Raw genomic sequence first — 69,151 nt, forward strand, 5'->3', positions numbered from 1 at the left:
TATGAAAAATAGAAAATGTAAAATATTGTGTGATTTATTTACTGATCGGATAATTTTTAATTTTTTTTAAAAGATGCTATTAAATAATTCAGTTTAAAGTCAGGAATAAAAATAAAAATAATTTTATTTTATATATCGTTTGATTCAATAAAAAATAAGAATAGATTCATTTACAATTGATTCTAATAATTATATTTAATTATAGTTAGAAAATAATAATACTTAATTTATAATTACTATGCAATAAATATATAAAAGTAATATTTATTATTTTCCTTGTTTGAACATTTATAATTGATTTGATTTGATTTCATAAAAATGTATTTTATTGATGGATTAATACCATTCTAATTAGTTTAAAATTAATTGTTGATGAATCAACCATCAATAATAAAAATAATTCATTTTTATTTCCCCTCTCACGTTTTTTCGTTTACAAACCAAACGAGCTGGTAGTAGGTTGGTGTGTTTTGCTATTTAGTGAAGTGTGTGTTGTGGCAAATGGGTGATATCTGATGTCTGATATTAAGTGGGCATGAAGCTTTCCTAATACGTTGAGAACATGTTCATTTTGCGAGTGAATAAAAATATTGTATAGTGGATTTTCTTTTTCGCTTTTGATGATAACCTTTTCTCCTACTTTCTATTATTTCTTTGGCAGAATATATATATATATGAAAAAAAAACATCAACATCCAAGACTAATCAATTTTATTGTATAAACTCGGTGTATTCCCAGCTATCCACTATACTGATAACATTAATAATATTTTAAAATTTATTTTAAAAAAATTCACACTAACTAATTCTTAAAATATTTATTAATAGATAAATATTAGTCATAAAATAAGTGTGAGATTAATAATTCACCGCTAGAATGCATATATTACTGTATATTGTGGTTTTTTATCTAAAAATTAAATACTATTTATTTTTTAAAATTTAGTATAATATAAAAATTAATTTTTAATATATATTAAAACTTTTTTGAGTTTTTATACATTTAGCTAATACTCCTTTTTATAATTAATTCAATTGAAAAATTAAATTGATAATTTAGAGTTGCATATTAACTCTTAAACTTATTAATCTCAAATTTCTTCAAAATTAATAAATTTAATTAAATAGAATAAAATTTATTAATATTGCTGTCCAATAAAAATAATTTATTAATGTTATTTTACTTTCTTTAATATTTTATTTTTAGTACAACTTAATTCAAAAAAATTCTAAATATTTTAAAAATTACTTTTTGAAACAATATTATTAAATTATTCCATTTAATTTTAGATTATTAAATAAAATAGTTAAAAATTATTATTTTATTAGCCATTAAAATTGAATCATACTAAAAGTAAAAATTCTTAATTTTATTAATTCCATTCGACCTTTTTATATAAAATCCGTCTTTATACTACTAAATTATCATGATTTTCTACTAATAATGAACTAGTAAATTTAATATTTATTTTACAAAACTAATCTGTATTAAAATAATTTTAAATTATTAGTTTAATTCTACTTAATTCATACAAAGAATAGTATTTATAGTTTCATAACAAAGTCAATTTTTTTTAATATTAATAAAAAATAAAAATCTATTAATATATAGAACAAATTTAGGGGCAAAATAGTATTTTAACCAAAGTTAAAATGTCAAAAGAAAAAGATAAAACCGTGAATTTTCTTAGTAAAATTAAAATATCGCGAGAAATTAAACTCCGTTTCAGTTATTTGATGGCGCAGGGAAAGGAAGGAAAGCGAAGAGAGAGAGAGACGCGCTTTCAAGTTCAACTAATTAAGAGAGAGACCCCAAAAAAACACACAACAGTCACACCAAAACTCATTAAAAAAAAGAAAAAAAAAAAGAAAAAAAAAAAGGGAAAGCAGAAACAAAGCAAAGCAAAAAAAGAGCTTAAAACTTTCAACGCAACCAGAAAAAAAAAAAAAAAAGGAAGGCTAATTGAAAGTTATGAAGACAAATTGGCCTTCTTCTTCTTCTTCTTCTTCTTCTACTTCTTCTCTACAGTCCCATCTCAACCGAGAATTGCGGGCCGCCCGGTACTCTTTCTCTTGCTTAACTATGAATCGAAGTGTCTAGAATTGTTATTATCATTCGATTCAGTTTCTACAAGGCTGTCACTAACCAACTTCAGTCAGTTACTACTTTATATTATTTCACTTCTTCTGTTTTTGCTTTCCAGGGAATTTTTAGTGGGCTTATTGTTTTGGTTTATTTATTTATTTAAAATTTTGAGTTTACTATGGATTTGAGATTTTTTTATTTGGTTGTTGACAGAATGCGGGAGTGAAGTAAGGGAATTTTGGTTGTGTGTTAGGTTAGTTTGGAGCTGTTGAACTGCCTCTAGCTAGAAGAATTTTGATTTATGGTTTTTTTTTTTTTTCAATTTTGACTTTTTGTTTGGTTGGCTAGATAATGTTGGATAAAGCTGGGATACTTATGTGAATTGGGGATTTCTTTCTCTGTCTGTTTGAAATTGCATTTTTCTTTTTCCCTGGAAGTTTAAGTTTTCAGTTTGACTCTCTTTTTGTTTTGTTGCGTAATGTAGGAAAAATTAAGATACTTTAGTGTTGGGTTGATGTGGATTATGTGAAGATTATATCTGAATTTTGATAATTGATTTGGATTTTACAAGTTTTTCCTAGTTGAGATGGAAGTTTTTGCGGTGATCTTTGGGTCGTGAATTTCTTTTTGATGGGGGAGAAAATTTAAGGCTAAATGATCCAAATCACTGAGGATTTTTATGTTAGTTAGTACCACTGAGTGAAGTATTATAGACGAACTCAAGTTGGTTAGCATTATTGAATTAACGTTCTGGAGTTATAAGAATCTGAGGAGACGTATGAAGACACTATGTCAAGACAGTGAATCTCTTATTAAGTTTTGAATGCTGCAGTTCTCTTTTATCTTTGTCCTGCATTTTTGGAATTGGGTGGGACAAGGTGATATTATAAATTCATGCCAGTGGTTGAAGTTGTTGAATTAGGCTATATTTAATTGAATATTCGCTGAGGAGTGAATATTTGACAATTAAAACTCCAAGCATGTGAAACTGATGATACTTTGTGTTTGAAATGCTAAATGAAACTATCGTTTACATTACAAGTTTTCGTACAACTTTTTGTTCTTTTATTTAGTATATTAATATTAATGAGAGTCTATTGATGATGCAATGATGAAAAATATTAGCTAATTGCATGTTCAATATCTCTTCTCATTACACAGGTTATCTTGAAGTCTTCAATAGTCAATACTACTTAAAAGTCTGCTGTATCGGTTCTTTGAAGTGAGATTCTTAAGTTGAAAAGTCTACTCCTTAGGAATTGGTGAAAATCAAATGTATATTTAAAAGTACAGGTTCACGGCATTCTTTACATTCATTTTCCTTTTTCCCCTTGAAAGAAGAAAAGAAGGATAGGTGTTTATTAATTGAAGCACATGGAGTCTGTTAGGTGTTGGTTTAAAAATTTGAAGTCAAAAGATAAGTTGAAGTCCACAAAAAAGAAGGAAACTGCAGGTAATGGGAGGGATGGATTAAAAGCACCTACAAGTGAAGAAGCACCATCGAATGTGACCAAGCAGAAGGTTGCTGCTGCAAAGCAATATATTGAAAACCATTACAAAAAGCAGATGAAGGACCTGCAAGAGAGGAAGGAGCGGTATGGTTTAATGCTTTTTCTCATAACAATGATCTTTTCATAAATTTTTAGAAGCATGGTCAAGTTCTTAGTTTCATATGGTGATTTGCTTGTTTCAAAGTTGTTACTGATTAGAAATTGTATGTGCTCGATTCTTGCAAGATGTCCATCCCCCTCTCAATTTCTATTTAGATGCAATTGCATAATTTTCCTTTACAACCAACCAGTAGACTTTGTTGAGGTCCTCACAGATAAGTGGCAATATGTCAAGACCATTAGCCTTTAAAACGATGTTATAAGAATGGGTTGAATGTTTCAAGTTCTGGTAAGTGAATGTACAGCAAGGGGAGGGCATGCCATGTCTGGGTACTTAAAACTCGTTTCTGCAGTCTTTGTGAAATCTTCTTCTACAAGTATCTCAATGTCTTCTTGGTGGTGTTAGAAGATGCTATTGAAATGGCTCCTTTTCTGTCTATGTTAGTATGTTGTGGCAATAGTGTTATGGTGCTTATGATTTCGTGCAGACGTAATATACTTGAGAAGAAGTTGGCTGATGCTGAGGTTTCTGAGGAAGAGCAAAGTAACTTACTTAAGCATTTAGAGAAGAAGGAAACAGAATACATGCGCCTTCAAAGACATAAAATGGGTGCTGACGATTTTGAGCCCTTGACAATGATAGGAAAGGGTGCATTCGGGGAGGTAATTATGTTTTTTCCTTCTATGCATACCATTTTTAATATTGTTTATAACATTATGCACTGTTTATTTGACTGCATTCACTATCTAAAACTCATGACTCTCATGTGTCATGTTTTCTGCTAGTGACTTCCTTTTATGCATGAGTTAGAAGATTAATGGCATTCTAAGCTGATGTTATTTGAATTGTATTTTTTTCTGAGCTGATGTTGTTTGGATTCAGTTGATGATAATTTTTAACATGTTGGCCATAGATGATTATTGAGATTTACTTTTTCCATGAACTGGTCATGCCCTTTCAGCTAACTTATTTTCGTTTTCCTCTCTGGCTTCTCTCCCTTTATGAGATTGCAGGTTAGAGTCTGTAGGGAGAAGTCAACCGGTCATGTATATGCTATGAAGAAGCTTAAGAAATCAGAGATGCTTCGCAGAGGCCAGGTATGGAACTTATTGGGCCTTGGATGTTTGTGTTCAGGATTTATTTATTGTGCTTATAGCCAGTATTGATATGAAATTTCAGGTTGAACATGTGAAAGCAGAAAGAAATCTACTTGCAGAGGTTGATAGCAATTGCATCGTAAAACTGTATTGTTCCTTCCAAGATGAAGAGTATTTATATCTCATCATGGAATATCTACCTGGTGGAGATATGATGACTTTACTCATGCGCAAGGATACGCTAACTGAAGATGAGGCAAGGTTTTATGTCGGAGAAACCGTTCTGGCTATCGAGTCTATTCATAAGCATAATTATATTCATAGGTAAGTTATTATTTTTCAGTTGATGCGTTGATGTGCTTCTAGATCATGTTCCTCTGATTTCACTTCACATTCCTAACCATATTCTCTTCTTTCATGTACAGAGATATTAAGCCTGATAACTTGTTGCTTGATAGAAATGGTCACATGAAATTATCAGATTTTGGATTATGTAAACCATTAGATTGCAGTAATCTCCAAGAAAAGGATTTTTCTGTGGGAACCAACCTCAGTGGAGCTCTTCAGAGTGATGGACGCCCTGCAGCACCAAAGCGTACGCAACAGGAGCAATTGCAGCATTGGCAGAGGAACAGGAGGATGCTGGTAAGCTTTCTCCTACCTATTCTGGAATGGCTGTTTCTTTTGTCGTGTTAAAGTGAGACATGGAGTACTTCAGCTTGTTATTTTCCATATATCTGTAATGGGAAATTAAAGAAACTCCTGGAGGTTTAACAGTAAACAGTATGGTCCTCTCTTTTTCACAAGCAGAAATTTTAGTCTTTAGCCCTTGAACTTTCAGAAGATCAACAATCTGGTCCTTTTGTAGGCTCATGAAAAGTTCACAAATTATGTAGTTTTGATGGAAACCGTTTCAATTTGATCTATAAAAGGACTAAAATGTAAACCAAAGTGAAGAAAGAGAACCAAAATGTATATTATATTTAAATTTATTTTTGTTATTAATTCTTTTCTTTTAAACCGTTGATATTGCTATGTAGCTGAGAGCCGTTTTATCCACACCTTTTACTTTGGAAACCTGCATTGCAAATTGCAGAATGGCAATACCTCTCTTTCTTTTTTCAACTAAGATCATTTATAGGAACTGCAGTTGGATTCTTGTAAAATATGTTGTGATTGTAGGCCTATTCCACTGTTGGAACACCTGACTATATTGCTCCAGAGGTTTTGCTGAAGAAAGGATATGGAATGGAATGTGATTGGTTAGTTGAATCAATATGCTTTCTCTCCTTTTCTTTTTTCTCCTGTCTTGTATTTATGCTGAGATAAGTTCTGATGACATTTTTTCAATATCTCTAGGTGGTCACTTGGGGCAATCATGTATGAGATGCTTGTGGGATACCCACCCTTTTACTCAGATGAGCCTATGTCAACTTGTAGGAAGGTAATCTTGATTTCTTTTTACTTTAATTTTTCCAAATATGGAAAAAGGATGGCATTTATTTCTCTTGATAACAACTCCCAGTATGAGCTTTTTGAGTGCGCATATTTTCCATCAGTTTTTTTTACTTTCAACTGATATTTATTAATGCAAGACCTTGATGCTTCTGACTTGTGATATTCTGCACTTGGTGATATTCTTAAGCTTTAGTTACTTGGTGTGAATGTAATTTGATTTTTTGAAGTCAGCATTTACATCTAAGTTTTATGCTTTCTTCGATATCTATATTTTGACTAATTTCTTGCATTTCTCTTATCCAATATTATAAATTATTGAAAAATGTTGTTCTTCTCTTCTCATGCAGATAGTTAACTGGAGAACTCATTTAAAATTTCCAGAAGAAGCAAAACTATCTCCAGAAGCTAAAGATCTCATCAGCAGACTCTTATGTAATGTTGACCAGAGGCTTGGAACGAAAGGCGCAGATGAAATAAAGGTGTTGTGTGGTGTGTGCTGTTCTAAATTCTTTGGTTTGTTTTAAATGGAACTTAAATTAGCAATTCAACCTATTTACTCTGTTATTCTCAGGCTCACCCGTGGTTTAAAGGTATTGAATGGGACAAATTGTATCAAATGAAAGCTGCATTTATACCTGAGGTCAATGATGAGTTGGACACTCAAAACTTTGAGAAGTTTGAAGAGGTGATTTTTCTTACATGAGCTTGTTGCTTTTTTGTTTACAAGCATTTTGTTGCTTGCCTTACTCTATCACAATACTCTCTGTAGGGTGATAACCAAATTCAGACTTCAGCCAAAGCTGGTCCATGGAGAAAGGTTGGTACTTGTGATTAGTTTATGCTTGTTAATGATGAAAGGTCTTGCTGTTGGAACATCTTTATCTATGCTGCTAGAGAATTTGAAGTTTTTAATTTAGAATGCTCGTGCTGCTTGGCCAGCAGTAATTACTTGATCAGACTTAGAACCTTTATTCGAGATTTTTCTCCTCTTTTTGTATCATTTCTGGAGTGTGTTAGCATGCATTTTCATCAAGATGTGATAATGTTCTTTTTAATCTATTTTTAATGATTATTAACTTAGGGATGCTCATATTTCATGTCTCAGTGGATAGTAATCTTATTAGTAATATAAGAATTGAATGATGTAGAACTTCTATTTGTCAATTGTATGTTTCATTTTCTGTTTTGATTTTGTACTGTTTGCATATTATCGTGTTCCATCTCTAAGGGAAGTAGGTGCTTTAAATGTATCTTATTTTTTCTCTTGCAACACGAATCCTTATGGTGTTTGACTGGCTGATGAATTTTATGAATAGAAAAGATATTCACTTTATAACCTGAAAGTTGGACATTCACTTTCTGACCTGAAAGTTAATGTTCAATTAATTGCTGAATGTTTCTCATTTCTGGATGCTGACTAACTGTCGCTATGTTGTCTTCTATACAGATGCTCTCATCTAAGGATATTAACTTTGTGGGTTATACATACAAGAACTTCGAAATTGTAAATGATAATCCGCTGCCCGGAATTGGTACTTTATTTCTTTCCCTCAAATTTATGCATATAAACATACTCTTATAAGTGTAATTTAATTTTCCAGAGTACTCCATGCCTCTACCTTTTGGGGGAGTGTGGATATGATTCTTTATAACATTTTGTCTCTGGACTGTAGTTGGGGAAGGAATTGGTAGTAGTGTTTGCTGATGCAAGTGTTTCTATTTTCAATTGCTATAGATCAGTTGAACCTATTGTTCTTGTAACATCCCCTTAGTAATTTAGAATATCATCAGTCTATCCATATATTTGTTGTGTTTGTCTCTCTCATCATTTTATTAAAACATTTGTAAGCGGCAGAATATTTATTTTTGTTACTGTTCTCTAGCTTTTAGATGATTCTCATGTGCGACTGCTGACTGGTCTTTTTTCAATACTTTACACAGCTGAACTAAAGAAGAAGAGCACCAAGCCCAAGAGGCCCTCTATCAAATCCCTTTTTGGTAGGTTAAGTTTTTAGTCTTTTTCTTTATTCATTTCCCTTGGACTTACTTTATTCTGGTAGCTAGTATTGGCACCTATTGATTGGCGTATGATCTGATGCAAAAATTCATAATGAGCCAATGACTAAGATTGGAAAACCATGGACATGCAGGCACTTTCAACTGATAGCAATTGTAGCTTTTTCAGAACTATGCTTTTTTCGGGTCATTTGCATTTTTGGTTTGATGTGGGAATTAGTATTCTGCATTTTTTTGAACTCCTGTAAGTTGATTTCTTAGAGATCTCTCATGTGTATGGATGAGAAAATCTGAGTGTGTTCATGATACTCTGCTGCTATTTTTAGCTGACTAATCAGATCATAATTTAAATATGAGTGCTGGAATTTTGTTCTGGCCTGATGGATGATGATGATTATTAATGGCTGGTCTACTACTGGGTAGTTTGCTTAAGTAGCTTTCTGTTAAGGAAAAGCAAAGCAATTTTAGCGTGTTAACTAAATGGAGACTTTGTCTGCCTTTGAATGTGATTATGAGATTTCATGGATCTGCTGATCTTTCCGAGAGTTTGTCTTGTAGAATTGCTCAATATGTTTATGTTTGAGAATTTTGCTGCAATTAGCTTTTAAAAGAAGAATCTGCAGCCCTATATAGGCTTCAGCAGTCCAGGTGTGATGTGTGTTTTCTTTATGCGGTTAATATCTTGCAGAAGATGAGTCAGCTGCTGCCAACAAACCGGTGCAAGGGAGCTTCCTGGGCCTCTTGCCCCCCAGAATAGAAGAAGGTTCTGAGCAACCTAGTAGATCCAAATGAGCAGCACTAGTCTCTCTATGCCGTCAGATTGTCACTGATTCGATAAAGAGGATCATCCTGTTCACCACTGAGTAGGGCTTTTTGGTTCGCTGATATGTTTTTGGAAAGAGAGTTTCGGGGGGCAAAGGCTCCAAGAATGAGTGGTTTGAGATGCTAATTCACTGTTGGCTTAGTTTAACGTTCTCTGTAAAATAATATCATAGTAAATATTCTTTTGAAAATTGTTCTGTATTGTTTTACCTGTGAGAAATTCGCTGCACAACTCTTATTACGTTGTTTCATGTAATTATTAACTTATCGCTGTTGGGTTGATTATAGGTGTACCATTTATACATGTAATTATTAAGATTTTGAGTTTATGGGCCTTTTCTTTTTTCCTGTTTTAGTTCATAATTTTGGTTTCGATCAGTTCCAATCAATATATAATATAAATTTTAATTAGAAATTAATTTTCTTATTAAAAACTAAGTTACCTGCTGCATATCTTTTTAGGATTTAAAAGAATCAAATTTTATGTAGTTCTTTTTACCTATTTTATGTTGGAAAAGAATAATTTATCATTTTTATCTTCTTAATTTAACCGCTGTCTGTGGGATATGGAAGTTCAATCGGTTGTAGGGGTGAAAGTAAAAAGAGTGAATAACTAAAGGAATTTATGATGATTAAAGAAATATAAGAAAGTCTGAGTGAATAAATGTTAAAATTAATAAAATACGATAATATCTTTTATGAATAATAAACAAATCATGTAGTACTTCTAAAGAGAGGAGTACGTAAAATGTATATAGGTTTTAGATAGAAAAAAGGGGAGAAAACGACAATTTATTGTGTGAAAAGTATTTATAGACAATAAAAATATTCCTACAAATTAGGCAAATTAGTAACTTTTTTATTTTGTAAGTAACATTTTAATTTATTTGTATATTATTTTCTCAAAAAATACTTTAATATAAAACTATTCTTATTCCACCCACCTAAAAATCTCCCTTTTACACTTTATTTTTTATTTGTTTTATCAAGAGAAAGAAATAAAATAGGAATTCTAATAAAGCGAAAAAAGCTAGTCGATATTTCTGTTCTGTATATATATATACACACACACCTTTCCGCTCTCCGAAGGATCTTCCTTTTTAGTTTTGTTAATTTCGCTGTTCCGCGTCCTCCAAATATGCAGGTTTGAAAATGTCTTCAATTCTCCAATTCTTGTTCTTTTCTTTAAAAGAAGATAAATTGATAATATTCTATTGTTTATTACGATCTAAACCCTAACCATTAATTAAGCTTTTACACTGCTAAATATGCAGGCCAGTGATAGGTTTAACATCAATTCACAGCTTGAGCATCTTCAAGCTAAGTATGTTGGGACTGGTCACGCCGATTTGAATAGATTGTAGGTTTCCCTTTTTCGTAAACCCAACTTTTGCCTTAATGTTTGTTGTTCCTTACTTGATACTTATTTGGAATGAATTTTGATGCTTCTTCTATTTATGTGATTAGTGAATGGGCGGTGAATATTCAGCGTGATAGTTTTGCGTCGTATATTGGGCATTACCCAATGCTGGCTTACTTTGCTATTGCTGAAAATGAATCTATAGGAAGAGAACGGTACAATTTTATGCAGGTACTCTTCTCTTTTTCTTTTTTCTTTTTTTTTTAAAAAAAAAAAAAAAAAAGGTTTTCTATGTGTTTTTCAGTTGTATTATTATTATCATTGTTATTATGTATGCTTATTCAACATATTTCTATACTCATTCATGTCCGACTACTCTTCCATGGGTGATCCATATGAATGGGAGAATGTGCTGTATTCGGCATATTGAACCATCAATCTTTTATGGATGGCGTAAATATGAAATTGGGTTTTCTGAAGTTTTGAGAAAATGAGTCTAGAAATTTGTTGTCTTGTTATGCTGCTAGACTAAATTATACTCGGTATTACAGCGGTGAGTTTGTCCAGGATATTTGTAATCGGCCTATTCAGCCTGAATGTTGAAGGGATAAATGTCATTTGGTTTTCTTACGGACTTGCTCCTTGATCTGCTCTTCTTGCACTTGTGGGCCCTTTATCTTGTGTAGATATAAATTTGTCTATTTTAAGAGCGAGTATATACAATAGAATTGGACTAGCAAAAGAGTTAAAAGTTAGTTATCTATTTGCTTGTGAGCAAACCCTTTGGGCATTATTGTTAGAACATTCGTGATCTGTTTTTTTTTTTTTCTTTTTTTTGGTCAAAATGATATAAATGATCATTAATTGATAAGTATTATACAAATCAAGAAACATCTAGAATAAGCAGTTCCTCTAAATCCTTGGCAAGGCAGCTTACCCACCCAGGATTACACAAAAGAATTAACATTCCTAGAAATCTAATCAGCTACCTTATTACACTGTCTGGGAATATAAGCAAAAGAGCAAAATGAGAAACCTGCAAGCAATGTGTCTGATATCTTCAATGATGGACCTTATCTCCCAAGGGACAACATTATAGTGGTTGTTGATAGCATCAGACTCGCAAGCCAGCCTTTGTATTCTAAGAAGGCTTGTGTTTTTTGACTGCTTCCCTGAGAGCTTGAGCCTCAGCAACAATCCTCCTAACACCCCCTCCAATCTCCTTTCCTGAATGATTCCTTTACATTGGTGATCTTAGTTAAAGCTTTGGTTGACCCTTTAATATTAACAAGTTAGCATATAAATGATGATCGTATGTAGGCTAAAGGCTCTGCAAATTTAATATGTTTCTAAACCATTTGATATGCAGTGTGTACTACTGAAGCAAATGATGCATGCAGTAAGAATATTGGAGCTAACTATCAACAATCTCGTTTGCCATTTTATAATTATCATATGTGAAGGATGCTCCTATTTGCTGTTTCTCTCTCAATTCTTCACTGTGCTGGTGGATGACAGCTTTGATTTTCCTAGGACTTCTTGTTTTCTCGATAACTATCACCTAATGTTTCTTGTCTCTTTTATTCATGCAGAAAATGCTTTTGCCTTGTGGTCTTCCGCCTGAAAGAGAAGATGATTGAAATAAAGAGTTTAGGGTTTTTGCCCCTGGATCTTTGTTGGCTGTGGAGATAATTGTTGTGACATTAGTGTCCATGTACGCTTGAAGGAACAATGACCTTTTATGTCCTTCACTAGTAATGAATCTGTTGTCTCATTTTGTGTTCGTAGACTGTAGAATTTAATTTGGATTCACTAGCGGCTAGGGATATTAGTGCAAAAAATTTGATTCTATCAACGAATTTTAATAGTAAATCGTGGCACAAATATCCTATTGCTATGATTTCAAAAAAAAAAATCTATATTCCATTGCTCGTTTGTCTCTCGTGTGTTTTCTAGAAGCAAGACTGACATTATTTGAGTGTTGATGGTATACTGGAGCTGCTTACTGGCTGTCTAAGGCTGATTTGTCCCCTAATTCCTATATTGTATGGATTGCTTCCCTCTTTCAGTGTTCTGATGGCATTCATGCAATTTAAAGACAGTTGCATTTCACCGAGAAAGACAAAAAAATTTAAAATAGAGAGCCTCCGAAGAGAACTGCCTTATAAATCGTAGTAGCAGGGTGCGTTTCAATGATCTCTTCTCTAGTGCAGAGGTTAGAAGGTTTGAGTAGTCCTTCTGTCTTGCCAAATACGTTTTTAGCAGAAGTAATCTAATGCTATCTCTGGTTAAAGTTTATTATTGTAATATATTATACGATTTTATTATTATTATTATTATTTTGATTATAATATTAATTATATAATTTAATAAGATTTGCAATTAATTTACAAAATTTCTACAAATTATAGCAAATAAATTATTTTTAAATATTATTAATAGATATTATTTAATAACAAATTTTAAATTTAATATTAATATATAAATTTTTTAATATAATAACAAATTAACTACTTCTAAATGTCCTTAACTTTTTTAAGAGTTTATTAATGTAATAATATAAAAATTATTTATTAATTAATTTTAATATAATATAAAGGGTAAAGTTCAAAAGATTACTATGTGGTTTATAGTTTGATGCTTTTTCATTTGAAGGATGGAGATATTTTTTGTATCAAAAGAGTATCATGTGTTTTTTTTTTTTAGTATTTTTTAGATACACATTTATATTTTTATTATTTTTTATATAGTTTTGTATGTATCTAATAAGAACTATTATTAAATTATGATATTGTAAGCCGTGAGGCATCTAATAATACATCAAAAAATTCACAAATAATTTAATTTTTAAAAATTATTTTCTAAATGATTAAAATTAGAAAAATATTTATTATAGCAATTTTTTATCATACAAAATATATAATCAGATACTAAACTAATTAAAATATTTATTTAATCAAATATTTATACTTCTATTAATATTTACAATCTGAAAAATGAAAAGAAAAAAGGAATATACCTAGAAATGCTAAAAAAATAAAATACATATTATTCTTTTAATACGAAAAATATTTTTATCCTTTAAATGTAAAAGCATCAAACCATAATATAGTTTTTTTTTTTAATTTTAATATGATATAAATTAATATAACAATATAATTGATATTATTATTTTTTAGTATGAATTTTATTATATAATTAAAAATCAATTTATTATTAATTATAATATTAAAAATGTTCTTTTTAAAATTAAAATTATTATCTAATTATAAAATTAACTAATTAATTAATATAATAAAAAATATAATTAAAATATTATTTATATGATAGAATTAGTATGATTATTTGATTATAAAATTACTTATTAATTAATATAATATTAAAATATATATTATTTCTTAAAATTACAGTGTTCAATTAAAAATGTAACTTATCAATCAATAGAAAAATTATGAAATTGCATACAAACTTAAATTCCATGTATCAAAAATTAAATTTACATATAAAAAAAATTTAAATTTCAAAATTAATATAATATATATATATATATATATATATATATATTTATTTATTTAAAAAATATAAAAGAAAAAATCAAAATTAAAATAATAAAATTAAAATTTATTAAAGAACTTATTTTATTTGAAGAAAATATAAGAAAGAAAAAATAAAATAAAAATAATAAAGTTAAAAAAATATTTTAATATTATATTAATTTATTATATATAATTCATTTAAAAAGTTTATTTTTTATCAAAGTTAATTTCATACAAATTTAATTATATAAAATTTTAAATTTATAAATAATTTTTATAAATTCTAATATAACGTAATAAATGCATCATACATAATGTAATAAAAAAATTAGAACTTTCCAATGTGCAATTGAAACAAGATGATAATTGTATTAGGGAATTTCATATTTTACTCTCCTTTTTTTCTCTCTAATTATTTATTTTGATCTTTAACTTTTCAATTTTCTACCAATCTTGATATTGTTTATAAGACTTTCTGAACTGACAAAAGAAGAAAATCCAATTTCTATAAAAATGTTTCCCTCCCTTTTTAAGAAATGAGCAGTGACATTTTCCTTCTTTATACAGATACTTGAAAGACAGAAACAAGAACATTACCCCCCAAGAAAACCCATGTCATCTACAAATTCCCTCCTAAAATATCTACTTAAAAACCCTAACTTCATAGGCACCAAATGCCAGGCCAAACAACTGCACGCCCAAATCTTAAAATTCAAGCCTTTATCTTCCACTCACCTCTCTACTCTCATCTCCATTTACTCCAATTTCAGCCTCTTGCATGACTCTCTCCTTCTCTTCAGAACCCTTAGCTCACCTTCATTTCTTGCCTATAAGTCAGTAATTAGATGTTACACTGCCCATGGTCTTTGTATTCAATCCTTGTCTTGTTTTATTCAGATGAGAGCTTCCGGTAAACACCCAGATCATAATGTGTTCCCTTCTGTTATAAAGTCATGTACTCTGTTGTTGGATTTCAAATTAGGCGAGTCTGTCCATGGGTGCATTATTAGATTGGGTGTGGACGTTGACTTGTACACTGGTAATGCCCTCATGAACATGTATGCAAAATTTCAGAGCTTGGATTTGTGTAGCTCGGAGAGAATTATCACGCATAAACTGCTTGATGAAATGCCTGACAGAATTTGTTATGATGAATTATTACACGAATTTGAGAAAGGGATTATGGGTATGCATCAAAATGTTAGCTTACATCCAGATAGAAAGGTGTCGCCTCAAATTAGTGTAAATGGCTATATTACTGATCAATCTTACAAGGCAAGTCATAATATTTGTAGGACTTCCGATGTTGATAGTGTGAGAAAGGTTTTTGAGATGATGCCCAAAAGAGATCTTGTTTCTTGGAATACAGTTATTGCAGGAAATGCACATAATGGTATGCATGAAGAAGCTCTAGTGATGGTTAGGGAAATGGGAAATGTCAGTTTGAAGCCTGACTCGTTTACTTTGTCAAGTGTTCTTCCTATCTTTGCAGAATATGTGAATGTTGATAAGGGGAAAGAAATTCATGGATATGCTATAAGACATGGTCTTGATGGAGATGTATTTATCGGTAGCAGCTTAATTGACATGTATGCAAAGTGTACTCGGGTGGAAGATTCATTACGGGTTTTTAGCCTGTTACCTAGACGGGATGACATTTCTTGGAACTCTATTATTGCAGGGTGTGTACAGAACAGTTTATTTGATGAAGGCTTGAGGTTCTTTCGGCAGATGTTGAAGGCTAATGTTAAGCCTCGTCAAGTTTCTTTTTCCAGTATCTTACCAGCTTGTGCTCATTTGACAACATTAAATTTGGGAAGACAGCTTCATGGATACATATTAAGGGTTAGATTTGATAATAATGTGTTTATAGCTAGTTCACTCGTGGACATGTATGCCAAATGTGGGAATGTTAAAGTAGCTAGATGGATATTTGATAAAATGAAGCAACATGACATGGTGTCCTGGACAGCCATGATCATGGGATATGCTTTACATGGTCATGCCCGTGATGCCATTTCCTTATTTGAACAAATGGAGATGAGGGGAGTAAGACCAAACTATGTGGCTTTTGTGGCTGTATTAACTGCTTGTAGTCATGCTGGTTTGATAGATGAAGCTCGGCAATATTTTAACAGTATGACCCAGAACTATGGGATTTCACCAGGCTTAGAACATTATGCTGCAATGTCCGACCTTCTTGGCAGAGCAGGAAAGTTGGATGAAGCTTATAAGTTAATTTCTAGTATGGACAGACCTACAGGGAGTGTTTGGTCAACAGTGCTTGCTGCTTGTAGAGTCCACAAGAATGTTGACTTGGCTGAAAAGGTTGCCAATAAAATATTTGAGGTTGATCCGGAGAATGTGGGAGCGTATGTTCTCTTGTCAAACATATATTCATCTGCTCAGAGATGGAAAGATACATCAAAATTGCGAGCCTTTATGAGGGATAAGGGCATAAGGAAAACTCCTGCTTTCAGTTGGATTGAAGTTAAAAACCAGATGCATGGTTTTGTATCAGGAGATAAATCTCACCCAAATTATGAAAAGATAAATGAGTTTCAGAAAGTCCTACTAGAGAAGATGGAACAAGAAGGGTATGTTCCTGACACAACAGAGGTGCTTCACGATGTTGAGGAGGAACAGAAGAAAAACCTATTATATGGCCACAGTGAGAGACTTGCCATAGCATTTGGTATTATAAGCACTCCTGCTGGGACAACTATTCGAGTTACAAAGAACATTAGGGTCTGTTTGGACTGCCATACAGCAACAAAAATCATATCAAAGATAGTCAATAGAGAGATAGTTGTGAGGGATAATAACCGCTTTCACCATTTCAAGGATGGAAAGTGCTCGTGTGGTGATTATTGGTGATAGGAGTGAGGGACTTGCCAGCATTTTTCTGTCAGCATTAGCAGTCCAGCCAGGAAACATTTGAATGATGATCAGCATTCTGAGTTTGAGGACTTGCCACGCGACGGGCAAAGGTATTATTTTCTTCTGAGATTTCAGAAGGGAGATGCTTGCTGAGGCATATGATAGGATTACCAATTTAACAATGGCAAGATGGGGAAATATGTTCTTGTCAATATATGTATAGACCTTCAATTGAATCTAAGGATAAATTGCTCTCTGGTGCAGAAAATTTTCCTGTGACAACATGCAGTTAGGGAGCAACACATTCTGGACATGTGGAAAGATCGATAGTAAGTTACAAATTTAGCTTAAAGTACGAAGACGAAAACATCTTTAACTCTAACATGCTTTGTTGATCCTATTCCTACATGCTTTCTTGGCCATAATTTAATGAGCATTAAGTAGCATCTTTAACGCCGAGAAGATTATGTACTGCATAGTCTCTAAAGAAGATATCAGAATTGAGAATTAGAAGAATTTAAGCTTATATTGAAATTAAATTTTGATAATTGTGAGATAGATACCTGGTGACCTCTCTCTCTCTGTGTATAAATGTCTTACTTTTGATTGTTGATACTGATATATCTGCTGGTTGAGGGCTTTAATTTTAAGATGTGCCTGTTTTGATTGATGTTCAGATTATTCTGTTTTCTTTTTAATTTCTTGCAGCAACTATATCCATTAACTATAGATCCAATCTTGGTAGATTCACTTTTTCCCGCAAGTTGCAATCACTTCTTCAAGCCCATGATGGGAAAATCACACCTGTCCATTGCCTTGTTGCTTGTACTTTAAAGATGGGAAAATCACACCTGTCCATTGCCTTGTTGCTTGTACTTTAAAGCAAGATCCTCATTAGTTTTTAAAGCATAAATGACATTTGCTACTGTGTCTCCTTTGAAAAAGACATAGTTGTACATAATTGAATAGTTTATAAAAAAAAGTCAATTTATTAAATTTAAAAAAATAGATTTACTATTTTAACACCTGATAGTTATCTTAATTATAATTAAAAAAGAGATATCCACATAGGCAGTGAATTCTACATCTTTAAGCATTCCTATTCACGGGGGAATCCTATGCGTAATAAATTCCTACTTTAATTAGGGAGCATACGGTGATTTATGCTATATAAAGACTTCAGTTAATTCCTACTTGAATTTTCTGACAGGATTACTCCTGATGGCCAAATCTAGTTGTCAGATTATTGGGTATAATTTATTATGCAAGAAGATTGAAGATTTTTGGCAGCCAAGATCGGGTTATAAGGTTGTTGATTTTGACATTAAGTATTATATGGTGAAGTTTGAAAAATGAGAATCATTACTCACTACTATTTGACTCTCCAACTTTCATCACTGAATTTTGAAATTGAAATTTTCATAAGTCTTTTGATGAGAAATTAGTTCTTTGAGGGAAAAGAATGTTTAATAATCTAAGAAAATATCTCGAGGATTATCCGAATGGAGACTAAAGTGGAAGGATCAAAGTCTGCCCTAGCCACCAGACTAAACTAGCGCAAGCTCAAACTTGAACCCACGTGCATTTAGCCGAAGCTCACGCGGGCCGTGTGCTCCTTAGCTGTCCACGTCAAAAAGAGGAAAAAAAGAGAAAATTATATAAATTACATTTTTTTGAAAAAAGATTATTTGCTTGCGTTCATTTTTGCTATTTTATCCACACTATTCTCTCTTCTTTCTTTTTCCTTTTTCTAACATCCTTTTTTATTTTAATTTTTATATTCAGTTCTTCCTTCTTTTTTGGTGCTCTCATGGTGTTGCATGACAATTCTTTTTTCAAATTTTTGAATATTATATATATATATATATATATATATATATATATATATATATATATATATATATATATATGATTTTGCAACTGATTCTATTTAAAGGATAGTTTTAACTTGTTCTTCTACTTCTCTTAAATGTAATAAATCTTCTTCTCAAATAATAAGAAATTTGGTGAATCCTATTTGTGTTGATAAGAAGGAAATTTCAAGTAATATTGTTTCCAAAAAATAGATAAGAAATCAGTATCCAAGAGTTTGAAAAAGAAGCAAGGTATTAGTGTTTCTTCATTTAAATATGTTGTAGAGGGAAAATCAGCAAATAAATATGCTCATTGCCATTAAAATTTCATTTATTGTTACTCTTTGTTGGATGTACTAACTTGGAATAGATTTACGAGTTTTTTATTTGTTGATTAATGGTATAAAAAAAGTAAGTTGAATCCTTTTGATTTGTTATTAAATTCGTTTTTAGAATATTAGAGTTTCGTGAATTGATAAAAAGTGTGTGATTTACCTTATAGGGTTGGAGAATGTAGAGAAATAGATGATTGCAACTTACATTTGAACATGCACTTAAGGTGTTTGCTGAATTTTCTGAATAAGCATTTTTTTTTTTTTTTTTTTGCTTTTGGTGATGGTTTTAATGAGTGTGATACTAATATGTTTGATATTGTATTCAAGACAGTATACATATACGAGTATATACCAAAAAATATAAATAAATACTATTTTGTTATACAATTGTAAGAAGATAAAAAAAAATTTTAATCTTTTTATTTTGATATACTAAAAACTTTTTTGTGTAGTGATATAAATATTATTATTTCGTTTTGATTTCTATGTTCACAAATATATAGTGAAGAATGTATGTAAATACATACTGTACTTTTTTTTCTTTCATTTTTACTTACTTTGACTCTAATTATGTCATTTTTACTGTTTTCTCCACACTCTTCTCTCTTCTTTTTTTTTTTTTCTAACTTTTTTTATTTTGATTTTTAAATTCACTTCTTTTTTTTCGGCACTCCCATGATGTTGTATGGCAATTATTTTTTAAATTTTATATATATATATGATTTTGCAACTGATTTTGTTTAATTGATGGTTCTAACTTATTCTTCTACTTCTCCTAAATGTAGTAAATCTTCTTATCAAATTTTAAGAAATTTGGTGAATCCTATTTGGGTTGATAAGAAAGAGATTTCGAGTAACATTGTTTCTAAAAAAAATGAGTAAGAAATTAGTAGCCAAGAGTTTGAAACAGAAGTAAGGTATTGGTTTTTTCATCTAAAAATGTTGTAGAGGGAAAATCAACAAATAAATATGCTCATTGCCACTAAATATATCATTTATTGTTGCTCTTTATTGGATGTACCAACTTGAAATAAATTTATGTGTTTTTGATTTGTTGATTAATGGTAGAAAAAAAATATGTTGAACCCTTTTAATTTGTTACTTTTCAATTTTAGAATGTTGGAGTTTTATAATTTGATAAGAAGTGTGTGATTTACCTTATAGTGTTAGATAATATAGAGAAATAGATGATGCAACTAACATTTGAACATACATAGAAGGTGTTTGATGAATTTTCTGAATAAGTTTTTTTTTTTTTGCTTTTGGTGATAGTTTTAATGGGTTTGATATTAATATGTTTGATATTGTATTGAAAACAGTATACATATACTATATATATACGAATATATATCAAAATATGTATACAAATACTATTTTTTATACAATTTTAAGAAGATAAAAATTTTATTTGTAATATTTTTATTTTGATATGCTAGAAACTTTTCTGTGTTATAATACAAATAGTATTGTTTCCTTTTCATTCTATGTTCAGAAATATATAGTGAAAAATAAGAAGGAAAGCAGAATTATAGGTAAATTATTATACAACTAACAAAGAAATGAGATGACATAGTATTAATTCAAGACTTCATGGCTAGTTATTCAATTTAATTTAATTTTTTTCTTCGCACTAGTGCTACCTATGTATAGTCAAACAAATGAAATGACAATTTGAGTTGGCTAATAAATTATATTAAATAGAATTATATTTTGTACTAATGATGTTTGATAATATGATTGTACTAAGAAATTGGCTAAACTTTTTAAATAATGCCAAGCTTACAGGTGTATTGATACCAAAATACAAGCAAAAACTAAATAACAATTTTAGATACTATGCATATACTATATGTATACCAAATATATATGAAACATATACTAAAATCTATAAAATTCTAATTTTTCTTTGTGTTTTTCTAAAGACATAAACATAGTAAGTATATTATATATAAGAAATATATATTAAAATAAATTGAATGTATTTCATTATTTTGAATAAATACTGATATTATATCTTTACTACTGGAAAATTTTTTTGGAAACAAAACATGTTAAAAAAATTAAAATTTTGATTAAAAATTACCTAACATATACCTAATATATAGCTAATATATATATTTTATACCCAACATATAATAAAATTAGTGTAATGTATAATAATACCTAAGAGCTTACCTTTTTGTTTTTATAAATATGCAATTTATATGAATTAAAATAGTTGCAGATATCAAATATATATTTAATGTATACCATAATTTGTTGTCATTTGCTGCTATTTTTTATATTTTTTAAAAGGTATAAATATTTAAAATATACTATAAATATATGCAGCAGATACTAAAATAAATATAATGTACACCAATTTTACTGTCCTTATATATTAAAATATTTCAGATATCGTATTTCATATTTTTTTGAATGTATCTCATTTGCTTCTACTTTTTTATTATATTACATTATAAGTGTACATAATATTTAATAATTGTATAGAAATATAAAATAATAAAATAATTTTATAATATTATTTTTTAATTCCTAATAATCATAAGAGTTATTATATAAATCTTAATCAAATCAATCAATTAAAACTGATATTATTGCTATTAAAAAAAATTAAAATTTAAATATTTAAATTATTAAACAAATCAAAATTTTTGATTAATATACATATCCAACATACCTAATATATACTTTTTACTTTATATTTATAAAAAAAAATGTTATCTTTATATGATGATTTTTAAATTCTTTTAAACAAATGTGACTTATATATAAAATAAATTATATTCTTAAAAAATAGATTTAGATATTAGTTATATATATATACTCTCTAATAGTTTGACTTGCAATCAAATCAATATTATTAAATAGATACTAAACATATGTCAGCAATATACTAAATATATACCAAAAATTAAATATCATAAAAATCATGAAAACATATATCAAATTGCTAATAACATTATACTATTTTATAAAAAAAGTATATTTAACATATACCACCATATTTTTAAAATAATTTCTTGATTTACAATTTTTTTTTAAAAACTAACAGTAAAAATGATATTCTTAATATTTTTTTTTTAGATATTTTTGAAAGAATCCCATAAAAAAACTTTTTAGGTGATGTGGCAAAGATCCAATCATGCATACACTACTTAAATAGTGATCTAAGCCACCCATTTTTAGAAACGTTAAAACATTAGGAGCTAAGTTCAACATAATTTGGAAAAGAAATAGGTGTGCAGATTTTCATAATTATTTTATCGTTTACGATGTATTCTTTTAATAAGATTTTGAATTTTAAAATTTTTTAAATTTTGAATTTGTACTTTTATATTTTTAATTTTTAAAATTTTAAACTTTAATCTTCTCATTATTTGAGAGAATTTAGTTAGTTATCGTTTTAAATTTTAAATTTCAAGATCACTTTTATATTAGAGTTTTATTCCTTAAATTTTAAAATGATGCCCTTTAATATTTGTCCAAGTATTGAAATCTTACGAACTTAATTTAGAAATTTTATTAAAATATAGTTAATTGTAATTACTATTTTTAAAATTATTTTTTCTCATGTTTAGTTTTTAAGAATCTAAATTCTTATTTTAATTTTTTTGAAAAATAATAAGTTTCTTTATAATTATAGTTTTATTTTTCTATCAAAAGAATAGACTCTTATAGTATAAATTAAATAAAAATTAGACAGAAAACAAACCTATTATCATCAAAGACCAAAAGGGGGATAGTATGGGAAGAAATACATAGATCTTTTCCCATGCTCACTCCTTTTAAACACTTGCAATATTTTTCAACATATTGCTCACTTTTTATGATCAAATTGGAGGCACCAAGAATAGCCTCCACATGCCTAAAAACTAACCTCCATGGCCCAAATGTTTAAATAATAAGTTGGGTATCAAGCTTACCTGGCCCAAAAGTACAGCCCCTGGTGAATCCTACCAAAAAGGGGTCATTTTGTGTGTAAAAAGAAAAGAAAAAACAGCAACTGGGGCTAAGAATTTGGACCACATTTCAATAATATATAGGTTAATTCAGTTACCAACTATTTATTTTTCTGTAAACTAATGAAAGCAACACTGTATATTACTATGACATTAAAAAACAACAACATTGCACCCACTGACAATAAGAAGAAAAATAAAAAAAGTGACTTGTGAATTTTCAATCCATAATATTCTTGATCAGTGATTTACTTACTGGGGAACCTCATCATCACATTTATTCTTTTACTTGAAAGAGGGAAAGAGAGATGCATGTTTGTTGCTAATTGGCTACTCAAAAAAAGTTAGAAAACAACAGTTTAAAGGGAATATAAAGGTATCTCCTCATATTGTTACATGTCATTATTGCATCTCTCATTTTATGTTTTCTATATTGTGAACTGAATAGTGACTCTTTCTTTTTTGTTATGCCAAAATAATAAGCCTTAAGGTAATAAGATAAAGCTTACCTTTCTTGTTCTTATATATTCAACCATCAATTGTTGGGATATATGCATGGCATTGTAAATTCTAACTGAAAAATGTGTTAAATTGTTGTGCACCCTTTGTGTACAAAAAATTGAATTTTCATATGATTATGGCAACAAATAAAGAATAATTGTAAACTGAAATATAATTTGATTTTTGGTTGAAATGTTCTATACTTTTTTAAATTTGCACTTAAAAAAAAGTTGTCATGGATAATTTATTTTTTATATATAGTTTTTATTGTTAGAATCAATAATTAAATTATGCAACCAAAAATAAGAACTTTGAACATTTCAGATTTTAAAGCCAACCTTATGATTTTTTTAGTTTGGAAAATATCTTAATTATTTCTTTTTATATTTGTCTATATTAGGAGTCAAGTTTTAAGTTAAATCTTTTTCTTATTCTAAATGTTGAAGCACATAATCCATAGTTTTACCCTTCTATCTTTTTTCTTTTTTCTTTTTTCAGAGAAAAATTGATCGCTTCATCTTAATTTTTATTCAGTGTCGGCTCAAAGCATATCCCTAGAGTCCTAAGAAAATAAAAGACCCTAAAAAGTAGAGGTTTTAATTTTTTAAAATATGTATTATATAATTTTTATAGACTTCTGATTTAATTAAAATTCTAAATAATTTAATTTATAAAATAAAAATTGGCCTTAAAAATCTACTTAGTAATCTGATAAAGTATTTAAACTTGAAAAAAAAAATATATTAGCTATATTATATGCCTAAGTTAAGATTACTTGATGATGATAATTCAAGAAAATTATTTAAATTTAAAAATTCTTCTAAAATATTATATAAAATCTAATATTGGTGGTTTATATTTATTTTTAAAATTTAAAGTTATGGTTAAATTATAAATGGGAAATAAAAACACTAGTTGAAATATTAGATTTTATAAAAAAATAAATTTTTATTCAAATTCATTGATAACTTATAGAATAATGCAAACCATTCTTATGAAGATAGCTTCAACAGGAAGAAGTTTTCAATACTAAAATTAATAAATCTTACTTGCATTCAACTATATTATAAAAAACCTAAATAATTTAGATATATTATTAAATAAAAAATTACTTTTTAAAATTTAATATAAGAATATATCAATATTAATAGGCAAGAAAATTAATTTTTAAAATATATTTATATTAATACGCCATGCCCGTTACCCATTTGGTGACTAATTTTAATATCATTCGAAGGAGCATAGTAGGCAAAATAGCATGCGGTCAAATCTTTATATATATATAGCTTTTAATGCATGTGCATGTATGTCTACAAAAATACATTTGCACGTGTAGACAAATGTCACATGTTCCACTTCTTGGCATCCCTAACAATATATATCAACAATAATAAAACCTAATTCAAAAAGAAAAAAGAAAATAATTCTCTTTGTATAATCACCAAGCCGACCAGACAACCACAAACATCAGCACTGGCAATTACAATTTCTTTTTTCGAAATTCAAAAGCTTAAAAAAAAGATTACCCAAAGTTTAAAATATAAAATTAAATAAAAATTTATCCATACTCATTAAAAATTTAATACTTTTTTTTTTATTTTTTATTAAAATTTAAATACAACAATTTAATACATTCTTGCTTTTTTATTAAAAATTTAAATAGAAAGAAGGAGGTTGTGGGAGGAGGAACTGGTAATCAGAATGATAGGAAAGGATTATATAATAAGGTGTAAATCTATACCATTTTCAATTGAAGTTAATTTGATCTCTTTTTAAAAAAATTTAGAATTTAATTGGGCCATTTTAAATATTTAGGACTTAAGTGAGACTTTTAAATATTAAGGTATGATTTTAGGGGTTTTACTATACTTTTGCATAAGACAGATTATTAACTTTGTCAGCATAAATCTCAATATTATTTTTCTCACTCTATTATCACAAGAATTATTCTAGAATTTTATATATTTTTTTATTCAATTTCATAAAAATAAATTTTAATTTTATATTTTAATATAAAGACTTGTATATGTATCTAAATAACTTATGATTAATAAATTACTACATCCATGTTGATGTATAATTCACATAAATATTTTATGGCTAAATATACAAATAGATTCTTAAATTTATTCTATTTTTGCATTTGGCCATTTGAACTAAATTTTGATTCAATTGGACTTTTCAACTTTATGTGTAATTATTTTTAACCTCTCCACTAACGATAGTAATAAAAAATTAATATTCTCACTAACGATATTACTTATAATAGGTAAAATATATAATTAAATTATTGAACTTATCTTATTTTCATAATTTGCCCCTTAAACTCAACTTTGATTCAATTACGCATATGAATTTCACGAATTATTATATTTAAATTATTTGCGGACGAAAGTTGAGTGCTTTAGATTAATCTCTTGTGAAAAGTGTATTCCTTAATTATAGTATATTATTATTATACACTAAAATTATTTTATTAAAAATTAAATTAAATAAAAATATATTTTTCAAAAGATTAAAATAAACCGTTATAATCCTTCAACTTTTCTGTCATCAATTTTTTTTTTTTATTCTCACAGGCTATGCCCGCACCAGTAACCATAACAATAAAATATTTAATAAAAATAAAGAAAACGACAAGTTTTATTTGAGAACTAAAACTCATTATTTTATTTTATATTTTAAATATATTATTATTTTATTCAAACTTACATATTTTTTAGATGGTGTAGAACACACGCTCTTAATGTCTGTGATTGAAAGATTTAAAAATAACAACTAGTAAAGTTGAGAGGTCCAATTTAATCAAAGTTGAGTTCGGGAGGCCACTTACAAAAATAAAACAAGTTCAGAGGGTCGTTTATGTATTTAGTCATTATTTTATATTTTAAAATATGTTATTATTTTATTCAAGTTTACATATTTTTAGATGATATAAAATATACGTGCATAACGTATGTGATTGAAGGGTTTAAAACTAATAACCCATAAAATTGACAAATCTAACTTAATTAAAGTTGAAATGAAGGAACCAATTGTAAAAAAGGCGACAAAGTTCAGAAATCTATTTATATATTTAGCTATATTTTATTCGTATGACATGACTTTCCCCCAAATAATTAGTACTAAACTATTTTATTACTATAATCAATTTATTAATATATGACTATTTTCTATTCATATATTCTACTTTCATCTTCAAATATAATTAAAGTATAAATAAATAAAAAAATTATCTTTAATTAAGAAAATTTTTTAAAAAATTATTTCTAAACTTATATTATAAAATTTATACTTTTTAAATAATCAAATTTATGAAATAATTTAATAATATGTTTTTATTTCGATTAAAGAATTAATATTTTTTATATATTAAAATATTTAATTTTATAATTTTATATAAATTTATATTTATATGTAAATAATTTATTTTTAAAAATATAATAAATATTTATATTAATTTTAATTTATATAAATATTTTATTTATATAAAATAACAGGGGCATTGGACTAGATATTATTTTAGAGAAAGAAATAAAAGCTAATTATCACTTTTTAAAAATTCAATACTGTAATGGAATCCTGCTTTACTGGTGTCTGCTGCAGCTAATGGAACGAAAAGAAAAATCAAAAGTAAAAAAGAGAAGGCGATTTTGCATTAAATTATCCAAAAATGTTTTGTCAAGTGGAGTAATACCCATGTATAAATATTACCCAATCCAATACCGCTACCGAACAGTACAAAGGAAAAGAAAGTTGTAGTCTGTTGTAGTCTTTGGGAAAAGATAAAGAGAGCAGTAAATCCAATTATAAATCATCAAAAACTAACTTCTTTCATGAATTCCCAATTCAATCATCATTCATAATTTCTTTTTTTTTTTTCTTCCCATTCATCCTCTCTCTCATTTGTCCTCAAAGTTTGAATTCTTTTTTTTTTTTCTTAGAATCTGGAAAAAATTTTCCCAGGAAAAAGAAAACTCAGTCCAATTCTTGTCCTCAACCTGAACCCAGAATAGATCCTTGAAAAGATCCCTTAATTCTTGCCGCAAATTCCGTCTTTCACTAGATATTCTCCTTTTCTTTCTCTCTACTGTACTGCCAAAGGAAAAGGAAAGTTCTTTTTTATTTTCTTCTTCTTTAATAACTTCGTAAATTCATTTCCTTAAAAACCCACCTCTTCAATTTTTTTTTTCCCAAGTAAATGCAGTCTAATTGTTCCTAAACCCTTATTCCCATTTACCGATCAATGAGTATTTTTAGATTTTAGTTAGTTTTAGGTTATATTACTTGTTCTTTTTTCTCCATATTTTGCTGTTTCTGTTGTTGTGGTGATATATTTTTAATGAAATTTGATGGATCTGAAAGTTGCTGTGTTTTTCAATAATGGAACAGTTTTGGGTCACCGTGGTTGGTGAATTTTGATTGTTAGTTGTTTGATTGGGGGTTTTGCTTGGTGTGTTATTATAGTGCTTTTGATTGGGAATGTCAATCATGGATGTTTTGATTGGTGGCAAGTTTAAGTTGGGAAGGAAGATCGGTAGTGGATCCTTTGGTGAACTTTATTTGGGTATGCAGTCTTAGTTATGTTCAGTAGCATTTATCTGTTCCGATTGCTAGTTCGTTTTTGCCTTTTTCTTTTCTTTTTCCGAGGTTTTGATATTTGTGGTTTTGTGTTCTTGGCTTTTTTTTTTTTTTTCAAATTTTTATTTGTTTCAGGTATCAATGTACAAAGTGGAGAGGAAGTAGCTGTTAAACTGGTGAGAATTTTTTTTCTTCTCTTGCTTTTCTTTGAATTTGTTATCTTTTGTTTTGGTTCTTTATGTCTGTTATGATAAGAAGCAATTTTTTTCCCCTTCTTCTTCTTTCATTGTTATTTTAGATTTTTGAGTTTTGTGAAATTTATCGAGTTAATTGACTTCCAGTTCTGTTATTATACAATACTTATTTTCTTCTTAATATCCTGATATCGAGCTCAATGCTTCCCTAGCTAATACCCATACAAGATATGTTACAGCATGATATTCTAGTTAGCATTTTTAGTGCCGTTTAACCACAAGGAGTCCTAAAGAACAACATTAACTTCTCTGAATTTGGTTGGAAATGCTGTGAACTAGGATTGTCTAGGTGATGCATAATCTTATTTGACTATTTCTTTGAGGTGTTGTAGACTAGTTTAATTATGTATGTTTATGGTAGATAATCCATGTTGGAAAGCATTCTTTTGAAAGTGCAGCCTCTAAAACTGTTGTTGAACATATGGTAGTAGTCAGAGGGCCTATAAGTGATAACCCTCAACTGACCTCCATTCTTATGGTTTATCTAGGAATCTGCGAAGACAAAGCATCCTCAGCTTCACTACGAGTCGAAGCTCTATGTGCTTCTTCAAGGAGGAAGTAGGTCTCTCTTTTGCATTTTGTTTTCAGTTGTCAGCTGATTTGTATACCAATGTGTGTGGATATGTATATTGTTTGTGAGCCTCATTACTTTATGCATTTCATTTTACTTTCGTGTAGCGGGTATTCCCCATCTGAAATGGTTTGGAGTTGAGGGTGATTACAACGTCATGGCCATTGACCTTCTTGGACCAAGTCTGGAAGACTTGTTTAATTATTGCAATCGGAAGTTTTCCTTGAAAACAGTTTTGATGCTTGCAGATCAATTGGTAAGTGTGTAATTTGTTGAGAAAGCCTTACTGGTGAAATAACTGCTATACTCATGCTTGTTCTACAATTTCCTTTTTTTTTTTTGTGCAGTTAAATAGAGTGGAGTTTATGCACTCGCGGGGCTTCCTTCACCGTGATATAAAGCCTGACAACTTTTTGATGGGGTTAGGGCGCAAAGCAAATCAAGTATTTTCTTCTATCTAGGTTTTCTTTTATCAAGCGCAAAATCAGTCATTCCTCCAGAATTTGATATATCAGTTGCTACAGTTGGCTCCACCCAATTCGGAGGATCTGCTAGCCAAATAATAATTCAGATGCATTGAGACCATATTTAGCTGCAACATAAGCTGCTTGATTGCATTGTCTTCTTACCAAATTAATTTTTTTTAAACTTTTAGATCCTCCATAATCATCATGATCTCTCAAAGTAATGCTTCTAGCTCCACTTCTTGGCCTCTGTTATTGACTAAGCTCACTCAATTACAAGCATATGAATGTAGTCAAAAAAGGACTCGATGAGCTCACTAGGCACTCATGTGATGCACTGAAGAGTCCTAGCACTTCTATGCTTTTCAGGCGAGGCGTGTTATCTTAGGCACTTGTTTTTTGTGCTTAAAGAGTGCCTCATGAGGCAAGAAGCATTAATTTGAAAGAGATATGACTTGATCTTTGAAAATATGATTCAAAACCATCTTGCTTGATAAGAATGATGAGGTACTGCAAAAGTTATGATCTTTTACAGAACTGAGGAGTGAAGTGAGGATATATGTGAATATGTGATTGATGATGAGCTTGCTGTGACTTTTTGGCAATCAAAGTTGTTAATTTTATTTAGTGAGAGTATTTCCTGCTTCCTATTATTGATTAAGATTTGTGCTGGTTTATCGTTTTATATTCTTCACAAATTGCCTCACTTGTTCCCTATTCAATATCTTATTTTGTTAGGTACTTTACTACTTGCCTTGTGCTAGGATAAACTGACAGTTCTTCCTCATGATTATGTCTTTCCTTCCTCCATAACCACAGGTCTATATCATTGATTATGGCCTTGCGAAAAAGTACAAGGATCTTCAAACGCACAAGCACATACCATATAGGTAAGAAGGGTTCTATTTCAGATTTTGTTGCATAATTTACCATTACCATTATTGTTTATATTTACTCTTTTTAATGATAGTTCTCTCTTGGTCGAGTAAACAACCGAGTGTTTTTCCCCCTTCACTTTTTGCTGTTTGCTTATATATTTTTACCATCTAGTCTCATGGGCCAAAGAAAGTATATGAGGTGTTTCATGTTTTTAACCCATATTTTTCTTCTTCTATATAATGTGGCATTCAAAACTTTCCCAAGGGCATCAGAATTGGTTCATTTATTATCATGATCCGTAAGAATTTGTCAAGATTCATTTTCTCTTAGTAGAAAGATAACTTAACAACTATTTTGGTTAAAAGTAGGCTATACTCAATTCAACTCAACTCAACTAAGCCTTAATCCCTAGTTTATTGGGTCAACTAAAAAGTAGTCTATCATGAGTAAATAATTAGCAACTTGTCAGGAATGGTGCTTTTCTTGCTAAACAAACTAGTAGTAGTGGAACAGAGACTATTTCAGTATTAAGGATCTTATTTATGTTATCTTAATAACTTGTTGGTCTGTCTGAGCTTGTAAAGACATTGTCACTTTGTATTATAGAAACCTCACTAGTGCAACTAATGAATGAGGGTAAAAATGAGATCTTAAATCTGTTCTCAGACAAAAGATGATGATGAGTTGATATTTAGGATTTTCATTGCTGGTAATGTCATAACCGTTTGTGCATGCTGGGAATACCTTATACCGCCGAGACTCTGGAGGGCTTCTATTTCTTAATTTATAAGGCCTGAGTTTGGGAAAATAATTATCTTGTTGTTAAACAAGGATTGTGATTGCTGGAGTTGGTAATGTAGTTTGTTTATGTAAAGTTGCTCAAGTAATGTAGTTTGCCTTTCAGACCAATTGCCCGGGAACATTTAGCATGAAAATGCATTATTCTCTCTCTTTCTCTCTTCCCAAGCTTCTTTCTATTGTCTGTTATGAATGCCATCTTGTTTTTCTTGCAGGGAAAACAAAAATCTCACAGGCACAGCTCGCTATGCTAGTGTTAATACGCACCTTGGGGTTGGTGAGTGCCTTTCTGCGGCTGCTAATTGAAGATGTGTACTAGATGTTGCTAACACATAATCAAATATGACGTAACGTTAATGCCTTGATCTAACACCTCTTTTTCTTTTTTAAAGAAAAATCTTGATCTGACACTGAATATTCTATTTCCAGAGCAAAGCAGGAGGGATGATCTGGAATCTCTAGGTTATGTGCTTATGTATTTTCTGAGGGGAAGGTTGGCATTTCAATGATTCTTTGAAGTTGATTACAAATTTAACTTGGTTTTATTTGGCTTGGTCTGCTTGCCTGCTTTTCATGCTATCTTTGCTTACCAAAACTAGAGGAAAAATATTTATTAGAGTTTCTTGGGATTCTTCTGTTTCAGCCTTCCCTGGCAGGGACTGAAAGCAGGTACCAAAAAGCAAAAATATGACAAGATCAGTGAAAAGAAGATGCTTACTCCCATAGAGGTATCATCATCTGCATTGCTCCAAGATCCCAAATACTTACTTTTTATAATCAAATATATGGTATAAGATTGTAATGGGGTGGAACCGAGCAAGAGAACCATTTTAATATGTTTCAGATACTGTATGCATAGAAGTGTTAATTGGTTGTTTGGCAGTTTCTGTGCAAAAACTACCCTTCAGAATTCACGTCATACTTCCATTATTGCCGATCATTGCGATTTGAAGACGCACCGGATTATTCATACCTGAAGAGGCTCTTTCGGGACTTATTTATCCGAGAAGGTTAAGTTCTATTCTTAAGGCCTAATACTCAAAATAATAGTTTCACTTCCAGTTATTCATGGTTTGAACCATCTTGCCAGAAGTGTTTTTATGATAGCTCTTCCGCCAAAAGCTTAATAATATCTTATGGGACCATTAACAATTGTAATTGCTGCAGGGTATCAGTTTGATTATGTATTTGACTGGACTATATTGAAGTACCCGCAGATTGGCTCCAGTTCTAGAGCAAGGGTCAGTGTTTGTTAGTCTGTTGGCATTCATTTCTCTGGAAAGTTTCTTTATCTTTTTCTTGGCAGATTTATTTTTTCGTGTTTACATTCTTGTAAATGATTGTTTGCATGTCTTTCTTTGATAGCCAATTAGCAAACCAGCTGTGAATCCAGGTCCATCAGCAGAAAGAACAGAACGGCCTTCAGGTTCATTCTCTTACTCCACTTTGATGCATGTCTATCCATGAGCACATAATCTGTGGATAAATATGGAGAATTCTTGTGATATACAAAGTGTATATGGATTATCATTTTTGATTGTGGCTCCTAGTGCCCTTCAATTATACAGTACATTTTTTGTTTTCCTTTTAAAAGATTCTGAATGTTCCACAGCTGATATTCTCATCGAAATGTGACAATCAGTTAGGCTAGTTTCCCAAGTTTGACATGTTTTTCTATATTTGACATAGTGGGTCAAGAAATCCGAGACAGATTCTCAGGGGCAGTTGAGGCATTTGCTCGTAGGAATGGCTCTGGGCATGCTTTGCATGGGGATCACTCGCGGCACAGGTCTTCAGATGATGTGCCATCATCTAAAGATGTGGTGAGTGTTACAATTGCATTCTGCACTTGGCTACACAGTTCAATTTATCCTTTAAATTGTGAATTTGAAAGAAAGCTAGCTTGCTTTTCTTCTGCTTAGAATTTGCTATACTTGGATTTTCCTTCTGAATTGTTGCTCTGTTCTTTCCATAAATCCCTAGCATCTTGATTCTGAAAGGCCTCGATCATCATCTCGAAATGGCAGTACTTCAAAGAGGGCTGTCATATCCAGCAGTCGGCCAAGCTCATCGGGCGAGCCTACTGAGAGTCGATCAAGCCGGCTGCTATCAAGCAGCGGTCGATTGTCCACAACGCACAGGGTGCAACCTGGATTTGAGTCGAAATCATCTTCTTTTACTCGAGCTGCAGCAACAAGAAGTAGTCGTGATGATGCACTTAGGAGCTTTGAGCTTCTCTCAATGGGCACAGGAAAAAGAAAATAAGCATCAGATTTATAAGAAGGACGTCCTTGTGTTAGGGGTCCAATTTCCCATATGTGGTTTGTATCAAAATCTTGGGATGATAATGGTGTGTTAGCAGTTACTTTGAATATGCGCGCCAATTCTTGGGTTTCATTCGCATTAAGTGCCAGCAGGCCCAGCACAACAAAGTTTCACCTGGAAAGACTGCTCAGCTCCTGCTCTTCAGGGATTCTTGCAAGTACATGACCTACTGGAATCATGATGGACGGAGACGAATTATTTCACGTTAGGGAATTGTTTATATTTGAGACGATAGTAGCTGTAATAAATGTCAGGGTTATATTTGTCTTACCTTGGAAAACTCAACTTCACTCAAAAAGACTAATATGGAAAGCTCTTTCTTGTATGTTGCTCTTTCTCTTGCCCCCCAAGTTTTATGATATTGTGCATAATGCTATTATGAGACAAATCTTGGTTCTACTCTACACTTGGAATCTATGTTTCTTTAATGTAAATGCTACTTTTACTACTTAAATTGTTGGGGATATAATTTTTTATAATTGTTTTCTTAGCACTTTATATTGTGGAAATAAGTTCTCCTTTTTTTTTTTTTTTTTTTTCTAAACTTTGGAACCATTTTGTTTTCTTGCTAAGTAGGGTTCTCAAATTCCCTGTTTAAGCAAATTTGTGCTCATCTTCTGCATGATGGAAGTGCTATTATATCGTAGTTAGGCCCAATGCATATTTTGACACGTGAACTTTTTAGGGTTTGGTGGTATGCACAATTGAATTTCCATCATGACCATTTTAGTGTTTATCTTTTCTTTTTTTTTTTAAGAAAAAAGAATTGAAGGGGAGTTAGTGTTTATCTTTTAAATACTCATTTTGGTTTTGACTTTTTATAATTTCTTTATTGCTTCATAATTCTTAAAATATCATTCCACCCATTAATTTATAAATATTTTATATTTTATTAATATTTTCAAATTCTTAATCCCTCTAGATTTTTACTATTTCATAATTTAAAATTTATCTTAATTTATGATCTGACATTTTTTATGGATTATTGAATTTTATTTATTTTACAAAAATTGACACACTTGGCTTTTTTTTTTTCTTTTAAATTGGGTAACATTATTATTTCAAAAAGCTTATTAATCAAGTATATAATTTATTATATATTTGATATTAGTAAAAGAAATTCTTATACATCCTAGATAGGTGATAGTCAATCCACCTATTCTCAAATTATACAAATATGTAAAGGTTATCTTTCAGTTTAATATACATAAACAACTTATTTCAGCCTTTCAAAGTTTTGAATATTTTTATATAATATGTATTGCTATATTTGGTTGAAATTTGTTAAAATATTTATTTCATTCAAGAAAAATATATGAGAAAAAAATCAAATAAAAATATTAAAGTTGAAAGGGAATTTTGGTGCTATAAATACATTGATAAACTAATATAGAATTCATTTGAAAATTATTCATATTTTTTTAAAATTTAGTTTAACTATAACAAATTCAACATATATTTAAATATGTAAAATTCTAAATTAACTTTCATTCAAAGCATATAAATTTTGAATTATAAATGAATTTCACAAATTTTATGAATTTCAACCAAACACAGTGGTACTATCATTAAGAATTTTGGAGATCCACACAAAGTCTATAATATATTATATTATTATATATAAAAAAATATGTCATATGTCCTACATTTTGAATTAATTAAATTTAAGTTTATAATTTATAATTTAATTAGTAAATACTTATTATTCAATTTTATATATCTAAATAAATTTACTTCTAAAAAATTTTAGAAGAATCCAAAAGGTATTTTAAAAGATTATGAAATCTTAAAAATCTTATTTTTCTTTTATGTATATCTCTTTTCTTTTTGGATAAAAATAAGAATATAATATTCATCTTTTATTCTTCCACTGCAAGAAAAAACCTTTTCTCATTGGTCCTCAAATAATTAAAAATCTCAAATAACTGATTACTAATGATTGATGTGTAAACTAAATGGATAAGGTTGAATTATGGATTAACCCCTTAAATAAAGTTTTAATCATAAGGACAAATGCTATGATAATTAACAAGTCAGACAAAATTATTTATACGTTTAGCGTAGGCGCAGTGTGCATGCAAATAGCGTGTGCGTTTTCAATTCGTGTCATTTCATCAAACACTTTGGCGTCACCGTCCTGATTTCTCCGTAAACTCAAACAAAGCTCTTTTATTCTCTCTCTTTCTCTATTTGTATGGTTGCCTCGCACTTGCACCGTTTCTTGTGTCGCTAATTCTTTCGTTTTCTTCTTTAGTTGTTTTCTTTTTTTTTCTTCTTCTTTTCTATTTGTTTTCTTTTTTTGATTAAGAAAAGGATTAAATAGTTAGAAATATAGGGTTAGAGATTAACATTGAAAATATTATAATGATGGATATGGAAGGTGTAGTAACGGTAGGTGACTTGGCCTCTCTTGAACCGGAATTGCTACAGTTACCGGAACTGTCACCATTGGCTCTCAAGGCCAATCCTTCTCTCGCTGATCAGCTCTTTTCTCACTGGCTTTCTCTTCCTGAAACTTCCCGTTTGGTACACTTCTCATTTTTAAATTCCCTTTTTATAATTTTATTTTTATTTTTATGTACTAGTTTTTTGCTCACATATTGCAAACAAATGTTCTTGAATTCGTATATAGATATAATTTATGATAATTATTGCATTCTTTTGTGTTCTTCGGTCTTTATATAGGAGTTTGCGTAATTTTGAAGTTTTGGCTTGAATTTTTGGATTCTTGGTTGCTTGTTTTGCACATCATAAAATTTCTATGCAAAAAAGATTTTAAATGAGTTAAAAAGAAAGGAATATTAAAAGAAATGCATGATTTAATCAATCCAAAGGACTTCTTTAATAATGTTGAGACTTGAAAGGTTCAATCAATGAAATTTGATTTTAATTGAGAAAAGATACGAGCTTTTTTGTTATTTATTTTTATAGCTGGGAAATGTTAAATTGGAAAAGCGCGTGCTCTGCATTCGCTAGTGTTTTATATGTTGCATTGGGTGAGAGCAGTGATGAATTCTTAAGTTCTTGATTTGAGTATTTTAACTTAATCTGTATACGAGATTTCCTCTGTGTTAGTTTTCCTTTATAAAACTTATAGTTATATTCTTTATGTAGAAGTTGTTGTTTGAATGCAGGTGAGATGTTTGCTTACAAATATGAAGACAGGGGCCCCCTTGAATGCCCTCGAGAGTTCTAATACTAGCATCAATGCAATTTTGAGCAATTCATTACCATCCATGTTTGTTGGTAGCAGCACTCCACCGCTTTCACCACGTAGCTCATCTGTTTCTCCACGTATTATGAAACAGAGGACTGGTCCCTCATCTTTAGGTTCTCCACTTAAACCAGTTGGTGAACCAGTACGAGAAGCCATACCTCAGGTATCAACTACTAGTCAAGTAACCTTTTCCTGTATCTACACTCTGAGAAATTTATCTTATTAACTGCATAGGGGTTCTAACTTAAGTTAAATATACTTGCAGTTTTTCTTTAGAAATGGTCGTCCACCTCCAAGTGAGATGATCGAACAATGCCTATTTGAAATTAATCAGCAGTTTTATGGTCATCCAGATGGGCTGCAAGAACATGGTCAGAATCTTTCTGCTATAGATCAGATTCTGCTAGTATTTCTCCAAATTCCCTTGTATCCCTTTTCCTATTTGTTACTTGGTTTACAATATCTTATATTTATTTAAGGTTTTATCTTCGGTATTGCTATTGCAGAATTTAAGTCGATCACCAAGGGCTTCTGCAAACTTCCTTCTTTTTTCTCCAAAACCCTTTTCAGAAAGATTGACACTGACAACACTGGCACTGTGACAAGGCATGCAATTTCTTCATTTATTAGTGCAGCTATGTTGACTCACTTATCAGTGTATTAAGAATCTTTACAATTTGCTAAGATGAGTTCAAGACTATGATTTGAAATGTGAATTGAATGAGTATTGCTGGAAATATAGTTATGTTCGTGTTTAATTAGCTTACTATGTAGCATTTTTTAGGGATCGGTTTATTGATTATTGGTTGAGAGGCAACTTGTTAACTATGGATTTGGCAACCAGAATATATACTGTTCTAAAGCAACGAGATTGTGAATACCTTACTCAGGTCTGTTCTTCACTGAAGTATGTTTTGGAAGTCCTAATTCTTTTAATTCCTTTAATTTATCATTTGCATGGAACCTAGGTTAGTGGAACTTGCTGTTGTAAAAAAAACTAATCTTGCAACATAATTGGTTCTGAAATCTTTTATTTGTTATTTAAAATGCAGGATGATTTCAAACCTATTTTACGAGATCTTTTGGCATCCCATCCAGGGTTGGAGTTTTTGCAAAGCACAATAGAATTTCAAGAACGATATGGTATGATTACAATTAGTTATCCCAATATTGTCTTTTATCACTTATTTTTCATCAGGCAGATATGGTAAAAATGGACTAAGTTGCTCTGGTATTGATTTCTGTCCTGAATACTGAGTATCAAACAAATGTGCCTCAATGTTGGAGCTGAGCATGACAGCCTACAAAATGTATATCTTTCAGTTTACTCTTTTCCCCATTCGATACTTGTAGATGTTTCTTTAATTACTTACTTTGTACAAGTGATCTCCTTAGAATTGGAACAAGTATTTTGCTGGTGTTCATTGATTATTCTCTTGATATACTTGTTAACTGCGTTTAGTCATTCCTGAGTTCATTAACTCGTGAGAATTCTTTTTCGGGTGGGACTTGGTGCAACGTTAGGTCCGTCCTTTCAGAGTTCAATTTGACAAGGAGGTTATGGGTTTAAACTTTGAAAACTGCCTCTTTCCATTGCAAGGATAAGGCTTGTGCGCATTTGACCCTCCTCAAAGCCTGCAATACAGGAAATCTTGTGCATTAGGATACCCTTTAGTGATTGTTTATGGAAATTGCAAAAATTATGGTATCCCTACCTTCTTTTTTTGAAACTTATTGAATTTGATATTAATAAGCTCTCTTATACATTAAATGTTTTAGTTGTGTTTGGCATATGGAAAATATGATTCTGCCTGCTGATTTGTTTACAGATAATAGTTTTTACTATTACACTGATGAGGATATTGTGTTGTGGAATCTAATCTTTACATTCTAACTTCTGCTGCAATGGAACAGCTGAGACGGTGACATACAGAATATTTTACTATGTTAATAGATCGGGAAGTGGCCGCCTTACTCTCAAGGAGTTGAGACATGGGAACCTAATTGCTGCCATGCAGCATGTAGATGAGGAGGAAGACATTAATAAAGTTTTAAGGTATTCCTGTTGAATGAAGATTGCCTTGTTGAGCTGTTGCTAATAGGAGTTTTTCTGAGAATGTCTGCCACCCTTTATTTCAACTTTCGTATGTGCACAGGAGTCACTAGTTGGTGAGAAATTTGAGACCAGTTAAAAATTCCTTCTTCTGGTTGAACTGTAGTTACCTTGATATGTTACCAGTTACCCTGTGTAATTAGCTGTTAACCTTGTTTGCTGAGAAATTTGAAACCAAGTAAAGTTTGTCCTTCTGATCTAAACCTAGTTATACAACCTCCTTATAGTATGAGGGGAAGGGTGGTAACATTTGGCTTACCCCAAAGCATGCAACATAAGGAGTGCAGCATAGTGCACACCCTTTCTAAATTACTTCTCTATTTTTTTCTGCAACAGCTAGGATGAAAAATATAAGAGTATGCTAATTTGTTTATCAGCATTTTCTTGTCCTTTGTTAACATCAGCATAAGGAAAGATCAAATATCCTGTAGGCTTGATCCTTAAACTTGGAAAAGTCCTACTTCACATATTTTGTTGTGAATTTTTTAAGTTCACTATTTAATTCTGAAACTGTTCTCATTAGTTTTGTGGTAGTAGCTTTTTTCTCCTCTGTTTTTTCCTTTTCTCAAATTTTCGGTTCAGGTACTTTTCTTATGAGCACTTCTACGTGATCTACTGCAAATTTTGGGAGCTTGACACCGACCATGATTTTTTTATTGACAAAGAGAACCTTATTAGATATGGTAACCATGCTCTTACCTACCGGATTGTTGATAGAATATTTTCCCAGGTTCGCATTTGTGTTATGTTGTTTATTATTGTTACAATTGAAGTGGCAAAATAAACCTCTTAAGAAAAAGAGACATGCAATTTTCCTGTCTCTTATGTTTTAATTTTTATTTAGATACCAAGAAAATTTACCAGCAAAGTTGAAGGAAAGATGGGTTATGAAGATTTTGTTTACTTCATACTGGCAGAGGAGGATAAATCTTCTGAACCTGGGCTAGTGTATTGGTATACTTCCTTTCATTTCTAGACCTAGTTCAGAACAATCTGCACTATTGAGTCTTAGAAGTCTTTGATTCATTTGAAAAACTAGTTTAAGTTCATATGTTGTCTCCAATAACAAATTTTACATGACCAACTTTATGTTTTGTCTTGTTGCAATGTACAACAGCAATAAGTTTACTATTGTCCATATGCCAATAATGTAGACAAAGCAAGTCTCTTGTTGTTCATGTGGTTTGTCAGAAAACCTTGCATGTGCTGCTGCATTGGTGTTAAAATCATTAAGGGAGTTTACTTAAAAACTAAGCTTGGATTTATTACTTGACGATGTAACATGTACATTCCTGAAGATTGTATTATGCAATTGTAATTGTACTTGTGATCTTATCCTCAGTTATATATCTTTAGAAAATATTTTCCTTTAAGGTTAAGCGAGAGTTCCTTGTGTGATCAGTTATCTAATCTAATAATGACACAGAATTGAGCATTTTCCATCAGGGTATTGTATAAGTCAGAATTTTCGAATTTTGAGGAATCTCTTGGTAAGGGCTTGGGCCTCACATAGGTACTTCTACTAGAAGGACAAAAGGTTATTCCCTTACTTCTACCCACCATTTCTGTTAGTAATAAAAAGAGAGGAATGGTGCGATTTCTAGGGAGAGAATCATCCTTTATGCATATTGATAGATGGTTAATACTCAATACTGTTTTGGAGCCAGTACACATTATCAGTAGATTTCTTCTCACGTATGAGACTTATGTAAATCGGGTGGCACATCGTTTGATGCCTCTTTAGTGGAAATGATCCAACTAGATCTTGTCATCCTGCCCTGAATCTGTGCTCATTCAGAACTGCCACTTGCTTGCAATTTCGTCAATATCCAGTTTGATTAATTGGGAAAACAAATGGTGTTTCAAATTGTATCAATTATTGTGAAATACTTGTACTTATTTCAACTATTTGATGTATAAATATTTATTTAATCTTCAATGTATTTATGAAGCCAAAACTATGTTGTAATTACCTCCCATTGTGGTCTTATTTCTTTTTTTATATTACCTTAAGCATCCCTTGTTATCTGAATTTTCCTGATCAGTCAGAATGATTCATTCAGGTTCAGATGCATTGATATGGATGGGAATGGAGTCCTCACACCAAATGAAATGCAATTCTTTTATGAAGAGCAATTGCATCGGATGGAATGCTTGGCTCAAGAGCCAGTGCTCTTTGAGGATATCTTGTGCCAGATTTTTGATATGATTGGACCAGAGGTCATTCCTGGAGTCATGTTTATGACTCAACTTTTGACTAAGTTTTTTGTAATTTTCTTTTGGCTACATGCTTTCTGCATGACCAATTGCGGTACTTGATGTGTTCACAGAATGAGGGCTACATCACACTGCGTGACATGAAAAATTCTAAACTCTCTGGAAATGTTTTCAACATTCTTTTCAACCTCAATAAATTCATTGCTTTTGAAAGTCGTGATCCTTTCCTCATTCGTCAGGTATGTGCGAGTTTATAAATTTGTTCATCACTGCACAAAAGAAAAGGAATTGAGTTGAGGTAATTTGTTGCTTGGTTTGCTCATTACTTGATAAATTTATTAGGAACGGGAAAATCCAGCTTTGACAGAATGGGATCGCTTTGCACATAGAGAATACATTAGGCTTTCTATGGAAGATGATGGTGACGATGCTTCAAATGGCAGTCCAGATATATGGGATGAATCTTATGAGGCACCCTTTTGAAATTAGTAAGGTATGTGTCATGAAGGTGTCTTCACTGATTAATGATGATGCAGTACTATGACAAACGCTAATTTTTCATTATTTCGGTTGCCTCAATCCATAAGATCACCACTATCTTTTAATGTTTTGGACGTACTGGTAGTGCTATGGTCAGTACTGTCCGACTTATTATTTGTTTTTAAATTCGAATATTTTGCCAGTTTATGAATTTTAGAACTCCACTATGGATTTATCTTTTTATTTCAACACATGTCATGGAATTGAATTTAAAATTAAAACAGTTATCACGAGAAAAGTAAGTGGTGAGGAGATTGAGTTTTGGTTACCAGGGAAAGTTCAAAAACATAAAGCAAGTTTGCATAAGATGCATGATTATCTTTGAACGAGGGTGCTATGATGAGCTCTATGTTATCAGCTTCTCTGATTCAATGTGGAAGTTACTTAATCATTGCTGTCATCTTGAAGGCTGTGGAGTGTGGACATCGATTGATCTTGCACAACATTGAAGAATTATACTGTGGTTGTGGAATATAGAATACCCAATGATCGTAGTTATCCAGCTATCTCCATCCCAACTGTAGTCAGCAGGTAATGTCTGGGTTTAGCAAGTGCAACTATTGTGAGTGACAGTTGGGTTGGATACAGCTTCTAGGAATACAGATTAGCAAGAAAGAGTAGAGAACAGTTGGTCGCCAGTGATATTTTTTTTCCCTTGTCTATAAGTAGCTCAAAATAATGTGAGCTAAAATTTTGTTTGTAAAAAATAATTATCACATATTTTTGCGGTTGTATATCTTTCATCCCCTTTTCTTGTAGATGTTGAATGTTTTCATTTTTCTTTGATAATCAATTCTTCATCAAATAATAGGCACAATAAGGATTTTTCATTCTCAGACACTCTTCCAGTTCTGTTTTCTTTGTCATCAATACTTATTACTATTTGTAGACACAATAAGCGTATCATTCCAGTTCCCACTATCAGTACTGAGATCTTGGCCATATTTGATATTTATGATGAACAATACATTCAAAGAACCCTAGTGCTCCAGTTTCCAAATAGATTCTAGTTTAGGAAAGTATCATAATTCCCCATATTTTTTGTTTCTTTGTTTCAAATTTATACCATTTTTTTTCATTTTTACTGTGTTGAAACATTAAAGTGGTTTTTAATTTTTTAAAAATTTACGATTTCAGTTGATTTTTGAAACAATCGAAAGAAAACTGACAAATAAAAATTTAGAAGAAAAAAAAGTTAAAAATACTGTAATTTTTTAAAAAGTTGCACCTTGAAAATGATATATATATCTTTTTGGAGTTTATTTTATGGAACTTGACATGACAGGATACTTAAACTATCTCATCAGTACTAAGATAGTGGGCCTTAACTATGGAGTTCCATCCATCATTTCATCTATTAGAGGTTCTTGGCATGGAAAATTGGATTTCTGTGCAATACAATGCAAGAGGTAAATGCAACCAAATTGGGGTAGCCTAAGGTCCAAAGACCATTACTCTTTTCTAAACAATCATTATTCTCTCGGGTACAAACGAGTAAATCCTGTTTGGCATAGCGTTTTTAAATTAATTTATTCTTTTCAAATCTATTTATTAAAAGCAAAAAAAATCAGTTTCTTCTAAAAGTTATTTATGCAATTATTAAGAAGATTAAAAAAAAAAAACACCCTCACGTCAGTACTCCGAAAAACCTATAAATCGAAGTAAAACTTCTATTGCTGATGGGGGAACTATGATCTTTGACTTGGTTTTCATCTAAATATCACACACTATTTTCAACAAAGAATATTGCTACCAAATTCTTTCACTAATATAGATGATGAAACTTGTAAATCTAGTCATTTTAGTTTGGTTCCACTTTATCTTCTATTTCAGTAGTAAATCATGTATTTTTGCACTCCACCTAACATTCTTTTTCCTTTTATCTCGAGTTTCTCAATTAATTTATTATAAATAGACATTCATTTATTATTAAAATTTAAAAATATTTATATATATCAATATTAGCAAGAGATTACTCTAAAGTCTGTAAAAGAGATTATAAAAAAAATTTCTAGCTTGATTAATATTTTAAGTTCGAATTTTGAGTATGCATATGAGTTAAAACTATTAAGATGATATTTTACCATTTACAAGTATCATATGTTTGACACGCTCTAAATTACTAATTAAAAATAACAAAAGGCAAGCAGGATGGCATGAGGTGGCAATGAGAGTGGCCAGCGAGGAAGGGGGGTTTGTGGAAGTGACTATGAGAAGGAAGGGAAAAAATTGATCTATTGAACCTAAAATTTAGTGTTCGATTCACATCATCGCTAAACCTTTTAAGTTTAATTATTAAATGTTGTAGAAACAATAACTTTCATTTAAAAAATTTTAGCAACCAACGTGACTCCATCACTAATGTTAGGTTAGTACAACAAAACTGAAAACGGCATCGTTCATATTAAACACTTTAGCAATGGATGCGCCATCGTTAAAACCTTACTCCAGGGACTAACTTTCTGCTAAATAATGGATTTTTAAATTATCGCTAAATCGCCGTTAATTTGTTCAAATTATAGCGCAAACTATTTGTGTTAAAACTAGCAATGATCATTGCTCACTTGTTTTCCTTTTTTAGATTTCCTTCTAGAGAAAGTAACAACTTTTATATTCATTTAGTATCTGCATTTTTCGTCTGTCCCAAAAAATAGTCAACTGAGAATTTATACATAAATCAAAAAGTTTATATATTTTTAGTTGATATTATTAATTTTTATTATTATTTCTCTAAAGTATTCTTATTATATTTTTATAAAAACTGTTTTGCAAAGTACAAAATATAAAAATTAATTGCATATAAAGATGTCTATATTAATTAATTGAAGGATATTTTTAAATTACTTATTAAACTAACAATTATAAAAGAGGAGTGGAGTTGGTACGGACCAAAAACAAGAAATGGCTAACTATATGAGAGTATCTAAAAATTTGCAAATCTGGTAAACTGTGTGTGCCAAAATTGTTCTATTTGCTAATTAATGGCCATTACTAAAGGCAATTACCATAATTGCCGAGTGCTTCATAAGCCAATTAATTAATATTTTTTATTTTAGCAGCTACCCTGAACTCTTATTTCTGGTATAGTCTTACTATAAAAATTAATAGAAATTTACCTTTTACTTTTGTTTTAGGAAGGAAATCTTATGAATAGATTCTAGATATGCATTGATAATGGCATTAAAAGAAACTGTCATTATTATATTAATATTATATATATATATATATGTGTGTCAACTCCGTATTTCTTAATCAATTCGTCATTTAAATTAGAATCTAGACAAGTGAGAGTTGTATTATCATAAATAAATGTTTAAAATACTTAAAATAAGAACAATAAATAGAAAACTCATCACCTTTTGAGCAATTGCCGATTTGCCATGAAAAAGAACAAATAATTTACCAAAAGAAAAAGGAATAATTAAGTAATAAAATCTAATACAAGATTTGTAAATAATACACGGTTTTCTTTTTAAACAATTGAAACAGCTGCATATTTTCTTAATTTCCCTTAAGAAACTCCAATTAATATATCATAATGGACTTTCTTTAATGTTCGGGATATCAATCTAATCTTTTCCCATACACATAGATTTCTTTAATAAAAACTGTGTCATCCTTTCCAAATATGCTTACTTTCACTATCTTCCTGCCAAAATTAGCTGCCACCCTTCTGTTTTCTGGTACCAAAAGTTAAACGAGCATTAAATTAGTCAAATCTGTGTTAAGAAAATAGAAATATTACTCAGGCTGTTGTTTTCTTTTTTTTCTTCTTCTTATTTTTATTTGTTGCTTTAGTAAAGTGGACACCTTGAGCAGACATTAGTTAATACTGTGCATGCCCATTGTATCATACCTATTAGAAAACCTAACTTTGGTAATCAAATTCCCTATAAATTGCTAAGCATTCTATAGCAAACATGCACATCTTTTCCTCTTCTCTCTCTCTCTTGCTAGTTTGCTTATAGTGTATTCTACACTATCTTCTCCTTCTTCAACCATGTCTGGTTATGGCTGGAACTTAACCCAAATCCCTAAAAGGCCTTACAATCCTTCACAAATAGCCTGTAGGATATGTAACCATGTGTTTATGAGCACACAAGCTCTTATAGCTCATATTGAAACTCACATGGTAGATGATAGCTCTGCCTCAAGAAGGCAATCAAATAGCCTAAGCCTCATACCTTATCAAAGAAATAACCCTTATAACACCAACCCATCATCATCAGCTTCTTCTATGCCACCAAACTTGTTGTCTTTTAGCCCAAATAGCTATAATTTGCCATCTTTGCAAGAGACCAGAAACAACCCTATGCTAAGTGGCAACCCCCAGATGGTTTCTCCAAGGCCAATTTTTCCTCCACAGCCCCCACTTTCTTTGTTGGCTATGAGGAAGAACAACAACTACCCATCAATTGGTTCACAGCTGCAGATTTCTGTAGCTCTATCGCAGAGGAAAACCATGGAAGAGCACCCATCTGTTGATTGCACCAAGCCATTTATTGAGCAACTGGACAAACCCTACTCTTCTAAAACTGAAATGAAGGATGATAACAAATCTGATTTAGATATGCTGGACTTGACCTTGAAGCTGTAGGAAGATTAGGGTTTATGCTAAAACCCTACTTTAAGGGTTTACTTGGATGTTCTCTTTTCTTTTTTATGTTTAGTTGAAAAAACAAATAACCAAGAGAGTCGAGACTTGTTGTAATTCTTCCATATCATAGTTTATATCTATGAACTGCTTTTTCTCTTTTTTATCTCATTTTACTTATTTATGTCTTTAATAATTAAAATTATCATTTTCTCTCCGGTCAGCCGTTTCATTTGTTTGCAGATACGCATGAGATTTAGTAATAAATATATGTGTATTATTTTGGTAATTAATTTCTGATAAAACTTTTCCTTTCCTTTTATGATAAAAAATGATGAATTCGACACGAATGTTGTATATAATAAACCGATAAATGCAAATTATTTTATTATTAAATTTTTGTCTTAGAACAAAATCATGAATACAAAGACCAAAGACAGAAATGAATATTTCCTTTGTTATTACATTTAGGAAAGATAAGTAAATGAAATAATCTTTGTGTTTTTGCCATGATTCGAATGATTTTGCTGGAATTGTAGTTTTTCTTTTAGTGGTGTTAATGTTACAGTGAATGGTATATAAAAAATAAATATATAATGTTAGACGAAGAGAAGAGGTAGTAAAATCAATTCTTAAAGAATTGAGGGCAGATACTATCTAAAAAATGTTTTACTTTCCTGTATTATAAATTAAAAGTTGAGAGCAGGAGGGTTCAAAAGTAAAGCAACCAGCACAAATCACAATAACTTCCTTTCGAAAATGTCAAAGAAGACAAATAATATATAATTAAGTCTTGTTTTTCTACTTATATCTTCTAAACATCATGTGTATACTAAATCACAACTTAAATTAAAATTAAATTCTGTCGAAAACGGCACAGCATGCATTACTTAACACTTTTCTTTTTTGTAATTGCGGATATAACTTGTTACTTCCCTTTATTTCTTAAGAAAACAAGTAACCATATAATTATTTTCACTAGTATATGTTTGTGTAACAATAAGATTGACATTATATTGCTAGATTTAAAACAATGAAAGTTTTCATGCATGTTCTTGTTCTTTTTTTCTTTGCTCTGACTATTCTCATAAAATAAAGATTAACTCATTGTGTTGTATATGGGTCTATGGCTTAGTTTCAATTCTTTTTTCAAAGAAAATCTAATTTACTATCACAAGATTTCAGTTACCATAAGCACAATACTAATAGGATTAAGTTAAATCTTACAAGGAAAGAATATTGTCATTTGATAGCTGTAAATTTCCAATCTTTAGCATCACAACAAATATGCTCAGTACTGGATTTTAATTGACAGGATTTGTTTAGATTTTCTGAAGGTAAAAATCAGATTTTGTGTAAACGCGCTTATGTAATCTCAATCATCTATGGACACAAGATTCATGTGAGTATCATCTTTCAACGGTTGAGATTATACAATCGCAATAAGCGCGTGTATAATTAAATTTCTTCAGTTATAATTCTCTGACTGTCTGACAGAGACATCGCAGGCTAAGTTATACAACCATAAAAGAAAAAATGACCTAAAATGGACTTATGAATTTTGAGGCACAAAAGAAAAAATCCCTATAAAGAGACTCTCATGATATCTACACTTATTCAAGATTAATCATAAAATTTTAGCTTGCTCGCTTTTGATTTCCTATTCATTTCTCTTCATCATGTCAAACTTCTTTTGGAACTCAAGATTTGAAAACTCTGAAATCCAATGCAGAAAGTGTAACCGTGTGATTTTTGGCCACGAAGCTTATGCTAAGCACTTTGAAAATCACATCCTAGAAGAACAAATCAGAATTTTTAATCACTATCCCAGACAGTATTCGCATCCCAATTGTTTATGTCCAAGCCCTACCACCATCAACAGCAACTCTTTTAATTCTCCTCGAATGCCTCCACCTGTACCTGTGCGGCGAGTCCGCCATTCCCAATCACCGCCACCACCGCCACCATCATCCCCGCTTCAAGACTCGCTGATTATGAGTGCTAGCACTGTTTTACAGGAGCGGGTTCAACCTCCAAGGCAAGTAGAGCATAGGGCAAACGGAGAGCCTTCTAATAATGGAAATGAGAGTGCTTATGTCGCTCCTACAAACTTAGCCGTCCAAGAGGTTATTGAATTGGTTAAAAGTGATGGAGAAGAGGAGGATAATTATATCCATTAATATGGTTTTTGTTTCTTTTTTACTTCTCATTTTGCGAATCATCTTTATTGTTAAGAACCACAGTGTGTTGATGTCATTGTTCTTAGTGTTCTTCATTTCTTGCTAATGAGTCAAGTCCTTGTTTAATGTTTATTTCTCTTTTCAAGTCGTTCAAATGAATAAAATGTCGTTATCTTTTGGTATGGTTTAGTATTATCAAATTTTTATTTATTGTTTTTGCTAATTGATATATGTACGTAGTGAAAAAGGTCTAGGTGCGTTTTTTCAGTGAAAATCTTTAAAAACTATGAAGTAGTATGAAGATTTGAGTTCTTCTTCATGATCATGAGATTATAATTGTCAAATAAATCGTAGCCAAAAATTGATAACAAAGGAAGGGCCACTAAATTCTGTGGAATAAAATATAGGACTAGTGATTAAATAATTATAGCACTAGTAAAAATATCATTTGGCCTGAATAAATGCAGGGTTGACCCGACATCTTTTGTGGCCTTAGGTAATATTTAATTATATAATATAAAATCTATAAAGTCACTAACTAAAATTTTGTATTCAAGTTTAGAAAGTAAATCTTTTTCAATTGATAATATAATTAAATTATTTAGTCTTTCTTGCAATATGGTTAAGCACAAATAATATTTATTATTTTTAATTTGAAATATTTTTTTTTGTTGAAGCTACAGTGACAAGAATGGTATTTTATAAGCTATCCATGCATTCAAAAAACATATCATTTTTATAAAGTTTAATATCCCAATTTTCTGTTTATAGTTTCTTTTATAATATTTAATTTTAAAAATAAATATAAACAATCGATACCAGAAAACATGTAATGTTATAGAAAGTATTCCAAATTCAAATAATTTATTTTCAGATTATCATCGCTAAACAAGTTTAACTTAGATACATAATATAGCTAGGGTTTATTTTTTTCAGTTAAAATATTTTAACAAGTTATTAAGTATAATATTAATACTAATTATTACTTCATAAATTAAAATTATTTAAGATTTTATAGGATTAATATTTATAATATATATTAAAAAAATTTAAAATCCTTTATTTTTTAAGAGCCCTCTATTTTCTTGGATCCTTAGGCATAGGCCTTACTAACCTATGCCTTCAGCCAGTCATGTCTGAGTATTATATATTATACAATAAAAAGAAAATATATATATTTTAAGTTTTACAATTATTTAATATTTTTCTTTTGAAATTGTACATCTCGAATACAAAAAAAGAAAGTCTAACATAAATTCAAGCTCAAATTTTTAAAATGACATTTATAAAAATAATTTTAGTATCTATAAAACATTCTAACTACTTTGAACTTTGAATCTTGAAAGACATTTTAAGTTTTTAAAAGTAAGTTCAAGAATTTATAGATATATAATTGAAGTAACAAAATTATGAAATTAAATTAAGTTGTATTTTAACAATATATAATTCTCGATATATAAGTACATTCATGGAAATGTTACAATGTTACAATGCAAAGTCGAATAAATTTGTGGATGCAATTCATTTATATAATTTTTTTATTATTTCCCCCTTTTATAATTATTTTATTATTTAAAATTAATTTAAATTAAACCTACCAGATACTATATTAAATTATTAACTAATAAAAGAGCTTATTAACAAAGAAAAAATCACATTTAGATGAAATGATTTTAATTTTTTCCTTATATATAAAAATATACAGATACTTAAAAATATGTTGATAAATAATATAATAACAATAATATACTATATAATCTTATTCAAATAATTATTTTCTTCTAGAAGGTTTTAATACATATAAATGGTATTATCTCTTCTTAACTTCTTATCCACTCACAATGAGCCCACCAAATTATATTTTAAGTGCGAGTGTGGATATAGTATTTATTCTACAGTAACCATCTTTTTTTATATATAGAGAGACTGGTTTTTAAGTTAATTGAAATGGGCAGATGGTACTTCCATAAATAAATTAAAATTTATAATTAATATTGTGGTATAATACTAATATTGTGGTCAAATTTATTGGAGTGGTTAAAAATCTAATTTAATGAAGCACTCCCCCTTTAATATCTGAACTATAATCATGTTCACTCACACACATAATATAGTTATTTAGTACTGTCCCTTCATTCTTTTTTTTCTCCATCCTCATCTCTTGAAAGGAACTCCATTTTTAGACATCTTGTAGGCTAAGATTAGCAAGCTTTATGAGTGCTTGTCTTCATGTTTAGAAGAAAGAAAAGACAAGGTTGATTAAGGTACACTTCACCAGATAACATTCTTCTCTGCCTGCACTGACCCTTAATTAAGTTTTCCAAACCAAAGTTCTTAACTTCTTATTTCTAATTAAGTACACACTAATTTATAATATAAAATTGGTACTGGTTCAAGGTGTAGTTATGGGTATCTTGTTCTTAAACCAAATCAAGAAGCAAGCAAGTTTTTTCCTACAGGAGAAATACAAAAATGCAAGGTTGGCTTTAACTGATATTAGTCGAGCTGAATTGTAAGTCTTTAAGTTGTTATTACGTATTGAGCATAGTATTTTTCATGCATGTTACAAGCCAGTGAGTTATTTCATCAGTGAAAAGCTCTGTGCTAAAAAGGATATTAATGCAAATATGATAACAATTCTAGCTTTCATTTTGCTATGAAGGTTGGCTGAGGAAGCAACAAACCATGATCCATGGGGTCCAGATGCTAAAACAATGACTAAAATAGCTGGGGCATCTTATGAAGTGGATGATTATTGGAGAATCGTGGATGTTCTTCACAAGAGGTAACTATATTGAATCACTTCCTTTAATTTATATATAAATACACACAGACACATATATATAAGGGTACGTACTAAGATAAGTAGAAGTAATAAATTATATGCAGGTTTGATAATATTGATTGGAAGGAATGGAGGCGAGCATATAAAACACTTGTACTTCTTGAGTTCCTGCTTACGCATGGTCCTGAAGAATTGGCAGAAGAATTTCAGTGCGACAGTGAAATAATTGAAGAGTTGGGAACATTCAAATACATAGACGAAAAAGGGTAACTATAGTTAAATTAAGTACTTCTTAATTATGTAAAAAACAACACCATTATATATTCATAATCTCACGCATTACATATCTGGCAGTTTTGACTGGGGTGCGAACATGCAGAAGAGATCAGACCATATAATTACACTTCTAAACGGAGGAGTGAAACTAAAAGAAGCTAGATTAAAAGCTCTGAAAATAACAAAAGAAATTCAAGGATTTGGTAATTTCAGGATCCTGTCATCTTCTTTGTCATCAACATCATCGGCGACCTCTGATCTGTCCAGAGCTTCATCGTTCGGCTCATATTCTACTACAAGTTCAACATTTAATGGCGCAGCACTATCCCTCACGAAAGAAGAAGACATTGAGAAACCTGGATTGGTATTTAATGAGATTAACAAGGATAAGAGTTCTGTTATTACGTCACCTACAAGTAACATGGATTTGGAAAGATCCCATGTTTGGAATTACTCACGGATTCAAGAAACTGGATCTTTGTTGGATTTTGAAGAAGAAAATGAAGATGAGAAACAAGATAGTATTATCAACGGAATTTGCACTAAGCTTGTTCCTTCAAGAAAATATGACGGTGAAAGAGAGGGCTTTAGGAGCCTTTCTGATGTAGGGAAGTTGATAAAGAAGAAGTATGATAGACAATTTTCTTTGGGCTATTAACTGAGGCGAGGACATATATAGCAAAGACGGTCATCTTCCATTGTTGGATGGTGAACCAGAAAATGTAAATTTAAAATAATTTCAATCCTCACAAGTGAGATTGCCAATCAGACATTTAAATGTTGATTTTGTTATCTTATACCAATGGGTATTGTCATATGCAAAAATATTGCAGTACAATGTCGAAATCATAGTTGTCAGTTAGTTAAGATGAATTTCCATTTTCTTCAATTTGCTTTAAGCTGTTTTAGTTACGCTGGATTCTATAATTATGATTCATGATTTGCCTCCATTATGCCGTTTAAGCAATAATTAATCATGTCGTCTTGCTACAACACACTCACAGAAAAGCTTTTTCTTTTTCTCTTTTTTAGGGCAATAGATAGAGATTCATTGCATCGGAACAGATCATTGAGTTAGCCACCTGCAGAAGTTGTGTTCAGCGATTACAACAAAAATGGGCATCTAAGGGGGGCTCGTTTGGCCAACATATGGCCACCCACTTACAATAGGTAAATCTATTTATATCAAAGTTAATATTATTGTATTCGGATATTCGCACTCCAAACATAATAAAATATATAGTGTAGGCCCAAATAATAAAGAAAGTAGGAGAGGGTCCATATAAATTGTCAGTTTTCTCTTCAAGCCAAAATTAAATAAGTTTAAAGTTATATTGTAAACTGGATTGAACTACTCACCGTAGCAGAACATATGATTGCCATTTATATTCTGTAGGGACGAATTTTGTTTTGCTTAATAGTGCAGGAAAGTCATAGTAATAAATGAATGAATAAAAATGAAGTATGGGACAAAAGGTATGTAAAAGAGTCCAGATTTCATAACAGAGGAAACTGCAGAGACATTAAATAATCTCCTTATTTTTATTTTCTTTTTAATTTTGGGTAAATATTTTCTTAATTATTAAAGGGTCAAGTAGCTATAAATTATAAAACAGAAACAATAGATTTTTATATACTCGTTGTAAATTTCACTTAATACGATAGGTAAATTCTTTATTAATATCCAATATTTTATTTTAGATTTTATTCGTTAACAATATAATCGACTAAAATCTATACTACATGAAAATGAAAAAGATAAATATTTTCTTTTCGTATAAAAAAATTTAACATAAATCTGACAAAAGACTCATCAAACTAAATTCGAATAGCTTGATTTTACAAATTTACAAATAAAAAATAATTTTAAAATTTTATTTTGTTACTTTATTTTTTCTAGCATAAAGGAATGAAAGAAAAAGAATTTAACAATTAATTACTTTTCAAGGGTAAACCTAACCCCGATGACTAAATAGTTTTTTTTTTATATATAGAAGTTGCATTATCAAATTAATTGCTGCAAGGAATCAATTAAATCCAGTTCAGCTCCATGTCCAGATCTTCAAACACATATGGACCCGCAACTGAAGAAAAAAACAATAACAAATAATAATAATAATAAAAATAAAGCACCCACCATAAAAGCAAGTGAATGCCCTCAATCTAGTTTTAAATATAAAATTTTTATTTAGATTTTATATTTATATTGGATATTTATTATAATATATAAATACTATAGGGAGCAAAAAGGCACCGCCAATGATGCTCGTGATTTATTCTAATTATGTGGCCACTTGTGCAATAGAAAATATATGTCCATTTTGTTAGTTGTAACAGTCCAATAGTTTTCTTTCCCTGTTTTTCCTTTTTCTTTTTCTTTTTTTGGTTATATTCTGACATTGGTGATTTTGGATTGGAGTGGGTTACTTCTGTAGTTTTATGTTATTTTTGGTTGGGATGTGGAACTGCTCAAGTCTATTTTTTTCTTTTACAAAAAGATGGAGTCTTATTTGCAATTACTTGTGAATGTGTTAAATATTTTGAGAAAGTATAAAAAGGAATTATTATATAATTTATCATAATTTTTTAAAATCATGATATGATTGGGAATATGGACTTCAAATCATGAGGACAAAATTGAAAAAGAAAAAAGAAAAAAGAAAAAGAGAGTGAATGTAAGGGGAAACCAATTATTATTCCATTATACAGTGTAAGAAATAATAAAGATTCTTTGTCCTCGGAATGGGCAATGGAATAATAGTTGCTGCTCATGGCTACAAACTCGAGATCATTCAAACCTGAAACCTGGGTTTATATCTCCCGTCCAATTTCATGCCATGTCCCATGTTTTTTTCTTTTCCTTCTATTATTGTTTCCTTGATGACTCCAAATACTATAATTTATAACCAACTTCAGCTGTTGATCACCATAAAAACGAACAAATTTTTTCTTTATAAAAGATTCTAAGATCTAATTAGAATAATATATTTAATATTATTTATTTGTTTATATCTTTTATTTTTTTTACTATATTTTAATTCTAAAAAAATTAAATTATTATGTAGTTTATTTTAAATAAAAGAGTTAATTGCAAAAGAATTCTCGACCTTTGGCGGTTTTTTCAATTTAATCATGTGTTTTTAATTGTAATAATGTTATGCGTGACATTATCAATTTTGTCAAATCGATACATAAATAAAATTTCCGGTGAAATTTATTTCACGTGGCTGACGGTGCTCTAGTACCTTAAACACGTAGATACGGTGCGTTTTAAAACAAAAACAGAGTAACTATTTGTTGCATTCTGAAACTCTTTAACGGAGAAGCAACGGACAAGATTAACTCTGCCATTATTTAAGGCAACCGACTTTCTCATACTTGCTGTTTCCGAAGAATGAAAACATATTTGCCTATCCTGTCCGCCAAACCACGAATTCACACACTATAAATATACTCAAAAACTTCTGTCTAATGTCTTGAGCTGATCAAAAGATGAAAAATCAGATTACATTAAAACTAGATTTATAGTTCATGATGAAATAAAGATAAGATGATTACCCTTTTGCAGCCAGACAAAAGAGATGCAATTATGTTGATGGAATTGATGGTCAACCAGTTGCGGCTAAACACAGCTTTTCATGGATTTGTATGACCATGGATTTGCTTCAGAATGGAACAAATAGTTACTATGCTTTTGATTTAAAACGCACCGTATCTACGTATTTAAGTTACCAGAGCGCCGGTAGCCATGTGGAATAAATTTCACAGTGAATAAATTTTACCAGAAATTTCATTTATATATCGATTTGACAAAATTGATAATGTCACTCATGACATTGTTACAATTAAAAACACATGATTAAATTGAGAAAACCGCCAAAGGTCGAGAATTCTTTTGCAATTAACCCTAAATAAAATAAATAGTTAAAACTTATTATTTTTATTAGACATTAAAATTAAATTATATTAAAAATAAAAAAATTTACTCGTATTAAATTTATTTTAATTAGATACTAGAACTAACTTGTGCTAAAAATAAAATTTTACTCTAATTTGATAATAAAATTAATTTTAAATGAGTTTGATACTTGATAATAAGTTCAATGATCGAGTTGTAGTCTTTAATTATCAGTCTAGTCATTTGACTAACACAGAAGGAAATATTAGTTAGTTTTATTAAAATTCAAGGGGCTTTAATATAATAAAAAGATGCACGAACCGGGATATTGTATCATGGATTTGGTCATAGAACCAAGTTAGTGGATTTGACTATTCCATGATCCTCATCACCAAGAGGTTTCTATGATGACATGTGTTAAAAAAGCAGCTTGACACGTGGTGCCAATATAGCTTGACACTGTCAATACTACTTGACATATGTCATCACAAAAGAGTTTTGTGATGACATGTGTTTGTATAACTGTATTAAGGATTATGTATTCTTAACACTATATAAGAGAGTTTTTTATTCATATTATCATAAGAAGAAGATAAATAATTTGATATACTTACTATTATCATAATAGCAAATTTGAGAGAGGAGAAATAGTTCTTCATCTTCAAGGATTGAACAACTATGCTTGAGATTAGTTGTGTGAGATAATTTAGAGGATTTACAATTGCGAATTTCTATTTGATTCTCTAACAGAAACATCATCAACAATCAAGAATTAAATTTTGCTTTTCAAAGATTGTAGTCTTTTTCTTTGTGTTTTTCACGTTCATAAAAGAAAAGTTATTTCTTTTTCTAAACTTAAATCATCAATTACAATTTGTAACCTTAATTTCTATGAGATGTGAAATGTTTAAAGCTTCCGTTGTGCTACTGCATATGTTTTTCCAACAGAACCTGTCATAGAATTAGTAGCTCTAGTAAGACAATGAACTACATGATTTAGATTGCCGCACAAAAGATATATCCATACTGTTTAATTCAAAAATTAACACTAAGCAATCATCAATAATATTGTCAAACTCAAAAATATCATGCTCCTTACTTTGCAGCGCTTGAAAAATTGAAAGACCATCCATCTCCACAATAACCGAAGCCCAACCATTTTCCTTTACCAAACTTAAAGCTTCACAAACACCGACCGCTTTAGCCACTTTAACCTCAAGACATCCATCAAGAATTACAATTTTAGCTGCCATAAAATTACCTGTTGCATTCCTTACTATCATGCCTAATCCGATTCTACTCAAACTTCGAAAAAGAGCAACATCAACGTTGAGTTTCAACCACTCAATAGTTGGCCTAATCCAACAAAGAGAACCATGATTAATACCTACACCAAAGACATTAGCAGTTGCAAATCCTGCCTATGTTGAACCTCCTTCCAGTTAAAAAGATAAGAGCCTGCAAAGTTAACAAGTTGGATTGGAGAGTAAACTTTGGAATTCTACAATAAGTCGTTATGGGCTCACCAAATCACCCAAGTAATAACCATAACCAAAGCACAATCGTTAGCATTCAATTGATCCAACACCATCACCAATCAATCATAGAAATTAACTGAAATAAGAAAAAGTAAGAAAACACCTTGTAAGAACCAACATCTCGCTGCAAACGGACATGCCACCAGAATATGCATGATTGTTTCTTTATCACAATGGCATTGAGGGCACAAGCAATGGATATCAACATATCTAGAATTCAACAATTTAATAGATGGAAGATAACTTGTTGAAGCTCTCCAAAGCATATTCTTAGTCTTTGGAGGAGCTTTCGTTTTCCAGAGCTTTTTCTAAAAAGAGGAATGACCCATCAAATTTTGATCTTCAAATTCCTTATTCTTGACTTTATAACAACTTCGAATAGAGTATACTCCTTTTGAATCATGCCTCTAAATCTATTTATCAAGCGCATTTATGGAACTTAAAGCAGTTTGGAAGATAAGAACTTCGTATCTTGGATTAAAAATATCCTTAAATTAACTCAACATTCCAACTCCAAGCCTCATCCGCCATTAATTGATTAACAGTCGTATTCTCCATTTCTTCTAATATCTCAAATGTAACATATGGATTCTCATCATTAAACTAAGAATCCCTAAAAGCAACTTCAAAACATCACTATTCACCTGCAATCGACATCCCTCCTTAACTACCGATTGAGTTGCATATGTGCTTCGCTATATGAAACTTGGGTTGTGGCCAAGAGATGCTTCTAAAAAGCTCGAATGTGGGAAGTAATAAACCTTCAAGAATCAGAACATAAGAGAGTTTGTGCAATTTTATTTTTAGAGGTGTCAATTCGTGTTAATGAGTCATATAATACAATTTGAATTGATTCAAATTCGATATGATCATGTCAAAATTTATCTATCCACGATGTATTTATTAAACAAGTAACACACGACACACTGATAATAAAAACAACAAAAATTACATAAAATAAAAACTTTTATTTACATTATGGAAGCTCCTCCTATTCCCCGTTGATTCCCTTGTTTAATAGTCACTCTCAATTTCGCGACACATTTGACTATCTCCACTTAACGGCTACAGTCTAAGTGGAGCATCCTCAACGGTAACGTTGAAAAATCAAGGGTCAATTTAGTAACTTAAACTTCACGAATCGCCATACAACATTTGTCCTGTTACAGTTTTTACGTTTCCCACAGTGATTCTGTCAACTTTAACCCCAATGCCCCGTTTTACCCTTAAAATTTTCTCTTATTTACCATACATAATTCAACAAGCAACAAGTAACGTCACCCTTTCTTGTTCTTTTTCTTCTTCTTCTTTTTGGGCATCCAAAGTTTCTATCTTTCTCTCTCTACAGGAGAGCTCTTTTTCTCTCTCTAAACTTTCCTCTTTTGGGTTCTGCAACTTCACTTTAGTTTCTTTAGCTCTCTTTTTGATGCAGAGAGCTGAAAAAATCTCTTTTGTTTACTAGAGGTTTTTTTTATATAAATGTTAAGTCTTTAGCTACTCTTTTTTTTTTTTTTTTTTTGGGTTTTCCTTTGATCTTGTTTCTGAGTTCAGGTGAGTAAAGATCGATTCTTTTAGTCAAAACAAAAAAGAAATGAAGTATTCAACTCGGCTTGACTCAGCTGTTTTTCAACTCACTCCAACTCGGACCAGGTATTATGTTAATGTCTTTGTCATTTCTTGTTTTTTGATTGTGAGCTTGCTTATATTACACATGCAGCTTATACTGTCTTACTGGAGCATCCTTTTTATTTATTAATTAGTAATTGTGGTTCCTATTTTTGGAAAGCTACTTATGTTTCAAGCGATCTAAGTTGGTGATTAGTAAGTATTAATTTTATGGTATTTGATATTTGCTACATGCTAAATTCTACCATGTCACTGGGTTTTTCAATTCATTTCATTTTTTAATTCTTTTTCTTTCCTTTGATTACTTATTACTGACATTACTTTGGGGAACTTGAAACTGTTTCACTCCTGAAAGTGGTTGTATTGCATATATGTTATCTTAAAGATTGACTGTCAATTCTTTCCTCATTCTCCTGGAGATTAATACATGGGATTTTCAACTTTTTCTTTTAAAGTATATTTAGTGTTTAGTGCATTGGTCTTGAAGTATGAGTAATTAGTAAAATTACTAGCTATAGAGTTTACCAGCAAAATCCAATTGTGGGTTTTGCATTTGTACTAAGAAAACTTGAATTTTGTGTTGGTTTTAATTTTTTTTTTTTTTTTATAATTATCAGATGTGAATTGGTTATATCTGCAAATGGAAAGACCGAGAAAATAGCTTCTGGTTTGGTTAATCCATTTCTTGCCCACTTGAAGACTGCACAAGATCAGATGGCGAAGGGAGGTTACTCAATTATTCTTGAGCCAGAGCCTGGAACTGGCGCAACATGGTTCACCAAAGAGACAGTTGAGAGGTTGGCCTCTTCATTTCATGTTCCTCCCTTATTGTGTGGTTTGTTAATTATTGTTGGTGGTTTTGCATTGTATTATTTAGTGAATTTGGTTAAGCTAATATGGAAATCAGCCGTGACCAATCTTACGATTTGTGGCAAAAGAGTTAATAAGAAGTTTGGAATAACAGAGATTATTAAAGAATGAGGGATGCTTAAAATAAGTAATTAATTGCTATAACAAAATGGAAGTGATCCCTTTATTTGTCATTTCTAGACTAGAAAGGTTACTTAGTAGAAGTCTTCTAATCTATTGTGGAATAGGCACTTGAGCATAGAAAGAATATATGAACTTAATTATACTGGATGCTGTAATAATTTATTAGGATGGTAGGTTTTCAATAGGTTCAGTGTACAGTCTTTCTCCTAATTTGATAGTTGATGATCAGTTTTTCAATAGGTTTTCAATGGGTTCAGTTTACAGTCTTCTCCTAATTTGATAGTTGATGATCAGTTTTTTTTTTTCTTCTTTTGGTCATGACTGTTGATTCTAATCTTCATTTTTAAATCTTTGCATAATAATAGAAATATTTTCATGTATCCTATATAATTATTAATGAACATGTATTGATGTAGTATTCCCCTGACATTGGTGTTGAAAACTTATACATTTTGGATATCTAGGTTTGTTCGTTTTGTGAGCACTCCAGAGATCTTGGAGCGGGTGCACACCTTAGAATCTGAAATTTTGCAGATTGAGGAGGCAATAGCCATTCAAAGTAACAACGACATAGGGTTGAACATGGTAAGCAAAATCTTTAAGAAACTTATGACCTATAAATCAGATCCTAGAATTTAATTTCAATTGCCTTTTGGTTTCACAGGTAGAAAATCATCAAGCTAAACCTGTGGCACGCATTGAAGGTATTCTTAGAGAAGCCATCCAGCCATACTATTTATCATTTAGTGAACATTAAATTTTCTCTTTTAATCTACTGGAAACTTTTCTAGATATTGTTCTGTTCCTGTTATCTGTCAATTGATTTTTCTTCATTTTCTTACTTTCTGCTCTCTCTAGTGGGAGGCGAAGGGATGAACTTGGCGTGTGTATAATATATATATCTATATATATATATATGTTATCTAGAAGCTTTCTGCTTTTCCAAGGCTTTTTAATTGGTGCTTACTTTATATATTAGCACTTCCTAGTCTAACGTGTTATATTACATTCAAGAAATAGATTCTCAGAAACTTAAGCTTCTAGCTTTGATTATATTTGAATTGGTTGTGGAATTACACTGAAAATGCCTTTTGATTGCAGGTAGCAAGGCTCTTCTAGATTCTAATGAGGAGAAAGCAATTGTCCTCTATAAGGTGTGTGGACACAATAATCCTCGTTGCTTTACAAACCATTGAACTTCTAACTTTTTTCTCTTTGTTATCTGGCAGCCGGGTTCACATCCACTTGAAGCAAATGGATCAGCAGCACACGAGGGAAATTCAAAGTATGTATATTGCAATATCATGATTTTGCATTATCATGAATGGCTAGCTGATTATCATGTTGAATTTTGGGATTGTGGTGACTGCAAAGTGCCAGCAGTTCTTGCCACTGTCCTTTAGTAGTTTTGCTTTGTCCAGTAAAACAAGGCTAATGAAAACGTTCCTGGTTTGTATTATCAGAGTCCAGCTTATGAAAGTTCTGGAGACACGCAAAACTGTGCTGCAGAAAGAGCAAGGCATGGCCTTTGCACGTGCTGTAGCTGCTGGTTATGACATTGATCATATGGCACCTTTGATGTCATTTGCTGAAAGTTTTGGGGCCACACGTTTAATGTAAGCAACATTCTTTGTCCTGGTCATGTAAATCTTTTTTAGATTAAAATATTATCTACCATCATTTGTTTTGTAGTAAAATTTGTATTTTCTAGAGAATCACATATAATGTGGTTTCATTCATCAATCTCGACAGGGATGCATGTGTGAGATTTATGGACTTGTGGAAAAGAAAGCATGAAACTGGCCAATGGGTTGAAATTGAAGCTGCTGAAGCAATGTCTAGTCGGTCAGACTTTGCTGTTATGAATGCATCTGGCATTGTTCTTTCTAGTGCAACTAACAAGCAATGGCCTGGAACTCCAGAGAGTAATGGGGAAGCAGGTATTGACTCCTGTAAAAGTACAAGCTTATAATGTGGTGTTTGAACATTATAACAAAAAGTTGTCCTTGGTCTCAACACCCTAATATGTTATTTCTCATAGCATCTTAAATAAACTGATAGTAACACAGGTCTAAAAAAGTCCCAAATTCCTAAGCAAGCAAAAATGTGACTTGCTATGCTTGCTTAATATCCTTGTTTTCATGTTTCTTTAACATAATTAGTATCATTATTATATTTGTAGCATAGCATCATCTTTCTGTTTGTGCTTTTCTCCGTCTGCTTTATTATTCAATTGAAAGGAAATTGTCTATTCATGCAGTAGACGTTCATCCCATGGATCAACAGCCATCTCCAAGCCAGCAAGAATATTCTCAAGGCCATTTTCCACATCCTATGTACCCCCATTGGCCTATGCATTCTCCACCTGGTGCATTACCTGTGTTTCAAGGATATCCTATGCAAGGCATTCCTTACTATCAGAATTATCCAGGAAATGGCCCCTATTACCAGCCACCATATCCATCAGGGGAAGATATGAGACTTAATGCTGGTCAAAGAAAGGGACATAGACGGCATTCTATGGATAATGGAGATGGTAACACTGATTCGGAAACTGGGGATGTGGATGTGGAGTTGGAGAAGGAAACTTCAGGAAATCGAGAATCAGAGAAAAAGTCTAGTCGATCAAGTAAAAAACAATCCGGAATGGTCGTTATTCGGAACATAAATTATATCACTTCTAGGAGGCAGGAATCATCTGGTAGTGAATCAGAGTCAGCTTCTGGTTCTGAAACTGATGAGGAAAAGGAAGATTTATCAGCAACTACAAGTATCAAGCATAAGAACTCCCTTAGATCCTCAAAAAGGAAAGGTAACTATACCAAATCTACAAATAAGTTAGATTCAGCTGATATGGAAGGAATAATTAATGGGAACGAGGCAGATGGTGGCCACTGGCAAGCATTTCAAAGTCATTTACTAAAAGGTGCTGATGAAGCTGAACATGCTGCAGATAAAGGTATGTTCGCAATGGAAAATGATCAAGTCAAAAGGCGGCAAAATATAGCAGGTCATGATCCTCTACTTTTTAAAGGGCGAGATGCGGGTGATAATCAAGATGGTAATATGACAGATATGCAAAGAATTAGTGGAAACTTGGGCCATATGACTAGGGTTTCAAATGATGCATCATTGATGTCGAGAAGGATGGGTGAAACTAGTGATGATGGAAGCTTCATGGATGGTCAGATGGATATACAATCTGCAGAAGTAGATGGCAGGAGAGGTAGGTGTAGATCATTAAATGATGATTTTATGGTGCATAAGCGAGAAAACCAGTCCGGTTACATGGATTCGCCACCAGACCCGCTGGTTATGAATGGAGCTGTGCATGCAAACAAGAATTTAAACAGGAGTTCATCACATAATATGGATGATGATTCTTATGTGGTTTCACTGAGGTCAACCTCAGTAGATCAAAATGGAACTGTTGGAAGACCTGCAATTGACATGGATTCTGAGTTCCCATCATCTCAGGCTGAGAACTTATCTACCCGGCTTGCGAGCCAAGTCAAATATGAACCAGATGATTTAAGTTTGATGCCTGAGCGTGCATCAGAAAAAGGAACTGTTGGTTATGACCCTGCTTTAGATTATGAAATGCAGGTTCTTGCTGAAAATGGTGGTTCATTAGATAAGAAAAATAAGGAGGCAGTGACTGGTGTCAAGCAAGGTACTAAAAAGGTAGACAAGGAGCGGAAATCAAAACTTATTCTGGATGCTTCAGATAAAAAGAAGACAGTGGGACCAATAAGAAAAGGTAAACCTTCAAAATTTAGTCCTCTTGATGAAGCCAAGGCACGTGCTGAGAGGCTAAGAACCTTTAAAGCTGATCTTCTGAAAATGAAGAAGGAGAAGGTACATTTCCTGTCCTTTTCAGTAAGCATTCACTTCCATATTCAAAAATTTCACAATTGCAGCAAAGTGGCTGCTTAACTGGCTACAAAATTTATCCAACTTTTTATGTCCAGTTGCGTGGCCAAAAACTGTATTATCTGTTAAAATATGATTTATTTCTGTGCCCAGCTAGTTAATAAATTTAGTCTGCTCTCTCTTAATTCCTTTTCTTTTTTTGTAGGAAGAGGAGCAGATAAAACGTTTAGAGGCATTAAAGTTAGAAAGGCAAAAGAGAATTGCTGCCAGAGGCAGCTCCATTCCTGCTCAAACTAGAAAATCTTTACCTGCTAAACTTTCTCCAAGCCCTCATAAAGGATCAAAGTTTAGTGATTCAGAGCCTGGATCAGCATCTCCTCTGCAAAGGTTCCCTGTGAGAACCATCTCTGCAGGATCTAGTGGCTCTCTTAAAGCTTCTAAACCCAGCAAATTGAGTCCCGGTAGTCACTCGGCAGGAAATAGGTTAAGCCGGTCAGTATCATCATTGCCTGAACCAAAGAAAGAGACTGGTGGTACAACTCCTGAGGCAAAGGCATCCATGGCTCGAATTAGAAGATTATCAGAGCCTAAAGTAAGTAGCAGCAATCGTGTTACTTCAGTTAAGCCACGAAATACTGAACCAGCATCAAAGCCGAAAGTAGCCAATGGATCTGATAGCAAGAAACTATCTGCAATTGTGAACTATGATAAGAACAAGACTGCATCTCTCCCAGAACTGAAAATTAAAACCACAAAAGCACCTGATGTTGCACAAGGAAATTCAGCTGGGAAAGAAATGGTGCATAAGCCTAATGAAGGCAAGTCTAATACCATTTCTATAGGTGCTGAAGTGAAAAGGAGTAGTGACAAAGTTTCCCATCATAGTGATGCGGATGATAACCCAATAATTGAAAAAAATGTTGTGGTGCTAGAATGTGAGAAGCCCTCCATTCCTGCTGTGCACACATCCAGTGGTTATGTAACAGGGGAGAAAACTGAGGCGCTACCGGACTGTGCAGCTATTCGAGCACCAGTTTCGCCACTTACCATGGATGTTGATAAAGAACCCAGCGAACATCAGTTACCAGCAATATCCAGTGCATATAAGGTAGGTCAAGAACTCTAAATTTGGGTTTGTGGACCCAACTGCGTTTACATGTATTGTTATTAATGTTCTTCACACCTGATTTCTTTGACATCTAATATATACTTCCGTGCACAATGCATCTTGTAGTTTGATGACAATATGTGCACCTAACAATTCTCAGATGTACTATAGCAGTACAGTAAAATAAACATTGGAGAATTTCAGTTTATTGAACATGTAAGAATGATATTATTATTGGATTATAGCACCTATTACAACTAGTTGATAGCTATCTATGTGTTAATAAATTGCAAGAAAGCTTGAGCAGAGCAAAATTCCTAATAATTTGATTTTTTTTCTTTTTCTGAAAACTTGTGCTGTCAGGCCACAACTGAAAATGTAAGTAATGTAGAGAAGGAAGTGCCAAATACTTCAAGAATAACCATTTCTGAAAAACCATACCAAGCTCCTTTTGCTAGAGTCTCTTCTTTGGAAGATCCATCTACTAGAAATTCAGATTATGGCAAAGCACCTCCAACAAGCTTAGAGACAGTAACGGCAGGAATGGAGACTTTCAAAGCTCAGATATCTGATCCTAAAAGCGTGAAGTTAGAAAAGATCCCTGAAGCATTAGATAAGTCTCAAACGAAGGAATCATCAAAAGGGTTTCGACGGCTGCTGAAGTTTGGAAAAAAGAGTCATGCTACCAGTGATCGCAATGCTGAATCGGACAGTGTCAGTCTGAATGGTTCCGAGGCAGATGATAATGTTGCAAACATTGCTTCTTCTAGCGAAGGTAATAGCATTATACTCCCACCCTGCTGTATAATGAATGACAAGATCTGAAATAGTTCTAGTATCTGGTTTTAAGGTCCACTAAAATATGAGGAGAATCTTGAGTAGCATAAAGGTGCTAACTCTGAAATATTGATAAATGTTCGGATATAAAAGATTATATGATGTCCAACATATTTCACTTTCTATTGGGATAGAACGGGCAAATGGGGCCCACTTCATCTCTCATGGTCTATATAAGACCCGGCCCGGAAAAGTGTCTTCCAGGATACACTAATCATCATTCATGTGTATGTTGACTCCTATAAGTGAAATCAGTCAAATATTACAATAGCATAACGAGCTTGCTAAAGATACTTATTTATGCCTTCAATTAGCCTGTCATCTTTCCTGCAAGCTGACCATGTTTGGTTGTAATTCCCACCAGTTCATACGCTGAAGAATCTGATCTCTCAAGATGAAACCCCCACTGCTAGCATAACTCCTCAGAAGAGTAAGCTTCACTGTTTGATCAACTATTTCTCTATGTTCTCGAACTCCATTAATTACTAAAAAAGAACAATTCTTTTGCAGCTTCTCGCCATTTCTCCTTGTTATCGCCGTTCAGAAGCAAGACTAGTGAAAAAAAGCTGAGTACTTGACAATGTGAATACTGTATATTTGAAGGTGAGAAAGCAGCAATCATGTCCTTGCAGAAGCAAGACTAGTGAAAAGAAGCCACTTGACAATGTGAATACTGTTAAATTTGAAGGTAAAGCATGTCTTGATCTACACCAGTTAGGTTGTGAATCATTGCAGATGTTGTGTTAAAATTGTTGCCCTGTAACAGTGTTGCTGTACTTGATCTTCGTACATTCATTTTCAATTTTAAAGTTCTTTTGGTGAATTTAATTTTGTGATGTCTTCTTCCAGTCAGTTGCATGGCTCAGCATGGTAATTACTAATTAATCCTTGTTTAGTTTTTGTAAGTTTGATACAGTAAATCCGTTTGCAGCTCCTCTTGAACTGACTAGTTCATTAATGGAAGTTCTCTTCCAATTTCAGAGCCCTTCTTGGGTAAATAGCTTTCTGTTTAACAGCCTATATTAACCAGCTTCTGCTTGATACCCTAAATTAACCTAGAGAGGAAGTTCCCTTTAGCATGGCAAGCTTGACAACTAGTAGTAAATATTAAGTAAATTTTGGATATTGGTGCTAAAAATGAGTCTCTATTTTTCTCCCGCTACAGTCAGTATTAGGGTGGTGTGCTGGTATGCGATAGGCTAATTTGCAACCACTCATGATTAAATGATTTTAATGTCCTTTTTTTTTTTTTTTTTTTTTTGATATTGAGGTACTAAGTTAAAGCTTGAAACTGAGAATTCCATGCATATGCATATATTTCTATTTTGAATTTGTTTTCATCTTTTTGAAGGAGGATGTCATGCATACAGTTATTCTTTTTATTGATGAAAAGTATCATCTCTCCATTCCCATCTAATATTTTTACCAAACACAAATCTTTAGGATTAAAATTACCACACGTAATTCCCAAACTTTTATTCCCCATTGAGCTTATCTTAATCTCATCTCCACATATCTGGTAATAATTTGAAAAGTTGTACAGTAGAACTTAGGATTTTTAGCCCAAAAAGGGGATACTATATTTATCGAGCTTTGGATGCATAAATAATAAATCAAAAGCATAAATATCTTTCTACCCAGGGAGCCGAGAGCTGTTCATGGCATAATCCTCATGCTGTAAACTCAAAGCATGGACAGATCCTCAAGTTAAGACACAAACGGCCTCTTGCCATGGGGGTCTTTCTACTCTTTGGATCTTTAAATTACCGAGTTAGCTTTTTGGATTACACAGTAACATGATCGAAGAACTATTAGAACATTGCCATTGGATCGAGAAGAGAAATGAGAAAGTTAGAAAGCCATAAGAGTGTAGAGAGAGAGTTTTCTTAGAGAAACTTGCTTATCTTTTATTTCAAAGACCTCCCCTTATATAGAGTGGAGAGTCGGTAGAAAATCTCCAAAGGTTAGTGGGTATCCCACTAAGACTAATAATACAGCACTATCAAACAAAAGTTAGTGGATATCCCACTAAGACTAATAATACAGCACTATCAAACAAAAGTTAGTGGATATCCCACTAAGACTAATAATACAGCACTATCAAACAAAGGTTAGTGGGTATCCCACTAAGACTAATAATACACTTCACTTTCATAATAGGGACAAACAATAATATAAAAGAGTGGCCGACAGTTGTATGTGGTCAGAAGACGTCATCATATGAGTCATCATCCATTGGCTGGGAGTCTTGCATGAGGGCTTCTTGTTGTGCCCTGGTTAAGGTAGGGTCATCCAGAGGAGTTGGAAGATCAGAGAAACAGAAATATTCAATGGATTGTTCAGTTGATTGATGTCCATTGAAGGTGCAGACTAATGGTGTAGACACATTAGCTGTCCTTAATTCATTTCTGTATTGCAGGGCCCGTTTTAGTTCTTCTGTGATTGGTGGAGGAGCAAGATGTAAAGGACTATCAAGTGTTCTCCAATAGTGACAGATATTTTGAGTTGCATAGGTGTCTTCTGATAGTCGGAGATAAGGCCTGTGTAATATGAAAATAGCATGGTATTCCGAAGCTCTGGAATTATTGTCTGAGAATAACTGGTGCCCATGAATAAGTTTAAGGAGATCTCTTGTCCATTGGTATGGAGTTTTGAACCAGGTAAGGAATCTCCATGGATAAGACCCCGAGTTAGTTTCATTATTGAAGAAGTGTAAGAGGTTCATAATAGGCACCTCTATAGCATGATGACAGACTGTAGATAGGCACCATAGAAACCATAACTCACTTTCATGCTTTGGATGTTCAGGGGATAAGTGGTAAATCAAACACCAAGGGTAGTCTGGAAAGAAGAAGTTGGGTTGGATTGGGAGTGAGAAGATTTGTTGAAAAGTTGCCAAATAATGGAACATCATGTTTCGGGCAAAGTCTGTGACTTGTTTGGTCGTAGGGTTGTTGGGAAGGTCTGGAGGTGAAGGAGGTTGCAGGTTGGATGAGGAGGCCATAAAGATTATGGGAAGATTTATTGTGAGGGTGAGAAGAACTATAGGGCTGATTTTGAGGCTTAGTAAGTCCGGATAAGAAATCCGGGATTAGGTTTCTTATCCCTTTTATATGCTCAACCTTAAAGTCATACCGAACCATGATTTTAATCGCAATAGTTGGGGCTCGGGCAAGGTCTTCCCGGTTGGATTCAAGAATCTTGGGAAGGAAGAGTTGTCCATCCGAACCGGGAAGTGTCATCCAATCGGGAAGAATTCAAACTTTTTATCCCGTAGTTGGAATTTCCTTGTAGGTCGTGTGATAATGTTTTTCCCAAGAGGAAAACCGACCCGATGCATATCCACACAGTTGTTCTTTGTCATGGAGCTTTTCTAGGAGGATGGCCCCCCATGCATAATCGGGATGCATCAGTTTGGAGAATAAGTTCTCCTGGCACGACGGATTATGAGAGGTGGCGGATTGTCAGGGCCGCTCTTTAATTTTGTGTTGTTTGTTCCGCTCCCATGGAGGAGGGTTCTTCTTGAGCATCTTTGAGAGGTGGCACGTGTAACTAGATAGGTGTGGAATGGCCTCTCGAACATAATTCAGGATTCCGAGAACTGTTGAATTTGTTTCTTTGATAAATTTTCTTAGGAAAATTATCAAGTTCCTTTGTCAGTGGGGACCATATGTGTACTGGCCATTCTTGAAATGCATTCAGAAATTCAATTTCTCGTTGGCCAATCAAAGCTCTTCTTTTCGGATAGCATAATGCCATATTTTTGGATAATGGCAAGGAAACTGTTATGTGATTGGTGATGGTCCTCTTGCATTTCGAAAATAGAAGGATGTCGTCGATATAGATCAAAGAAGAGTAAAGGATAGGCCCAAAATCTCAATCATTGTCTTGAATTGAGATGGGGCCGTCTCGAGCCCAAAAGGCATATGATCCAATCGGTATTGGGCATTAGGGATACAAAATGCGC

General features: G+C 31.6%; 8 protein-coding genes across 22 annotated transcripts; all 8 read left to right on the forward strand.

Moving 5' to 3' along the window:
• The first annotated feature begins 1,851 nt into the window (after window positions 1-1,851).
• Window positions 1,852-9,419, forward strand: LOC107262023 (serine/threonine-protein kinase tricornered). Of its 3 annotated transcripts, XM_048379098.1 has the most exons (15): window positions 1,852-2,061; window positions 2,300-2,339; window positions 3,248-3,681; window positions 4,185-4,359; window positions 4,711-4,794; window positions 4,877-5,118; window positions 5,220-5,439; window positions 5,977-6,056; window positions 6,154-6,238; window positions 6,600-6,731; window positions 6,824-6,937; window positions 7,022-7,069; window positions 7,700-7,784; window positions 8,194-8,250; window positions 8,957-9,419. In XM_048379098.1, exons 3-15 carry the CDS (start codon window positions 3,461-3,463, stop codon window positions 9,058-9,060), a joined length of 1,647 nt encoding a protein of 548 aa, XP_048235055.1. In that variant the 5' UTR covers window positions 1,852-2,061; window positions 2,300-2,339; window positions 3,248-3,460; the 3' UTR covers window positions 9,061-9,419. The 3 variants fall into 3 exon arrangements, with proteins under 3 accessions (XP_048235055.1, XP_048235054.1, XP_048235053.1); XM_048379097.1 differs by lacking the exon at window positions 2,300-2,339 and having other exon boundaries at window positions 1,852-2,155; XM_048379096.1 differs by lacking the exon at window positions 2,300-2,339.
• A 659-nt stretch (window positions 9,420-10,078) lies between these two features.
• Window positions 10,079-12,381, forward strand: LOC8263766 (uncharacterized protein At4g14342). 2 transcript variants are annotated; one of them, XM_002528794.4, is made up of 4 exons: window positions 10,079-10,234; window positions 10,365-10,450; window positions 10,558-10,681; window positions 12,043-12,381. In XM_002528794.4, exons 1-4 carry the CDS (start codon window positions 10,229-10,231, stop codon window positions 12,088-12,090), a joined length of 264 nt encoding a protein of 87 aa, XP_002528840.1. In that variant the 5' UTR covers window positions 10,079-10,228; the 3' UTR covers window positions 12,091-12,381. The 2 variants fall into 2 exon arrangements, with proteins under 2 accessions (XP_002528840.1, XP_015580646.1); XM_015725160.3 differs by lacking the exon at window positions 10,079-10,234 and having other exon boundaries at window positions 10,359-10,450.
• A 2,077-nt stretch (window positions 12,382-14,458) lies between these two features.
• LOC107262022 (putative pentatricopeptide repeat-containing protein At3g23330) lies at window positions 14,459-17,779 on the forward strand. 3 transcript variants are annotated; one of them, XM_048379622.1, is made up of 3 exons: window positions 14,459-16,976; window positions 17,131-17,195; window positions 17,612-17,779. In XM_048379622.1, the coding sequence occupies exon 1, from the start codon at window positions 14,599-14,601 to the stop codon at window positions 16,861-16,863; it is 2,265 nt and encodes a 754-aa protein (XP_048235579.1). In that variant the 5' UTR covers window positions 14,459-14,598; the 3' UTR covers window positions 16,864-16,976; window positions 17,131-17,195; window positions 17,612-17,779. The 3 variants fall into 3 exon arrangements, with proteins under 3 accessions (XP_048235579.1, XP_048235578.1, XP_015580630.2); XM_048379621.1 differs by having other exon boundaries at window positions 14,459-17,195; XM_015725144.3 differs by lacking the exon at window positions 17,612-17,779 and having other exon boundaries at window positions 17,131-17,542.
• A 9,484-nt stretch (window positions 17,780-27,263) lies between these two features.
• On the forward strand, window positions 27,264-33,793 carry LOC8263764 (casein kinase 1-like protein 10). 2 transcript variants are annotated; one of them, XM_015725161.3, is made up of 14 exons: window positions 27,264-28,084; window positions 28,234-28,274; window positions 28,841-28,914; window positions 29,031-29,179; window positions 29,271-29,366; window positions 30,207-30,277; window positions 31,280-31,341; window positions 31,494-31,557; window positions 31,708-31,792; window positions 31,948-32,074; window positions 32,232-32,305; window positions 32,430-32,490; window positions 32,754-32,887; window positions 33,048-33,793. In XM_015725161.3, the coding sequence occupies exons 3-14, from the start codon at window positions 28,890-28,892 to the stop codon at window positions 33,327-33,329; spliced, it is 1,230 nt and encodes a 409-aa protein (XP_015580647.1). In that variant the 5' UTR covers window positions 27,264-28,084; window positions 28,234-28,274; window positions 28,841-28,889; the 3' UTR covers window positions 33,330-33,793. The 2 variants fall into 2 exon arrangements, with proteins under 2 accessions (XP_015580647.1, XP_002528838.2); XM_002528792.4 differs by having other exon boundaries at window positions 28,841-28,910.
• A 1,646-nt stretch (window positions 33,794-35,439) lies between these two features.
• On the forward strand, window positions 35,440-42,235 carry LOC8263763 (serine/threonine protein phosphatase 2A regulatory subunit B''beta). 7 transcript variants are annotated; one of them, XM_048379154.1, is made up of 13 exons: window positions 35,442-35,915; window positions 36,524-36,769; window positions 36,872-36,977; window positions 37,113-37,263; window positions 37,391-37,496; window positions 37,659-37,749; window positions 38,521-38,662; window positions 39,302-39,449; window positions 39,564-39,673; window positions 40,783-40,939; window positions 41,050-41,175; window positions 41,279-41,429; window positions 41,749-42,235. In XM_048379154.1, the coding sequence occupies exons 1-12, from the start codon at window positions 35,754-35,756 to the stop codon at window positions 41,417-41,419; spliced, it is 1,686 nt and encodes a 561-aa protein (XP_048235111.1). In that variant the 5' UTR covers window positions 35,442-35,753; the 3' UTR covers window positions 41,420-41,429; window positions 41,749-42,235. The 7 variants fall into 7 exon arrangements, with proteins under 7 accessions (XP_048235109.1, XP_048235111.1, XP_015580642.2 ...); XM_015725156.3 differs by having other exon boundaries at window positions 35,444-35,915; window positions 37,113-37,212; window positions 41,701-42,235; XM_015725155.3 differs by having other exon boundaries at window positions 35,444-35,915; window positions 37,113-37,212.
• A 3,007-nt stretch (window positions 42,236-45,242) lies between these two features.
• Window positions 45,243-46,234, forward strand: LOC8263762. The gene has a single exon (XM_002528790.3). The coding sequence runs from the start codon at window positions 45,477-45,479 to the stop codon at window positions 46,071-46,073; it is 597 nt and encodes a 198-aa protein (XP_002528836.3). The 5' UTR covers window positions 45,243-45,476; the 3' UTR covers window positions 46,074-46,234.
• Window positions 46,235-50,445: 4,211 nt separating this feature from the next.
• On the forward strand, window positions 50,446-52,157 carry LOC8263760 (epsin-3). 2 transcript variants are annotated; one of them, XM_002528788.3, is made up of 5 exons: window positions 50,481-50,514; window positions 50,648-50,762; window positions 50,913-51,035; window positions 51,140-51,301; window positions 51,390-52,157. In XM_002528788.3, exons 2-5 carry the CDS (start codon window positions 50,656-50,658, stop codon window positions 51,967-51,969), a joined length of 972 nt encoding a protein of 323 aa, XP_002528834.1. In that variant the 5' UTR covers window positions 50,481-50,514; window positions 50,648-50,655; the 3' UTR covers window positions 51,970-52,157. The 2 variants fall into 2 exon arrangements, with proteins under 2 accessions (XP_048235408.1, XP_002528834.1); XM_048379451.1 differs by having other exon boundaries at window positions 50,446-50,762.
• Window positions 52,158-58,058: 5,901 nt separating this feature from the next.
• Window positions 58,059-66,007, forward strand: LOC8263758 (COP1-interacting protein 7). Of its 2 annotated transcripts, none has more exons than XM_015725159.3 (13): window positions 58,059-58,397; window positions 58,991-59,170; window positions 59,831-59,951; window positions 60,031-60,070; window positions 60,468-60,520; window positions 60,596-60,651; window positions 60,830-60,982; window positions 61,119-61,306; window positions 61,630-63,224; window positions 63,445-64,347; window positions 64,711-65,122; window positions 65,549-65,614; window positions 65,695-66,007. In XM_015725159.3, the coding sequence occupies exons 1-13, from the start codon at window positions 58,339-58,341 to the stop codon at window positions 65,760-65,762; spliced, it is 3,894 nt and encodes a 1,297-aa protein (XP_015580645.2). In that variant the 5' UTR covers window positions 58,059-58,338; the 3' UTR covers window positions 65,763-66,007. The 2 variants fall into 2 exon arrangements, with proteins under 2 accessions (XP_015580645.2, XP_015580644.2); XM_015725158.3 differs by having other exon boundaries at window positions 58,060-58,397; window positions 61,627-63,224.
• Window positions 66,008-69,151: the final 3,144 nt, after the last annotated feature.

This window comes from Ricinus communis, chromosome 9 (assembly GCF_019578655.1).
Source record: "Ricinus communis isolate WT05 ecotype wild-type chromosome 9, ASM1957865v1, whole genome shotgun sequence".
Classification (NCBI taxonomy): domain Eukaryota; kingdom Viridiplantae; phylum Streptophyta; class Magnoliopsida; order Malpighiales; family Euphorbiaceae; genus Ricinus; species Ricinus communis.

Excerpts from the sequence above, each read along its gene's own strand:
- LOC107262023 (XM_048379097.1), top strand. The coding sequence starts at position 3,461 with ATGGAGTCTGTTAGGTGTTGGTTTAAAAATTTGAAGTCAAAAGATAAG. Across the intron at positions 7,070-7,699 it reads AAGCTGGTCCATGGAGAAAG|ATGCTCTCATCTAAGGATAT; the intron begins GTTGGTACTTGT and ends TCTTCTATACAG. Across the intron at positions 8,251-8,956 it reads CTCTATCAAATCCCTTTTTG|AAGATGAGTCAGCTGCTGCC; the intron begins GTAGGTTAAGTT and ends AATATCTTGCAG.
- LOC8263766 (XM_002528794.4), top strand. Across the intron at positions 10,451-10,557 it reads CACGCCGATTTGAATAGATT|TGAATGGGCGGTGAATATTC; the intron begins GTAGGTTTCCCT and ends TTATGTGATTAG. Across the intron at positions 10,682-12,042 it reads AACGGTACAATTTTATGCAG|AAAATGCTTTTGCCTTGTGG; the intron begins GTACTCTTCTCT and ends TTATTCATGCAG.
- LOC107262022 (XM_048379621.1), top strand. The coding sequence starts at position 14,599 with ATGTCATCTACAAATTCCCTCCTAAAATATCTACTTAAAAACCCTAAC.
- LOC8263764 (XM_002528792.4), top strand. The coding sequence starts at position 28,000 with ATGTCAATCATGGATGTTTTGATTGGTGGCAAGTTTAAGTTGGGAAGG. Across the intron at positions 31,558-31,707 it reads ATGTATTTTCTGAGGGGAAG|CCTTCCCTGGCAGGGACTGA; the intron begins GTTGGCATTTCA and ends CTTCTGTTTCAG. Across the intron at positions 32,491-32,753 it reads AAGAACAGAACGGCCTTCAG|TGGGTCAAGAAATCCGAGAC; the intron begins GTTCATTCTCTT and ends TATTTGACATAG.
- LOC8263763 (XM_048379154.1), top strand. The coding sequence starts at position 35,754 with ATGATGGATATGGAAGGTGTAGTAACGGTAGGTGACTTGGCCTCTCTT. Across the intron at positions 37,497-37,658 it reads ATTGTGAATACCTTACTCAG|GATGATTTCAAACCTATTTT; the intron begins GTCTGTTCTTCA and ends TTTAAAATGCAG. Across the intron at positions 39,674-40,782 it reads GAACCTGGGCTAGTGTATTG|GTTCAGATGCATTGATATGG; the intron begins GTATACTTCCTT and ends TGATTCATTCAG.
- LOC8263762 (XM_002528790.3), top strand. The coding sequence starts at position 45,477 with ATGTCTGGTTATGGCTGGAACTTAACCCAAATCCCTAAAAGGCCTTAC.
- LOC8263760 (XM_048379451.1), top strand. The coding sequence starts at position 50,656 with ATGGGTATCTTGTTCTTAAACCAAATCAAGAAGCAAGCAAGTTTTTTC. Across the intron at positions 50,763-50,912 it reads GATATTAGTCGAGCTGAATT|GTTGGCTGAGGAAGCAACAA; the intron begins GTAAGTCTTTAA and ends TTTGCTATGAAG. Across the intron at positions 51,036-51,139 it reads GTGGATGTTCTTCACAAGAG|GTTTGATAATATTGATTGGA; the intron begins GTAACTATATTG and ends AATTATATGCAG.
- LOC8263758 (XM_015725158.3), top strand. The coding sequence starts at position 58,339 with ATGAAGTATTCAACTCGGCTTGACTCAGCTGTTTTTCAACTCACTCCA. Across the intron at positions 58,398-58,990 it reads CTCACTCCAACTCGGACCAG|ATGTGAATTGGTTATATCTG; the intron begins GTATTATGTTAA and ends TATAATTATCAG. Across the intron at positions 59,171-59,830 it reads ACCAAAGAGACAGTTGAGAG|GTTTGTTCGTTTTGTGAGCA; the intron begins GTTGGCCTCTTC and ends TTGGATATCTAG.